The sequence below is a fragment of the Urocitellus parryii genome, chromosome 11 (assembly GCF_045843805.1).
Source record: "Urocitellus parryii isolate mUroPar1 chromosome 11, mUroPar1.hap1, whole genome shotgun sequence".
NCBI classification, from domain to species: domain Eukaryota; kingdom Metazoa; phylum Chordata; class Mammalia; order Rodentia; family Sciuridae; genus Urocitellus; species Urocitellus parryii.
This window is the reverse complement of record NC_135541.1, coordinates 23688390-23760478: the sequence shown is the minus strand read 5'-3', so window position 1 is coordinate 23760478 and position 72089 is coordinate 23688390. Positions and strand designations below refer to the sequence as shown.

Here is a 72089-nt window from a genome sequence, read left to right as displayed (position 1 = left end):
CTTCACATACTGGTGTGTTGACATGTCTGTGCCTGGTCTGCTCACGGGGGATAACCAGGGAAGGCGCCCAAAGGCGGTGCCTGGCTCCTGAGCTGGCAGCCGGCCAGGGTGGCTTTGTTAAGCTCTTTCCCCTGGGGTGGTGGCAAGACATCGACTTCGTAGTTAGTTCTAGCTCTTCTCAACGCTTCCAAACCAGAATCTCTCCAGATGTCAGGGAGGAGAGTTTATGACTTGGTCCTTTTATGATGTGCCTTTAAGGCCAATTATTTCTAATGCTCTGTTGAATTAGGCATCCGTGAGAGAAGGTATACATTTTAAAATCCATGAAATTGCAAGCAGATTGTATGACTCAGTGCTCTGGATGAATGCTTGATAGCCTTGTGGTTGTTATTATTAATATTAATAAGCACACACACACACACACACACACACACACACCCATGGGGTTCTGGGCAGAGCTCAGGGAGGACCCAGCCTCTGTCCTCAAGGATCGGGGGAAGGCTGTCTCTAAGACACTGTAGTAAATCACATGAGTATTGTAACTGTCAAGGTTTTAAACACCTAAAAATCAGCACTATCATTAGCAATCAGTAATCACTGTTATAGAAGAATAAATCTTGTAATCTCCAAATTACCTGTTTGCACCAATTAGAGTTCAACTGATGAAACATACCAATCAAAGGGGAATTTACTTGAGGCACCCAAGCTTATCTAGGTTTAAAAAAAAAAAAGAAAAGGATCCTGCCGAGCCCCCAAACTGTTGTTTCCTTGCTCTGTGTCTGTTAGGGTGAATATTCTGGAAGCAGAGCTAACAAAACCCTGCACAAGCACCCCCAGGCAGGAGGGAATCTGTTATTCATTTATTTGTTTATTTATTCATTTATTCCCTGCCTGTCTACAAAAAGGATTTAAGGTAGGACTCAACAAAACCACATATATTAGAAGACGGTATTTTTAAAGATATCTAAAGGGGAGTCAGGAATTTGGGGGTGGGTATAGGGGAGTTAGGAATCTGGGGGTGGGTGTAGGAACACTGTATTTGAACATTTTATTTCCAAAATCCTTGTTGCATCTTTTTTGCTGAACACAGTGTCAGGCCCTATAGGAGCAAACACAGAAGGGCATCGCTCTCTTGCCTGTAGGACACTTAGGATCCAGGGTGAGACAACACTGGATTAGTTCTGAGGTTCTCAGAAGGCAACATGCAGAGGGATCAATGGGCACCTAGTTCCCAGCATGCAATAAAAGAAAGCAAGTTCATGGAGAGGGAGGTTTTTTAAAAATTCTTATCTATTTTATTCATTTTAGTTATTGATGGGCCTTTACTTTTTATTTATATGTGGTGCTGAGAATCAAACCCAGAGCCCCACACATTCGAGGCAAGTGCTCTACCACTGAGCCACAACCCCAGCCCTCCCAAGAGGTAGATATTTTTTTTCCTTCCTTGTTACAAATGCTAACAACAACAATCAAAGGGACCCAGTGGAAAAAAAATCTCCACGTTTGCATCCGTCTCTGAGATGTTCTCCAGGGAGTCATTTCTTGATTGGAACTGGGTAAAGGTGACAAAAAATGTGGATCTATTGTGCCTTCTCAGGTTTGCTCATAAGTCTCTGAAAATCAGGATCTGCTGTTTGCGGCTAGGCCAGGATGTGGAGGGTCGGAGGGAGGTGGGGATGGGATTTGCCAGTGACCTAGTGGGAAAATGAAGCACTATAAGGTGTCTCCGTGCTCCGATACTGATGCAGTCCCAGTCTCCTCTGTCTGGCCGATCCCTAAATCTCCATCTTGTCACCAGGTTCCCAGCCTCTACCTATCTTCCTGGCTTGGTCCATGTGGCTTGGCTTTGTATATCATCTCCAGGCAACCGAACTGTTCTCTTGGGACTTGCTCTGCTTACTTGTTTTAAGTTTCTGTGTGCTTGTTTTGACCTCTGCCCTTGAATATTATTAGGCTACCATAATAAATGGCAAGACCATCAAAGTATCTGAATGTGTCCCTCTGTTGCAGACAAACTCCAAGATGACCCCCAGTGGCCCCTGCCTCCTGGTGTTCATGCTCTCACAATACCCACCCTCACTGAACCTGGGTGGGTCTGCATGACCATAGACCGTCTCAGGATTACACACTGTGCTATGTGCTAGTGATACAGTGACTAACAGGCACAGTCTTTGGCCTCATGGAGTTTGATGGAGCAGAAAGAGAAGAACTTGAGCTGCATAGAACTGGCTGAACCTTTGTTTTTTCCACTTGAGACTCTTAACTTCTCTGAACTTCTGTTTCCTCGTCTTTAAGGCAAGCACAGCAGGCACAGGAGAATCCACTTTAGAAAGTCCAATGGAGACTAAATGTGCCCATGTGTAAAGCGCTTAGCGGTGTCCAGATTTGGGTAGCTACTTCATAATTGGCATCTCCCCTCCAGCTTTGCTGGGTGCTGAGATCACAGTGATGAATGAGAGGTCACCTCTGTCTTCAGGGGGCTCAGAATCAAGTGGAGGAGACAGAAGAATACTAAAGTTCAAGGCATACTGTGACAATTGTTGCCATAAAGGTGTAGGGGGCTGTGGGAACCCAAAGAAGGGCATAGAAAAAGTTTCACAGAGGTTGTTATTTTAGCAATCCTTCATGGTTAAGCAGAATAGAGTATAGCAAGGACACCGAAAACCCTGGGACGTCGCGAGGTGTGAAACCTCCTGGCATAGCCAGTGCCCAAGGGCTTCCCCCCTGTGCCCTGTGATGTCTTGATCCCCAAAAAGCAGCTGTTGGGCTTGATGGTGAAGGATGTTCCTCCAGCTCACATATTCCTCAAGAGCTGGGAGGATTTCTTTATTCATTACCAATTTCTAGCTCCTAACACATGGTAGATACTCAATAAATATTTATTAAATGAGTAAGTATAATTATATGTGTAAGCAGCTTGCCCCAAATGAGAAAATCAAGGAAGCATTTTTTCCATTTACTTGACATAAGTCATCTCCCTTGGGTACATGTGTGGTAGCAATTAGGCAGACTACATTATGTCACTAGGTTTTGTCAAAGGTCTTAGATTTCTTGGCTGTGCTTTCTGTTTCTTCCTTATCTTCCCAAATCTCATGGTGGGGTCCTGCCCAAACTTTAAAGCTATTGACATTTCCCTGGGGATCTCTGGCACAATGTCACGAGTCCAAGTGTGGCAGACCTTGCCAAATTTACAAAAGCTCCTCGTTTTTTCCTTTGTTTAACTTCCATTTTGCTTTTGGTGTGAATGGAGTGACTCCAGACCCTAAGCTCAACAGGAGAGTTCCCCCTGTGGTTGACCCATGCTGCTGTAAGGCACGGCTGGTGGTGAAACTACAGGGGGCAAGTCCAGGACTTGAATGCCTCCCTCCCCACCCCCACCCCATTTTGACTCTATCCCTAGGCCCAGGCTTAAGACCCTCAGGTTGTTCTCTTCCACAGCTCCCATAGTACATCATCGGTGGGGCTCACCCTGCCCTAAGCCTTTCCCAACCACTCTTGTTCTTTCAAAGCCTGGCTTCCATTTTTTCAGGTCTGTGGTCTCCTCAGCTTTTAGTACAATTCAGTAAACATCTGGTGCCCATCCTGTGCCTAGCTCAGCTCTAAATCTCCAGGGGTGGTGCAAAGATGAATGAAAGAAGACAGTTGGCCCCTGGTCTAACTTTCTAAGATGAGAGTCAACCAAGATGACAAACTAGACTGTTAATAGTCTCTTGCAGGTAAGAGATTTCCATTTTACCAGGAGCTTTTGAAAGATAGTGGCTTGCCTTCAAAACACACACACACACACACACACACACACACACACACACACACACTTGTTTTTTATAAAAACAAAACAGACCAAAAAACAAAAAATGAAACCTTGAAAGATGGGGTTTTGACCTTAAGAGTTGTAGAACAGCACATATTGATTATCGAAAACTTGGAAAGTAAAGAAAAATATAAAGCAGGGGACAGTCCTTCTTTTTTAAAAAAATTATTGGTTCTTTTTAGTTATACATGACAGTAGAATGTGTTTTACCTATCAAACATACATGCAGTATGACTTCCCATTCTTGTGGCAGTACATGATGTGGAGTTTCACGGGTCGCGGGTTCATGTATGAACACAGGGAAGTTATGTCTGACTCATTCGACTGTCTTTCCCATTCCCATGGGACAGTCCTTTTGATGACCTCCCTACCAGGAAGCAAGTCAGTGTTGGCATTTTTTCCCTCCTTTTTGATATGCATTTGAGATCCTAGGTTTGTGTAATTTTGCATGCGCTTTTGTTTCTAAGCAGCATATCCCAACCTTTCCACGGTGTTATAAAACACACAGAAGAGTGACTCCAGAGGTAGGAGTTAGGGCTGATTTATTGGGCTCTCTAATTGTACTCCCTTTTCTGCCTGCTCCTAAACTGAACTCTGCCTCCACTGTATGCCTGGAACTTAGCTCTCTGCTGGCCCTTTCTCTAGGAGACAGCATCCAGTGCTGAAGGTGTGAGCAGCGTTTGCAGCCCTCAGATTCTCCACTTCTTCCCCTCCCCCACCCCAATTTCCCTCGCCTCCTGCAAGCGATAATATCTTTCATCTGAGCCTCTCTCCCTGCCTCCAGTGACTGCCTCCCCTGATGAATTCTCTCTGGGTGACTTTGGCATTTGCATATTTCCTCGCTTGGATATTCTGAGATGTTGGAACCAGAGAGCAGGTTGACGCGATCAGGTACTTAGCTGAATGAGGCTTTCTTAGGAACTGCACAAATATTTAGAGTCGGGTGTGTGCCAATGGCAATTAATTGAAATGTGGACACAGCAAGCTTCTGGAGGAAGGAAAACTGAAGTTGAGAAATTAGCTGTGGGAAGCGAGCCTTTGCAAGATGCAAAACCATAATTTGGGAATTTCCTTTACCTCGAACTGAAGGACAGAAAAAGAAAAACAAACAAACAGAACCCACAAGCATAGGCTCAGGGTGGCCCCTGAATCAAATGCATTCGCACACTCTCAGAGAACACTAGTGTGACCCTCCTGGGGAGAGAGGAGAGCCCAAGGTCAATGGTGAGTGGGGAAAATTCAGGACCAGTAGCAAGGATGTCGGACTCCAGCCCAGGGCACTTCCCACTTTATAAACTGACTGTCAAACTGGAGACCTGGATTATCATATCAGGAGCCAAAGGGCGAGGACTGCAATTTAAGCATTTTCCTGTCACCGATGACTTTGTGAATACATTTAGTAAAAACCATCACAAAACCAAGGTTCTCACCGACTGTGACCTTACCTGAAGAGCACAGCACATCTGGTTGACCTTTACTGAGCTCCTATTCAGTGTCCAGCCGCCTGTGAAGCACAAAGTGTTATGGAAATTGTACTCAGCAAGAGACTAAGGATAGATGTGATGAAGAAACAAGGTCCCTTGGGCTGGAGGAGCAGTTCAGAGGTAGCATGCTTGCCTAGCATGTTCAGGTCCTCGGGTTCCTCCCCAAACACCACAACCAACAACAAAACAAAACAGAAAAACAAGGAATCCCTACTGCATATCTGTGATATTGGCCTGATGATGCCAGGTAAAGCCCCAACTTCTGGTTTACTCTTAAGAAAGTAGGAAGCCTATGTGCCCATCTATATCTCCCCCGTTTTAGGAGAATAGACCTATCTGCTGAATATTTTTCTAAGTGACAAATAAGAATAGAGGATCTCTGGGGTGTGGCTTTAGGCTCCGGGTTGTGTGAGGGTGATACAAAAATCAGTTTTTCATTGCTGAGGTATGTGGGGCCAGAGTGACCATCTGGATGCTTTCCTAAGAGCCTGGCTTTCAACGTGTGGCCCCTGAATCAAATGCATTCCCACTACCTGGGAACTAATTTAAAAATGCACATTCTCAGGTTCTGCTGCAGTTCTACAGAATCAGGAACTCTGAGGGATGGAGCCCAGCAATCTGTGTTTTCACAAGCCCTCTGGGGTATTCTGATGCTCCATAAAGTTTGAAAACTACTGCCCTAGAAAATTATGATTTGGAAGTCTGGGCTGCTGGATTTCGGCACTAGGAGAGTAATTTATTTTGGATTATTGGACCCTTAAGAATAAACTCTCTTCATTTCAAGAATGCCCAGGTGAGCTGTTTCCATACATTGCTGAATGTTCAACAGGAAAAAAAAATTTCCAAGTGATTCTTTAAAATTTAACTGACCAGCACACACAATTCTTGTAGTCCAATATATTTCCAGCAAGTACAATATTTTCATACTTTAAAGTTCCTTGGAATGACTGAATAAATTAACTGATTGCTTGATCTGTTATTTTTAGAATACCACTTCCTTACCTCATGTGAAAGTTTATTCAAAATTCAAATGGGAACATTTTATTACCCCCAAATGTTTTCCCATATACTTTGACATGTTACTAAGGAAACCAGTTGTAACATTGTAGTGATACTGTTGTTCTAACAAATTAGCCACTCTGCAGCATAATACACCGTACTATGTTTTTTTTCTCTCTCTCTCTAGAAAATTTCACACTTAATGAATTTGTACATTTATAACACAGGACATTAGAAGCAATGGAAGTAAGGTGGTAAGGAGAAATCCTATCCCAGAGTGACAAAGGTATTTCCTAGGGATGCGATCTGTGCTGTTTGTGCATAGGCAGAACTAGATGATTTTTACATTCTGTATTAGGAGCCCCTCTGTGCAGGAAGCTGAGTTAGCGGGAACAACCATCTCACAAGGACACTGGTGTCCAGGCTTGGGGGCCTCTCACTGGTGAGCACTTAGGAAAGACCAGAATGGGGTGTGCAGAGCAAAGTGTGTGCTAATCACACGTTTAAGGGATCCAAAGACATCAAAGCATTAGATCATGCAAGCCAGCGAGGGACATGGAGATGGCACCAGGAGATGGGGGGTAGGGGGGGGGGATATAGCCCAGTGGGAGGCCTCCTGCTTTTTCTTTCTGGTTGGGGGAGGTGACGTTATTAATGAGGGGATGGATTAGAACAGATGGGTACTTTTGACACATTTTCCCATGTTGTTATTTTCCAATTTCCCATCTTCCCACCACCTAGTCATGTGCCTTTCTCTTGGTTAAAAGTGACTTTCAAGGGAAGTCTCTGGAAGGGAGGGTAGAAGTGAAGACATTGGCATTGAGCTCAGAGGTCATGCTCAGCATCCTAAAACCTTTGCTGGATGGAGCAAGAAGGAGGCCACCCTGCCCACAGGTGCCTTCGGCTGCTGCATTCAAAGATTTGCCCTGTGACCCTTTCCCACCTGCTCCATCCTGGCCTCACTCCCTCCAGGCAGCCTTCATCCCCTCCCTGATTACAGGTACCTTCCTGGAGCCCTGAGGAGATTTGCATTGTAAATGGTGTTTGTTCGGGGCCCTGAAATAATATTAATCATTGTAAAACAATTACGTTGCATAATTTGTACATAAAAAAGAAAAGAATGAATCTTTTGCTTGAATTAATATTTCCACCATGACGTATCTTTCTTTCCCCCACAAATGAGACCCTTGTCTGCCCTTCTGTGTGAGAAAGGCTCTAGAAAAAGAAGGCTACCTTGCTGGGGCTTCTGGAAATGTGTCCCACATTCAGAGGCAACAACCAGGGACCCTGGCAAACAGGGCACCTCAGCAGCCCATACCTAGACCCTTCTTGTGAGGAGGGACAAAAGAATGGATAACATAGGGTTGGACAAAGGACGTTTGAGAGGTTGAGCAGTGAAGCAGTGAGGTGGCTTCTGGGCCTGTGCCCCTTACTCACCCTGTATGCATTTGGGGGCAAATAGCCCATTAGTGAATAGAAATCTCAGGCAGTGGGACCCACCTTTCAAATGCACCATAGGGGGCTTAATGGTATCCCCCTTCCCCACTGCAAATATATCCACATCTTAATCTCCAGAACCTGTGAATATGACTTTATTTGGAAAAAGGATCTTTGAAGATATAATTAAGGAGCTTGAGATGAGACCATCTTGTCTTGTCTGGGTAAGTCCTAAATCAGTGACAAGTATTCTTATAAGAATCACAAGGAGGATAGACACGTGGAAAGAGATGAGGAGGTCATGTGAGGAGGTAGAGATTGGAATCAAGGTCACAAAAATCAAGGCATACCAGGAACTAGAAGAGGCAAGAAAGGATTTCCCAGGGCTGTTGGAGGAAGCAGGGTCCTGCTGACATTTCAAATTCAAATTTCTGGACTCCAAACTGAGAGAGTGCATTTCTATTGTTCTAAGTCCCCAAGTTGGTAGCAATTTGTTACAACGCTCTAATACTTGAGCCGTACCTTACCCCATCCCGTAATCTTTCAAGGCTCACATTTTGGGTTATGTTGACATGCTTTGGTTCTGCAACTGGAATCATTCCTGAGTCCCCTAGGTCACACCCAAGCTTGTTAAATTTTTATGCTTGTTTCTTCTTGGTCTCCTTACCAGGAGCTCAGAGACCAGGCTTGAAACACAGAGAATTCCTCCCTGTGACATGCAATTTAGAACCAGGAACAAGAGCCTGTTTATGGGATGGGATTGGAGAGGCTTCTGTAGCTACCATTTTGGATTCTCTGTCTTCACCAAATCTCACTGGTCCCTGACTAGATTTAGCACTCACAGTATGGGGCAATATCTTTTTAAAAGCGAGAGTACCATATATTGAGCACATATGTTCTAGACACTGTGATAAGAATTTTACATTTGTTACCCTTGCAGTAGCCCTCAAGGTGGACAGTGTGGTTATCCCAATTTTACAGATGAGGAACTAAGTCCTAGGGATGGTAGATGATACTCAGAAACATAAGGAAGCTGCTCATTTGCAGAACCAGCATTGGCACCCTGGATGTCTCTGCTCCACGGCCCAGACTCTCATGTACTTTTACCCCTTTGTCCATGAAATGCAGCACAGGGCAAAGACATATACCTGTGCCTGCTCTGGACACTGACCCTCAAAAAAATATGAGAATGTTTGCATTTGGGAACAGATCCCAACCTGAGCTACACCTTCTAAAAGGTGCTTTCTGGTCTGGTTAAGTTTCCAAACCTCACATTCCCAAGCATCATATACTGGGAGGCTCATGGTCTGGTCCATCTTTGCCTCTCCAATCTCATCTCTCTTACAGCCCTTCTCTCATTCATCTCACCATTAACTTTGCAACTGTTCTGACCTGCTTTCAATTTCTTCTGTGTCTCACATTCTCACTGGATTCCTGTTCTTTGCTTGGAATTCAGCTGCCCTGCTACCTTTCCACTGTCACCCCATCTCTGTCCTTTGTCTTTTTTACTGGGTTAACTGTAGCTCCTCTTTCAGATCCCAGCTATGAAACCACTCACTCTGGGTTGTTGGTTCACTGAAAGAGCACTTGCTAAATAAATAAATAATGTATGTGAGTCGCCTTCCTGGACCATCTAAGCTTGGTGGAGTGTCTCTCTTTGGGCTCTTGTAACATCCTTTACTTCTCCCACGTAAAACCTATAATTTTGTGTTATTATTGTGTTGTCTGAATCCTTTCCACAGCTTGAGAGCAGAAACTGTGTCTGCTTAGTTCACCATTATATCCCTGGTACCCAGCCTAGGCTCTGGCTTATCCTAGACATTCAATAAGTATTTATAAAATGAATGAGTTAAGGATGTCAGAAATGCCTCCCTGGGTCATTAGGCTCAGAATTATGACATTGATTAGGAGATGTAAGAATGTTATATTAAAGGGCATGGCTATTTGACCAGTTGTCAACCTCAAAGGTTAATGATGTTAGAATATTCCAGATCATCTTACAAGTTACCATCTACAACTTTATCTCAATCATTTTGATAAATTTAAGCATTAAAGAGATGATATTATTTAATGCCTTCAGTTCCTTTCTCCTTTGTGACTGTACTTTTATTGTGACTAGAGAAATGAATTCAAAACCCTATCCCAAACTGCATAACAATTTCTACATTGTTTCTAAATAGACTCCTCCAAGTATCAAAGGGAATCTCTAACTGAAGTTACCCAGCATTGACTGACTGGGGCTGTTGACTCAGTTCCCATAGGGACCGTGGACTTGGATCTTGACACTTCTGAACCTTCTGCGCATGCTGTGAAGGACTCATTTCTATCTGTCTACTGCTCTGCCTCTCCCCAACCACACAGTCATTGTCACACACCTTACCTTCTAGATTCTTCCCCGCCTGCTTGCTTTCTCCCTCCCTCCCTCCCTCCTTTCCTCTCCCCTCCCCTGCTTCCTTCCTCCCTCCCTCCTTTTTCCTCTCTCCCTCCCCGCTTTCTTTCTTCATTCTTTTCTCTCCCCTCCCCACACCAGTACTGGGGATCAAACACATGTCTTATGCAAGCTAGACAGGTATTCTACCCCTGAGCTACATCCACAGCCTTTTGTATTTTTTATTTTGAGACAGGGTCTTGCCAAGTTATCAAGGCTGGCCTCAAACTTGTGATCCTCCTGCCTCAGCCTCTAGAATAGCTGGGATTATAGGCATGTACCACCACATCTGGCTTTATTTCCAGTCTTCTTGAAGGCCAGTGACTTTGCGTAGGACTGCAGAACTTAGTTGGGCTTCAAAACTGTTTGACTTGATTATTTAAAGACCAAGTGACTTGAAGACCTGTCTGTGACTGGTATAGGAGAGAGTCTTGGACTAGGAATCTGAAGAAATGGGCTCTTTCCTGGCTCCTCCTTATGGCTTTTCTGAGCTCCAGTCTCTCCATTGCCTAGTAGGAAGTTGGGAGAATCAGAAGAAAGAAGAGGTGTGAGAGCACTTTATAAACTGGAAGGTGTAGAGACCTGAAGACAACTGTCACACAGCAGGGACTCAGTTAATGTCTGCTGGAAGAATATGTCCTGTATCCTTGGCTGGTTTGTATCCATATCTATGCAGCAAAAAGAGGTCCCTCCCTTGGCTTTTGAGATTTGCCAATGACCCCAGAGCATGCCCTTCTCCATCCTTTGCCTTGTCTTCTAATTATTTCTCCTTTCTCCCCTCTGTGCCATCCAGAACAAAGAGCTCACTGGATGCATTGTCAAAATGGGAAGGTCCATTGAATTTTTCTGGCTTCCTATCTGAAATCCTGCCTTCAATCAATAGATACCAAAACAATTTTGCAAACAGAGAAAATGGGGAATCTACAATGGAAGCTAATGGCAACAGAATACAAAGATGATTGAGTCCAAGGCAGGAATAGCAGGAAGGGGGAGGGAGAGAATGTGCAACCCAGTTACAGGGCCCGTCATTTCATTTGACCCCCTGACTGTCTTGCCTAGCTGGGGTTTCCCAGAGGGAGGTGTGGCTGTGTCATATGCACTGAATTTACAGAAATTGGGATGATGAGACTTCCAGTAACTTCTTTCCCTCCTTTTTGTATCTTAGGGTGGTTGCAATAGCCCTGACTATTGTGGGTGGTCAGCCCTAGAGGGGAGGGAAGAGTGTGTGGGGGGAGGAGTGCGGTTCCCCCTACTCCAGCCTGGTCAGCTAGGTGTGGACTATTCCTTGGAGCTCTGTAGGAACTGTACCACATGGTTTCGTGGTCAGCTAGGTGTGGACTATTCCTTGGAGCTCTGTAGGAACTGTACCACATGGTTTCGTGGCCTCTGCAAAACCAGGCTTCCACACCCAAGTTCATTACCCATCGCAGGGTGCTTCTTGGGCTTTAAGACCTTAAGGGCAGGTCTTTGGCAGCAGAGAGCTGCCCTGGGGCCTTGTAGAGGATTGTGCCAGACCCCAGAACTTTCCACACCAAGCCTCGGACTAAGGGCTATAGTTTTCTGCCCAGAATTAGGGCAGACAAGGTCAGGTTGAGCCAGTGGAGCTTCAGAAAGGGACATTCAGGGTATTGTAGGCTAAAATGAATAGGTAGCCAGTCTGTCCAGGCTGTGTGGGAGTCTGCCTTCCTCCTTCATCTCCCGACTCTGCCTTAAGGAGGACTTTCAGTCATACCATTCTCTTGCCAGGACTGCTGTGGGTATCGCCTACCGGGGTCTTCCTTGTTCCGGTTTCATCTCTGCTCCTACCTCAGCCTGTGGACAGCGATATCTATTGCCTATCAGCTGCATGTCAGGCATTGTATTGGTGACCGCTGATGCAGAAATGAACCAGACCCAGACCCTGAGCTCCAGAAGCCTGCGGTCTGGTGGGAGGACAGCCTGTGACGGATGATGACAACCTCTGTCTTTAGTGCTGCAACAGAGGTGAGCCGACACAGCTTTGCCAGTCACAACAAACCAAACCGGTGACATTGGAACTGAGCTATAAAAGGCATTTGGGCTTTTGCCTGGCAGTAAGTCAGGAAAGGAGAATTTAGGGGGCAGAATTAAGTGGGTGCCCAGTGAGGACCAACCTATTGTGTCTGATGCCTCCAGGACTGTGGGTACAGCAGTCCTCGGGCTGGAGGAGTACCTAGGCAGAGCCAGGATCAACCGGGGCCCTGGCAGCCTTCCTGAGTTGGCTGAGATTTTTGCTAAACCCCAAATAGAATCTCTTTACTTCCTGCTGAACACTCTTATTGTGTCTGATTTATGTTTTCTCCATAGGGACTCCATGAGGCCTGGCACATGGTAGTGGCCAAAGGTTTGTTGAGCCAGGAATTTGCTATTAATACCTGTTATGGTTTGAATTGTGTCCCCTCAGAAGATCCTAACCCCCAGGACCCCTGAACATGGCCTTATTTGGGAAAAGGGGTTTTTGAATATGTAATCAAGTTAAGATGAGGTCAAATTAGAGCAGAGTGGACACTGATCCAGTATCCCTGGAGTCCTTACAAGAAAAGGAAACAAAATATAGATGATACAGGGAAGATGATACAAAGATGTGGAGGGAAGCTGGCCACAGGAAGATGGAGACCGAGATTGCATCGATGCTGCCACAAGCCAAGGAACCACGGGGCTCACCAAAAGCTGGATAAGGCAAGGAAGGAACTTCCTCTAAAGGCACGAAGCCAGGTCCTTTCCACACTTTAATTTTAAACTTCTAGACTCCAGCACAATAAATCTCGGTTGCACTCAGCACACTGGTCTGTGGTACTTGTCATAGCAGCCCCAGGAAACTAATACAGTTCCTCTTACATTCCTGTTCCTCTTCTTGGCCTGTTCTGCCATGGAACTCCCTCCCTTGGGTTTCTGGGCCCCAGAAGCACACCTAAGCCTGGTCCCTCCTCCAGCAGGCTCCCTCTCTGACTCACCTGGACTGGTCACCATCAACATCCCACCACGCTCTTTGCCTGGTGTTGAGGCTTTGTTGATGGTGCTTCTGTGCCCACCTGCAGGCCATCATTTGCTCTCACATTGTGAACTCTTGCTTGGGAATAAATTTCAATTTTAGCATGGGTCTTGTAGCTTTTACTCCCAGGAGTGACTCCAAGCATGGGGTTATCTCAGCATCCCAGGATGTGCCCATCAAATTGGCAGGAAGCTTTGCTGCAGAGATGGAAAGACTAAGGATCAGAAAAAAAGGACCTACATGGCTAAAGTCAAACCACTTAGTCATCCACCCATTAGTTCATTTGGCAGATATTTAAAAGGCACCCACTGTGTGCCAGGCACTGGGCTGAGTGTAGGAGAGACAATGGTGATTAAAGATCTAACATGATAAATCAAACCTTCCCTTGTGAATTGAATAGGCCAGCGAGGGAGGTGGCTACTAGCCATCAATCAAAGACTCAAAGTTCCCATTGTGATGAGCATTCATGAGAGAGAGGTACATGATATCATATGATCAAGAAAGTTGAGACACAGATAAAGATTCCGCATTAGGACGGAACCTTTTGACACCTGCGCAGTCACACTTTGGCTTTCATGGATGAGAAGTGCATCTTGCCCAGGTATATGGCCCTCTGTGAGCAAAGGAAAGGAAAGCTGTCCCAGGTATACTCTCTAAAGTTGTTCAAGAACCACAGGAAAAGATCACACTCTTCTAAAAAACGTACTTCTCCCCTATTCATTCACTTATCCACACATTCCACACACATTTATGAAATACCATCATGTATCTGGCACTAACTGAGGACTCTGGATGCACATGCATGTCCTTCTTCTCCAAGAAAACATGGTCTAGCCAATAAGATAGGCTTATGAGCTAGCAGCTTTGATCTAATGTGTTAATGAGGGAAAATAGGTGGGTTCAATGTTCTTGCCTCTGGAGGAATGTAATCCTGTAGGAGGGAAATTCGGGTTTGACCTTGAAGGATAAAGCCATTGCCACGGAGAAGGGAGTGGGTGCTTCAGAAAGAGGACAATCCAAGCAGAGGGCACAGCGTGGGCAAAGGCATGGGGATGTGCCCATTTTTGACATGCTTGAGAAGAACGCATGAGTTCCTTGTAGCCAGGATGTAGGGTGCAAGGGCAGTGAGTGTTGGGGGCCACATGAAGAAAACCCGGCTTCCATTTCCCCATCAGTCTCTTTATTTGTGGTTACCTGGGCAGGAGATGCTGTCATTTTCCACTGTCGAGTTCTCACCAGTTTTCAAGGTTATAAAACTATTTTTGGCGAAATGCCGGATGCCCATCTTTTCTTTAAGCAAGTCAAACTTAAGTCATCGCACCGGGTCACTCCTCTTGTCCCACATCCCAAGATTCTACAGTGAAAGAACACGAACTGTTAAGGAAAACAGAGCTGGATTTGGAGTCTGCCTTTGCCACTTAATAGCTCTTTGGTTAGGGACAAGTTATTTACCCTAGCCACACTTGATATCCTCCTCTGTAGAGTGGGGAAACAGAAATCCCTGCTTCACATAGGACACTGACCCGAATATTTCTCTCTGTGCTCCTGTAACTGGGGAGGTCGTCATAAGTGGACCAGCTGCTTCTCCAAATTGGGGATTCAAGGTTGATGCCAGGGGGCAGGCTAAGGAACACCATTTTTTTTTTTTCTTTTTTAGTTGAAGTATTTTGGAATGAGCAGATTCAATGTCTTGCTGGTGGGTCCCTGTACAACACACTCGGTTGAGTATGTGATTAGTACCAATGCCTCATTTTTCACTTTTGCGTGGTCCCTCTGTCTTAACATTGAGCACTGGAGATGTTCTTTGTTTCTGTGACAAAATATGAGTGTGTGAGTGTGTACATGTGGATGTGCGTGCGTGTGTGTGTGTGTGTGTGTGTGTGTGTGTGTGTTGGAGGGAGGGGGTACAAAGAGGTGAAATGTATTTTTAGTACAACAGAGGAACTGGCAGAAATTGAAGATAAGGTTTTCAAGATCATATGTTTATGCTTTAGAAGAGACGTAGAAGGAGAAGCTCAGTGGCTGTCTCTGTGTCCTGTTCAATATCTAAGACGCTTTCTGCGACATGCCTTCCAGCATTCTGATGAAAAAGCATCCTGCCCATTCATAGCCGGCCTTCTTTCCTCTTCCCCTCCCCCAGCAGGGCTGAATGTATGGGGAGGGGGCAGCGCCGAGGAAGAGATGCCTTTGTGCCCCTGTGGAAGCCCTGGATGAGCAACCTGCTTCCTCCTTTAGCAGGGCCCAGTGATCAGGGCAGATTAATCCCCAGAGGTGGTCGGCGCACAATTAACATTTTTGCCTCTTATTTTAATTAAGAAGGGCCAGGGGACAGGGCGTTAGCATGTCTAATGGGACCATGTGGCATGTGCTGACTGCCAGAGGAGTTTCGGTTATTAGCACTTGTTGAAGACTTTCTAGATAATTAAATACCACATTAATCATTGCTTCGAATGGACACAGATTTTTATTTCTCATCTCGATTCCTCGCATGCAAGGTGGAGGCTCCCAGACCTGGTGGTTCCCCAGCACACGGGAGGGAGCCCACCCGGAGCCCACCCCAATGCGTGCCCACTTCCAGTGATTTCGTGGAAAAGAAAAGATTCTCCCAGACATCTGCCTTCGTCGTTCTGACAGCGGAAGCTCTCTTCACAGGCACATTAACATGACCTCATTAGTTCCTGCATCTACTCTTCTAACCACATAAACCGGAGTGCAGTAGGAGCCAATCATGCTAATTACATCAGATCGGTTTGCATATTCATAAACCATTTTCTGTTTTATGGACAGCAAAAATAAACACAGTATCTCTTTAATAATTTTAAGTGGGTCACTTTCAGGACTGTATCTGTTTTAAATAAATTATCATATTGTTAAAGGCCACAGTCAAAAGCTATTTTTTGAGCAGCCTGAGAGGTTGAGGTTGGGGGGCAGGGCACGTGGAAGGGACTCTTTAGTCAACAGGATTAGCCAACTGGTCAATTTCTAAGGTCTCTTTTGCCAAAGAAAATTCCAAACTTGCAAATCCTCCCTGGTATAGTGAACATGTGCAGCACCGTCTCTTACTAATGACAAAATATATTCTAGTCAGAAATATGAGATTAATAAATTCACACAGTCCTGTGCAGGGGGTGTGAGATCCAGTAACAGCAATTCCTGTTTTTGTTTTTTTGGTTTTTTTTTTTTTTTTTCAGATGTTTCATCTTAGAGGGCAAGTTTAACATTCTGGATTTTCTCAAGATGGGATGAAAAAGGGGCATCAGAGCAATTAGAAGAAGACAAACCTGCAGAATGGACCTTCCCACCACCCCATGGGTGCTGTGGCTTTCTCTGGATAGTTCTGGGACTAGGACTGGTCCACTCAAGGTCCCTATTCCATGGATGCCTCAACAATGGAGTTGAGTTATCGATTTCCTTCATTTTAGAGAAAAAAAAAAAGAAAAAGATTTGAGAAACAAAGATACACAAGATGTTCAGAGAGAGGGAGGAAGAGCACACCTAACCTAGTTAAGACAATGCACTGTTTTGAAGACTACCCAAAGACCTAATTACAGAAGGCAATTGATGCGACAATTACAAATCGTTCCTATTCATTCTTCCTGGAGGACTAATATCGTGCTAATCTGATTGAGTGCTATATGTATTTTAAGGTAACACGACAGCATTTCCTTATTGAAAGAAGCATCCTGTAATCCCTGCATCCCACTGATCCACGCTGATCTTTTTTTATCATGTTTAATGGAGAGGTTGCGCTCCATTTACATGCCGTTTACAACACCACGTTTATTCCCAGTTCTGGAGCTCGCCTCCTCTTTGTTGTAAACATTCCTGGGAGAATTAATGTGGCATTTCTTGGTGCTGGTTCAGGCTATCCCCATATCGTGGTTGTTTTTTCAATGCTGCTTCTGAATGAGTGGGTGTGGGAGCTGGGAAAGGATCTTATTTTCCTTAATTCGGGGGTCTCTGACTCAGAGCTTCTCTAGGCCCTTCAGCTCAACCTCCAAAAAGGTTTGCATGTATTCACCTTCACCTTGGTTCCTGACTCGGTTAGTAGACTCTGAGCACAGATGGCTGCCCCGTGTTATTAGCTGAACCAGAGTTGAGGCTTTTGTGTGTCTGCTGCGCTGATTTTGAAATACCCTATTATTTGTGCAATATACCTTGGAATTACGGTTTATAATTTCATGAAAGCCTAACATATCTGAATGTTTACAAGTTCTATCCCTTGGGGAAATATATAGTGTTCATTTCTTTTGTTTAGTCTATTTAAAGTGGGACTAGATACAAAGCAGGAGTGATTGACAAATTAATGCTCTCAGCTCCTACTCAAAAGTACTTGAATTATTAGTACAAAAAGCATGTTACAAACTGTAATAATTTTAACTCCATTTCATTGCTAAAAGCTAATAATAATGAAAACAAATGAAAATAGTAATGCAATCTAACGCTAGCCAGAATGGAAGCAGTCTCAGAGCTGGGACTCTGCAATCAGATAATTAGTTCCATTAAAACTCAGAAACGGGTGAGTCTGTTCATTTATTTTGAATTTGGTTCTGTGAGGGGTAAAAGAGGGAAAAGAATGGCCCCGAGCAACATAAGTCTGCCCCATCCTTCCCCACCTTGCATCCATCTTCCCCCTCAGCCCAAGTACCGTGTTCTGAGGGTGACAGCTGTGGAGAAGGAGCAGAGGAGCTGATGGGTGGCACCAGGGAGGAGGGTCTGCTGGAACAAATGAGTCCGGAGGGTGCAGAACCCACCTTCAGACGCTCTCAACCAACGGGAGAAAACAGAAGCGCTGTGTGTGCTGCAGAGACCCAGGGCCCAGAGCCAGAGCAGAGGAGGCCCACTGTTAGGAAACCTGATATCTCCGTCAGAGTTCTTCAGAGAAACACAACCAATAGGAGACTATAAATATGAAATTCATTTAAAATTATTCTAAGAAAAAAAGACATTTATTATAAGAAGATGGTTCGTGTGACTATGGAGGCTGAGAAATCTCTACACTCGCAGTGAGCCAGGTAGAGACCCTACAAAACCAATCGGTCATTCCTGTCCAAGTCCAGAGGCCTGATGAGAACCGGGAGAGCTAGCACCGTAGTTCCAATCAGAGGACAGGAAGAGACCCGTGTCCCAGCTAAAAATTCCCTCTGAGCCTTTAGGATCTCCTCAGGCCCTCAGTAGGTTGATGGGGCCCTCCCTGCTCCCTGCTTTATTCCATCTACCAATTCAAACGTTAATCTCATCCAGAAACACCCAGAACGATGTTTTAAGTGTCTGGTCACTGTATGGTCCAGTCAAGTTGACACATTAAAGAAACTGTCATACTTGGGATCTCTGATCTGAGTTCACCCTGGTCAGTGCATTCGTTATGATCTATATGTATTCATTATTCTCTATATTATTATAGCAGGCCACAGTGCAGTTCTCCTGGTCTGAACTCTCAGGCAGATCTCACTGAGTTCGCTCCCGGGACTGCAACAGCAGGTAGCTTATCTAGGCAACCTAGGTGACCTCATTCAAGCCACTCCAGCCCCCCCCTCCCTGGGGTTCAGAGGAGAACGGAGCAGGCCAGCCCAAGCGTCTTTCCCTTTCTGCCCCTTTAGCCAAAGCAAATTACGAAGGGAGCCTCGAGTCAGTGTGACAGAGAACTACCCAAGGGTGTGGGTCCAGGGAGGTGTGAACAAGTTGGAGGCTCTGGTTGCAACAATTTGCCAAGTCGGTTTCATGCTTTCTCTGACCAGAGCAGGAGGACAGATGTGGGCAGACATACCAGTTCCATCTGATGGTCCTTCCCAGTCTCCTCTATGGATTCCTCGCCCCTGCTTATCCTTTGACTGCTGGTGTCCCCTCAGTTTCTGCCTGTGGCTTCCTGTATATAGCAAGGGTCACACTGGGACACTATCCTGCACACCCAACCTGGACACCATGGAATATCAGAGGGGATTGCTGAAATACTAGGTGGCCCAGTTCCTTGAGAAATCTCTTCTAAATTCCCTGATAGAATCAGAGGATCAAAGACGCCTCAAGGAGTTCTAGGTTGTCCAACAAGCAGCAGGTTTATCTTTTTTGGAGATGGCAATTCAGGGTCACTCCCAAGATATGAAGCACTTGGTCAAAGACATTCCAGGAACCCTGCCTTAGCCTCTGGAACTTGTGGCCTCATATCCCTGACACAGCCTGGAGGCCCACTTGGGCTGGCCGGGTCACAGGCTCTGTATGGATCTGGGGTCTGAATCTATGCACCGCCATCGGCTGTGAGACAAGCACACAGCCGCCTACGGTTCTCTCCTTGTGTGTTGTGCTGCTTCTGCCTGCTGAATTAAAATATTGTGCAGAAATGCAGGTTTATTGTTATCAATCCCATCTCGTGAAACTTGACAAATGCATTCTTATGCAGATAATTAAGAGATAATGTCAACCGAACAAAGCTTTGTCACCGAAATAATGGTTTCCCCGCTGTTAAGTTTATGCCTCAGCAAAGTCAAGGTGTTTGTCCCCAAAGTATAACTCCCTATTCCTTTGACAACTGCCTGTGACATCCTCCTCCATCTCTCTTCTCTGCCTCCCCAAGCCATAACTGCAGAACCAATGTCGGGAGACGCCAGTGGGGAAGAAAATCCTCTTCCTTCAGAGGACTGAATTGGGACCAGAACTCTGGATCTCCAACACAAGCTTTTCTGTCTGTTCTGTGGGGGTCACTTTGGAAAAAGACCTTTATTACCCTTCCTCTACTAAAAGAATAAATTTGTCCCTGATTCCAAAGATGAATAGGATGCAGCTGGTGGCATTTGGATTTCTCAGATTATTGGCAAGATATACATGGAATGGAATGTCATTGGGTTCCATTTCTGCTCCATATATGTTAATATGTTGTACTTTTTTTTTTTTTTTTTTTGTACTGAAGATTGGACCTAGGGGCACTTGACCACTACATCCCCAGTTCTGTTTTGTTTTTGTTTTTAGACAGTGTCTCGATTTGCTGAAGCTGGTCTTGAACTTGCAATCCTCCTGCCTCAGCCTCCCTAGTCACTGGGATTATAGGTGTGCACCACTATGCCCAGCCTATATATTGTACTTCTGACAGCAAATACATGAATGAGCTCACAGAGTAAGTTAAAGTTGATTTTAAGGGCATTAGAATTGGACATCAATTAATACAACTCAAGAAGCATGTGTCCTGCATGCTGTATTGTGTGTGTGTGTGTGTGTGTGTGTGTGTGTGTGTGTGGTATGCTTTCACATTAAGGAAGCATGTTATCTCCAGTGCAAGGGTCAGAAATACCCCTGCCCTAACATCTATAAAGAGGATGGAGTCTTCTTTTCGCAAGCTCGTGTGAACATTTCACTAGAGAGGTGTAAACTGCGCTCCCCCAGGGTGGGTGTCAATAGGTGGGTGCATTGGAGAAGAGGGGACAGGGGTCCTGCTGGAAGGATGCACAGGGCAGGAAGCTGTCCCAGCACAGAGGTGCATAACAGCATAACAGCAAACAGGGAAACAACATAGCTTCTTGGAAAAGTGGGAAGGACATCATCAAGATTCCAAATCTGTCCTAAGTACTTTGTTTTATTTCTCAATGTCCTTTTATTAGACTGGGTACAATTTCATTATTATAGGTCATGAAGGAAGATGAGAACCCTATTTCTGCTCTGATGTTTCAGTGGTTTTTAAACCCCTGGGACTTGACAAGAGGCATGAAAAGGGAAAGGCCCGGGACTGGGGGTTGAGACCAGGGTTCCAGTTCCTGCTCTGCCCTTGCTCCCTTGATCTTGAGCAAGACACTTGAACTAGGTCTCAGCAAGGAGGGTGCCCCTGATGGTTTCTAAACCCTCTCCCAGGTCCACATTTACTTGTCTGATACTCAGGATCCTCACTGATCATCTAGCAGGAATGTGTTATTGATCCCATTTTTGAAATATGCTTTTAGAATGGTATCAAAGTGTAGTTTTCTTTGAGTTTACATTTCTTCCCAGATTTGTCATGTGGATGATTAATCACTGGGAAAGAATCCATAATCCCTGAAAGCTGATTACTAGAAAGGACCCTTTTCTTTAAGGAGAAAGAGCCACAGGAGATTTCTCTTAATTTCTTAATTTTTCCCTCACTTTTTCTTAATTTGAGGAGAAGGGGGGTAATGAAAATCAGTGATTCAGTCTGAGATTAATTTTTATTTAAAAGCTGAATGTATTAGCATTGCTTTTGGAGAGCAGAGATTGTTAGTGTTGTGTTTTTGAACGGTAAGCTTCACTGGGGTTAATGATAAGAATTATTTAACTTAGGAAAAGATATTTGGATGGAAATTCTACATCTGTTGGATGCTAACATCGCTGACATTTAGTTTTTAGGTTTTTGGGTGTTGTTTTTTTTGTGTGTGTGTGTGTGTGTGTGTATGTGTGTGTGTGTGGCTGGAAGAACAGGGGGTAAGAGGAAGTGTAAGGATTTTGGATCTTAGACAAATTATTTGTGTCCTCTTAAGTGAGCCTTTTCTACATAACAAAAAAGAGATTCATCCCCTAGAGATAGAAGAAATACACAAAGAAATATCTCAACAGACAGTAAAGGGTGAGGGTTGAAAAGAGCCAGAATGTTCTACATAAAGGGAAGAATGAAGATGCTCCTAAGAGGTAATGGACAGAGCAGAGAAGGAAGGGACAGAAAGAAACAAGGGACAGCAGAGTTACACGGCAACCTGTCAAGAAAGGATTTCTAGTGACTATAATTTGTTAGCTTTGCTGCGATGCAAACGCATTTCTACTACTCCAAACCTTTAATCAGGTCTCCTGCATACTGGTCTTTGGTAAGTGGGATGTTTCGCTTAGTTGGTTTGTTGGTTGGGTGGTTTGGCTGCTGTTAGTGTTTGTGGGAGGAAATCTTCTCTGGCTTGGTTTCCATGGGCAGGGATGGCACATGGCACTCTTGCCTGAATTGGCCCTGTGCATCCCCTTTCCACCCTGGGATGAGTTAGGCAGCCTCTTTCCCATCCTCCTCCTGTTTGGGGTCTGCCTCAGCAGAGAGCTGAGCCTGGGTAGCCCTCGCAGGAAAGGCCAGGGCAGTGGTGACTGGATGGGTGGTCTGCCCAATCCCAGGTGGGCTCCAACACTAGGAAGGCCATGGTAACCCGTGACCACGCTGCGCTCTTCATGACTGCCATCGGCAACAAAGACAACCTCTCTGTGTTTCCGTCTGCCAGACTCCACATCTCTTTCACATAGTCCAGAATTTATGCAGGAAGGAGAGGGGTAGGCATGACAGCCCTCAGGACAGACAGCAGTACACACCATGGGATGAAGATTGAATCCCTGAGCCGTGGGCTTCGCTGAGAGAATAAAGTGGTATAGACATGTGAATTCACAGCGTAGGGGTTACTATTAAGTTGGATCATACAAAATCGCTATTTTTATGGGTTAAAAGCAGTTGAACGTTGGCCATTTCACGTGGTTTAATCTAATAATCCTCCAGTCCCGGGGGAGTAGGGAGGAGCCTTTCTGGGCTCCAGTGGCTTCATTCTAGGATGGCTCCAGCTGTCAGCCGACTGCAGAGGCTCGGGTCTCACTGGGGAGGTGTCCACTCCGGTTCTGCCCCTCCTCACAGAGAGCGTTATCTGATTTCCTGCTGTCCAGAACTAGAAATGCTCTTTCCAGAATCCAAAGAGTGTTGCCCAAACTCTCTTCACTTGTTGCTTAGGAGCAGCCGTGATCCAACAAGGACACCTTTGAGGTCCACCCTCAGGATGGCCTACTTATTCTCAGATTGAATGACCAGTTCAACTTGCCTCCTTGGTGGCACCTGGCATTCATCAATTGTAACGATCCCACAAGAGAAGCTTTATTATCGCCACTTTATAGATCAAGACACTGAGGTCATAACAGCTGACATTTCTGGAGCACCAACTACTGTAAAGGCGCGATGCTATGTGCCTAACAGAATATCTCATTCACTCCTTACAACCCGCTATGAGCGGAATTACTTCCCAAAACTCATATGGCGAGACCCTAATTAATGCCTTGTGGCTCAGAATTTGGCTGTATCTGAAGACAAGGTCCTTAAAGAGGCAATTAAGTTAAAATGAGCCTCTCAGGGTGGGCCTTAATCCAATCTGACAGGTGCCTTCATAAGAAGAGAAAGTTGGGGGGCATACAAGGAGGCACCAGGGATGTGTGCACACAGAGGGAGGATCATGTGAGGACACAGCTAGTCGGCAAGACATCCCCAAGCCCAGGAGGCAGGCCTCAGAAGAAACCAACCCTGCTGACACCTTGACCTTGGATTTCTGGCCTCCAGAACTGTACGGCAATGAATTTGTTGCTAAGGTCACCCTGTCCGTGGTATGTTGTTATAACTAATACCTGACCCTCAAGATGAAGTACTTACTAATAGCTCCATTCCACAAACAAGCATGTTGATGCTCAGAGTGGGCAGGATCTGGTCCAAGGCCATGCAGCTAGTAATAGACCCGGGATCCCAACCTAAGTACCACCACTCTGAGTGAGTCCAGGGGCTGCACCTCCTTCCTCATTGACATGAAGAGAATCACTCAAGGTCACACAAATAGAACAGTAGTGCTGAAACCTGAGGCCAAAATCTGACATCATCATTTTATCAATCAGTATTGCCTTTAAAAATAGAAACTTGTCTCTAGCTAAAAGTCTCTTGAATCTTAGGATTGGAAGGACAATAAAGATAGTGATCAATAAACAGAAAATGTTACATAGTCTCAGTCTTAATAGGAGCAGAACAGGATGCTATACGGAATTTTCTTTGTAACTTTATGTGCTGTAAAGTCAATAATAATCCTAGGCATGGGTTGAGGTTGTGATTATGGTAAGAGCCATGCAGGGGAACGGCCCCTGACCTTGGAGCCAGGGTTTTGGTCTCATGCTTACCCCTATGACATTGACCTTAAGCAAATCATTTGACTTCTCTGCACTTCCCATTCCTCTGCTGGAAAAATAGGGTCAATAATTCCAGTTTGTGATCCCTCCCAGTGTCTCTGCAAGGAGCAAACAGAGTCAGAAACAGAAATCATCCACATAAACTGTCAAATATTGAACGAACCTACCTATTATCTTGGAGCAAATTAACAAGAGCCCCTGATTTCGGTTGTGCTCTGCTGAGGGCCTTCCCTAGGCATGTGCGGGGGCCCTCCAGAAAAGAATCTGGCAAAACCCGGACCAGGTGAACCGAGCCAGAGTACCGCATTGCACAGGGGGCGCTTGGAAACCTCCGGTACCCACTCAACATGCAAACTGTTGCCGCTCTCAAACCCCGAATCTCGCTGCCTCCGAAGGCGAGGTGCGATTGCACATTCCCACACAGCTTCTGACAGCACACACCGCGCAGCCTGCGGGGGTGGAGGGGCGCGTGCGGGGGTGTGGGCGCTTGAGTGTGTGAGTGTGTTTGCACTTGGAGAGGCTGTCTGTGAAATCTAAAGGGCCAATATCGCACTCCATAGTGGCAGCTCTGGGGAGCCCCATCCCGGGCGAGGCTCAGCCAATTGTAATAGCGTCCTGGAATGAATGTGCGAATTGGTGTGGGGTGGATCGTGGGGGAGTTTGCTGGCTTTCCACAGCTTTGGGGAACCATAACCAAGCATACATAAGCCACTCACTTTAGCTGGGAAGGAAGCACTAGGAAGGCGGTTCCCAGGGTTGGGGAGATGGGGGATAGGGGGCAGTACTGTCAAAAGGTACCAAGTTACAGACATGTAGGGAGAAATGTCTAAAGCTCTACCATGGAGCATGAGGACCATAGGTAGTAATACTATATTGTATGCTGGAAATTTGCTAAGAGTAGATTTTAGGTATTCTCTCCACAAAGAAAAAAGAAAAAAGTAACTGCATGAGATGGATTTGTTAATTTACTTGACTTGCACCACCGTTCTGCCATGCCTTTGCATGTCAGATGCATGACAGGTGTCCTACACCTAAATATTTACAATGGCTATTTAAAAAAGAAAATAGCGACTCCTAAGGCTGTTGTTGCCATTTTTATTGTTAGTTGCAGTCATTAGTAGCATTGTGAGGTTTCAGGCAAGTTTGTAAAGGTTTTACAGCTAAGACTGGCTTAAGAATACAAGATACTGGGACAAGATGACCTTCTTTCTTTCCTTCTTTCCTCCCTCCTTCCCTTTGTTGTTCCTCTACCCTATCTCCACCATTCTCCCTCTTTTCTCCAAAATAAATAAATAAATAACCAAAAAACAACAAAAAAAAAAAAAAAAAAAAGAAAGAAAAAGAAAAGAAAAGAAAGAAAGAAAGAAAGAAAGAAAAAACTACCTTTACATTCCTTCTTAGGGCTAAGTATCCAAAAGCATATCTGGGGGATCCCCTAACACAGGAAGAAGCTGGGAAATGTCTCCTAGCTCAGCTATGCCAATGGGGTGCCATCAGAGGTCTCTGAGACCAAACATTCAATGGGAAGGAAAAGGGCCATCTTGGCCCTGGGCCACCAGTCCTCAAACAACGGGAAGCAAGCCCTCCTCTAGCACCCCAGCTTCGTGTGGGAGAGCAAGTGGTTCCCCTGGTGGTATAACTGTTTTTGTGACCCCTTTGTACTCAAAGCTGAGGACGTTGGGAAATGCTGGTTACACATATCCAGGCAGAAGCTGTGAAGGTGGGCTTTAGAGATGCTAATTTGTATAATAGTTCACAGTTGATTGACAGGCAGGAGGACAATAAGCCCGGAAATGTGAATGAACTAGGCTAGAGCCAAGGCTACAGGGCCTCAGGGAGGGAGGAACTGAAGGTTTCTATCCTGAGTAGAAGCAGATTTGTTAGAATTCAGGCATTTGCAGCAAGAACACAGCAAATAAAAACTCAGTGCTTAGATTTTTTTTTTAAATCCCGGGGTCCATGGATGAGCTTTAAGGGTTCCCTAATATGAAATACAGCATTTTATTTGTGGGTGACTTTTTTTTCTGGAGAGAGAGGAGGCATAGCTCTCATTAGATTGTCAAAGCATTTCTGAGTCCAAAATGTTTGAAATGTGTAAAAGCCACAGGGCAGCACAGATACTAGAATTGGAAGGATACAGAGATTAGCATGGTCCCTGTGCAAAGAGGACATGCAAATCATGAATGCTTTCATATTTGGGGGGAGTGAAACTGATAAAATTATGTTACGTGCATGTAAGAATATGATACAATGAGATCCACTGTTCTGTATAATTAATATGCACCAATGAAAATTAAGAAAAAATCTTTTAAAAATAGCTTCATTTAAACTGAGGGGAAAAGTCACAGGGAACTGGGACTTCGGGCTATCTTGGAAGGAGACCAATCTGAATTGTCAAATCCAGATGGGAAAATTTGCTCCCACCCCACCCCCACATCAGTCTCCTAATTGCACACTTGTCCCCACCACTACCTCCCCCACCATAGGGCATTTGACGCTCTGGACTTCTCTTCCCTAGAGACTCTCTTCCCTGCTTCATTGACACTAATGTTCTAGATTTCCTGGCTCTCTGATTTTATTTTCCATATTCTTTGCTGGCTTATTTTCTCAGTTCACCCTGTGTCAGCTCCAAGGATCCTAATGCACACATACGAAGTGGGCTTGTCCATGATCTTGCTCCCTGGGACTTTCATACCCTGGCTTCCCCTGCAATAAGAAACCTAAAGTAGGGACCTGGCCACTCCACCCTTGAGAAAGTCAACCCCGGAGTAGAAGTCCTGAGACAGATGGAGCCTTAGCCTCCTCTTTCCTGCTTGCCACTGCCTAGGCCAGATCCTCATTCAATCCAGCACCTGGGGCTCTCAACAGTGGCCCCCTACCTGGTCTTCTGCCCTAACCTTTCCCCATCAATTCACCCCCCACCACACACACACACACAAAAAAAAAAAAAAAAAAAAAAACTAATCTAAATTTATCATTATCTTCTTAAAACTTTTGCATTTTCAGAATAAATGAAGTGCCAATTCTTTGGCTTAGCACACAGGCCTTTCGGGAGCTGACTGTGGATCAGTCTGACCATCCCCCACCACCTGCCCGCATGCTCTAGCCTCCATGGTCTGCCTGGCTGTGTGCCCTTAAGATGCACATCCTTGAACACTTTTGTCTTTTGCTGGGAACAGCCTTCCTTCACCCTTTGTCTATCTATGCTCCCCAATATAGCCATAGTTTAATTTTAATAAAATTAAAAATTCAGTTTCTCAAGTTGTACTACCCACATTTCAGGGGCTCAGTCATCATGTGCAGCTAGCTAGTGGCTATCATATTGGTAGATAATAGAATGCCGATGTCTTGGGGGGCACCAGAATCAGGAGGCACCACACAGCTTTGTAGGTTCAAACAGCAATTCTTTATTCCCGATCTCACACCAGCCTCCACACACGTTCAGGGGCAATTCCAATCTGTCCGATCCCAAATCCTACTCCACGAGGCTTTTTCCAAATCCCATTTTAATCTCACGAGAACTCAACGGGAACAAGCAGCAGGAACACCCTAATCCCAGCAGCAATAATCTTCAACCTCAACTTCCCTAAAACTCCTATTGTCACGCCCTAAACCCAAGGACGGAGATACTTCCTGCAGGAATACACCCTAATCCTGGATCCACCCTGGTGATTGAGCAGGGTCACCTTTCTCAAACACACAAGCAAGGTCGCAGCAAATTTCCAAGGCAAGTCCATTTAACATGGGGTACACTGGCAAGGATTACGATGCGTCATACCTACTTGGTAATGGTCCTCAGCAATAGAACACTGATATCATTGCAGAAAATTCTAGGGCTCATCCTGCTCACCTCTGAAATTCAGCCTGAGTTTCTCCTCCAGGGAACCTTTCCAGTCCAGGGAAGACATCTCTCCCCAGAGCACCTTTGGTTTGCCTCTGGGACAATGTACTCAGTCAGCTCATATGAATCTTCCTCATTCTGTATGTTTCCTTCTTGAGGATGATATCTTACTTGATTCAGTATCAGCACCTAGCCTAGTGTCTGGAAGGAAATGGATGCTCAATAAGCATTGTGGAACAAAGAAAGATGTGACCAGCTGAGCTGAGCAGGATAACCTCAGCCCTCTAAGCTATATTCATTTGCAGAGAATTAGCTGGAGAAGAGTTTTGGTTACAGAAGGCCTCCTAGGAGAGTGGGATAAGGCTGTGAGCCCAACATTGCAGGTAGTATGAAAGAAGTCCTTGTATTTCTTTGGCTGGTGCAATGGAGATGGCCAGAGGCAACTACTGAGCACCTTTGGTTTTCTGTGCATATAATCATGGTCTGAGATTCAGGTTAGTATGTCTTCCTTCTCTCCTAGATAGGCAATTCATATGCTTGGAGAGCCGTACAATCCTAGAATTGGAAGAGACCTTAAAAGTAATGTAACTCAGACCTTTATCCAATATATTAATCTCTTCTGCAGCAGGAGCCTCTACCTGATCACATCCAGTGACAGGGAACACCCTTCCCCCTGAGTCAGACTATTACATTTCCAGGCAGCTATTCTGGTGGAAAGTGCTTTTTAATATTGAACTGCAGTCTGCCTCCTTATAGCTGCAGCCCTGGTGCTAAGTCTACCCTCAATGCACAGAGAATTCATCTGTCCTTCTTCCATAGTTAGAAACAACCTGTGGGTGCAGACATTGGTCTCTTCCTTTAGGGATTGCAGCATTTCCAGGTTGGGCATGATAACTAATTTTTATTAGGTCGATTATTTCATAGTTTCCTATTTCCCAACTGATTTACTCAGATATAAATCAGAAACTTTTCTTGTCATGGAAAAGCAATATAATATTTTATCCCTTAAATGCTTTTTACATGGAGGAACTAAAACCTGTTTTGGACTCAGATGTGGAAGGAAGGAGCTGAAATGATGAGTTGGTCATTCCCACCTGACAGGGGCCTGGCATGGAGAGTCGATGTGGAATATGGATAATGGACATTGCCTCGCAGGAGCAGGTGTATCAACATCTCATAGCTGATATAACGTTATTTCTGGAATGTCATGCTGATGTGTGACAGTCCTAATAATAGCAACAACAATAATGGTGAAGCCCTATGAAGGGCTTCCCAGGCACCAGGCAGGATCCCAAGCACATTATATATATTGCATTTTACAACAATACTGTATGATAGGTTCATTATTCTCCCCACTTTGCAGAGGATACAATTGAGGACCAGAGAGTGACCTTCATCTTGATTGGACAGTTTCTTCTGAGTAGCCAGATAAATTCCTAGGCTTGTCAACGTGCACAAAATATCCCCGACTCTAACAGGTCATGCTGTCCTTCAGCTGATGATGCTCAGATCCCTGATATCCACACAGCATCCCTGGGAGGTGGGTTTATTCATTCTGTTTAATGGTTGGGAAAATAAAGGTTCAGAGGAATTAGGGGTCTGTTTATCCCAGCGCCTTCTGAGTGAGGAACATTGGAGCAAAAACTCCCAGACCTGGTGTGGCTTCTCCCAGTGAAGGCAGGGGCCCACCTACGTGAGATGATGTTGACAATGGGCTGACATTTGTTCTTCCATTGCCTTCCTGAGGGTGTCAGCATCTGCATCCTGGCCCTATGGTGTGAGACTCTGCGGAGGACACAGGCTTTCTGGCTTCATGCTTTGGAATTTCTGAAAACTCTGGCCTACTCGAGGACCAGTAAGGTAAAGGGTGGTCCTAGGTATATCCAAGCAATCTCCAGCTGGGGACATGGCTGCACATGGAAGTTGGCGCCCGGCCTGCTGGGGAGGTGTGCTGTGCCAGCCATGACTGAGCTTCCCGCTGGAGCCCCATCTTCCCAGCTATTCTTCAGTTCCTGCTCTGCCCCAGGCCTCATGGCCCCCAGCTGGGCTCTTGGATTCTGCTACTTTTCCAAACAAGAGATTCCACAGAGCAGAAGGGATGGCTTTGGGGTCATGGAAAGGACCCTGAGATTCCCCCAAGTTCCTCTTTCACCCCAACTCGTCATGAACATGCATAACCAATTTATTGCCCTGTGCTTTAAATTTCTGAGTTAAAATGAAACCTACTATCTGCCTTCCTCATGGTGCAGATGTTTGAGTGGAATAAAATATTCATTTGTTTGTTCGTTCATTCATTCATTCAAGAGTGAGCCAGATTCCAAGTATTCTTAGGAGTTGAGAATACTTGGTACAAGTACAACAGCGAACGAAGCAAAGTCCCACCCTTGTGGACCTTCCATTTTGAAGGAGTTACAGACAAAAAACAATAAAGAAGGGAAAAGTAAAACAGGACACAGCGATAGGATGTGCCCAGGATTCTGTTTTTTAAGGGTGGCCAGAGAAGACTTCTGCAAGGAGGGTACATTTAAGCCAAGAACAAAAGGAATGCAGGAGTCAGCCATGCCTAGGCGGGCCAGAGCAGAAGGAAGGAAGGTGGGGATGGTAGACAAGGATGGGGGCAGCCAGGGGCTCAGTCACATGGACCTTCAAGGTCAGGAGATTGTTTTTGTTTTTGTTTTTTTAGTGATGCTGGGGATTAAACCCAGGGTCTTGTGTATGTGAGACAAACCCTCTACCAACTGAGCTATATCCCCAGCCCAGGAGATTGTCTTAACATGGAGATGATCTGAAACCCAGGCCACCTTCTGAATTCTGGGCAGCCCAGGCTGGAGTTCAGAGAGCTATGGCCAAAGATAAGACGGGATTCTTGGGGGCTCCTTTGAAGAGCAGGGTGGATTCTGGATGCAGCCATAACAATGAGTCCAAAGTCCAGTTTGAGAGACAAATAGGATCTAGGGACATGACTCAGGAGTCCAGAGAGGCAGCCTGGACGTAGACTGAAATCAGGCTGGCTCCTGCAGCACCAAGCCAGTCACCACAGCAGGTCTGTCCTGGGAAGCAAAGGATCTCTTCTCAGCAGGACTGGGCTTGGGTCCAGGAACCCTGCCTACCTTGGTTGCTGTAACAGAGCCACAGAACAGAAGGAACTGCTCCTCAAGACCTCAAGGCACAGTCAGATCCAGTTTGATGAAAACATTGGGGAGCGCAGATATGTCCATCACCTAGCATGGAATTCTAGTGCAAGTCCTATGCTCTGACTGGTTCCTGTGGGCACCCAGTCGTGCCGGCTTTCCAGACAGGCTTATTTGTCGTTTCTCTATTCTTCCATCCTAGAGCGCTTAGCAGATGCAGAACCCATGTGCTCTAGCTCCTTCAGGAGGCTGGGACTGACCACTATGGCCAGCTCATTCTGGCAGATTGCAGCCATGAAACCTGAAAGGTCTCACAAATTAAGTGGATAAGCATTTAGGACTTTCATGTAATACCTGACACCCCATTTCAGCAGTAGAAATTGTGAGTGATACTTTACAGTGTGTAGAACCTTCCACATGTATTTAATACACACACACACACACACACACACACACACACACATCCAAACACACGAATCAACACCAACACCAACATTTCCAAGGTACTTATACCATAAAATTTATCCTTTAAAAGAGTGCAAGTCAGTGGTTTTTAGTGCAGTCACAAAACAGTACCAGTTTTAATGGCTGAATAATGTTCCACTATATGGATATACCACATTCTGTTTATCAATCCATCAGTTGATGGGCATTGAGGTTTACATTTTTGGCTTCAAAATGGGATAAGGCTGCTGTGAACACTTATGGACAAAATTTTGTGGACATATATCTTCAATTCTCAATTCATATGCTAATTCTGTGTTTAATTTTTGAGAAACTGCCAAGCTTCTGTCCCACGATGGCTGTACCATTTGACATTTCCATCAGCAGTGTATGAGGGTCCCAATTTCTCCACATCCTCACCAACTTTTTTTCATTCTCTCTCTTTTTTATTATAGCCATCTGGTGGATGAGAAGTGGTATCTCACTGTGATTTTAATTTTCTTAATGATGTCAAGCATCTTTTCGTTTGCCTTTTGGCCATTTCCTCGGATAAATATCTACTCAGATTCTTTGATGATTTTGAAATTGGTTTATCCTTTTTATTGTTGCACTGAAGGAATTCTTTATATATTCTGGGCATCCCTATCAGATATATGGTTTGCAAATATTTTTGCCTATCTTGTAATTTGTCTTTTTTATTTTGGTAGTTTTATTTTGGTAGCATAAAAGTTTTAAATTTTGATAGAATCCAATTTATCTCTCTTTTTTCTCAATTGTAATTTTTAAAAAATATTTGTTTTACAGTTGTAGTTGGACAGAATACCTTTATTTCACTTATTTATTTTTATGTGGTGCTGAGGATCGAACCCAGGGTCTCACACATGCGAGTGCTCTACTGCTGAGCCACAACCCCAGCTCCCTCTTGTTTGTATTTTTGATGTCATAGTTAAGAAATCATCATCTAATCTAAAGTCACATATATTTACACCTATGTTTTAGTCTAAGAGTTTTGTAGCTTTAGCTCTTCAATTTACATCTCTGATTCATTTAGAGGTAATTTTTGCATATAGTGTGAGGTAGGGGTCCATTTATTTATTTATTTATTTTGCCTATATGTATCCATCTGGTTGTCTCAGAATCATTTGTTGAAAAGATTCTTCTTTCCCTCATTGAGGTATCTTGAACCCCTTGTCAAAATTAGCTGGTTCACATGCATTTTTAAAGATGTTGGTTCCACACTACATTGTGAATTAACTTGTTAGGATCAAAATATTCCACAGCTTCACATGCCTAACATATATACAGCACAGTTCCTGGTACAGAACAGACACATAATAAGCATTGACTGTAGTCAAACTGAGTAAGCCTATGAAGCAGGCATATTTGGCCCCTCCTGTGTTCAGGGAGCCCTTTGAAATGGAGAGAAGTGATTTTTCCTTCTAGCCCTTGCTCTGCAACTGACCCTGTTGAACATGACCATTTCTACCAACCACATTTCTGATTTATCTTGCATTTTGTGATTCTGCATCTGCCTCCTAGGGACTCAGCAAGCTGACAAGCCTTAGCTCCTCTTTAGGTCTGAGAAATTTACGCTGAAGCTCTGATCCACATTCTTGGTAAGGATGCTCATTGCTGCCGGCTGGCGTGTGCATCTCTCTTTGGGTTACTCAGGTGGCCTTTTATGTCCAACCTTGTATGTACATGGGTGTTTTCCAGCACCCCCAGACCTCACCTTGACGATGCAATGCGGTGACATTAAAGCTAGGCTTGGCACTCCCATTCCCCAGAATGAGTGTTTTCATTCTGCTCTGGTCCTTTCTTCTCCTCAGTAGCATGCAGCAGCGTTTTCTTGAATTTGCCAGCACAGTGCAAACATGATTCTGTGGCTTGATTTTTTCCACTTTGTTGTCATTAAATATTTCCCATGCCTCTACACGGCCTTCACATTTGTAAGATTTCATTGTGTTTCTATGCCAGTCCCTTCTTGTTAAACATTTAGGCTTTCTTCCCATCCCCCACTCCTAACCTCCCAGGCATTTAAGAAATAGATTTTAGGGAACAAAACTAAAAACAAATCATGCCCCACTCACCAGAATGACAGTTCCAATTTAGATACCTCTTGCAAGACTTGGTGGTTATAGGCTGAATGGACCCTAAATATCTGGAGACTGGCTAACCTGATTCAACCAATATGCATGGAAACTCACCTGGAGTCTCGTCTCTCCGTGAAATATGAGATTAAGCAGTTTGCCTGTGCAGCCTAAACTTTCCTAACTCCCAGTAACATAATCAGAGTCACTGGTGGTTGTGTTAGTGAACCATGAGAGTCTGGGCTGAATGGAAAAGAGGAAGAAGCCTAGATAGGGAACCAGAGTCGTGCAAAGCAAGCCAGGCACATTCCCCTGGGGAGGGGAAGGTTGCCCCCAATTTTGCTTGGTATCTCAGAACGATCATTTAATGCTTTGAAGGAAACCTTCAATGACACAGAACTTTCCCCTGTGTTTCTAGTCGAATCTTGCATCCAGAATTCTCAACCAACCCTGTGTGCAGAGAGCCATGGACCAGATTCTGGAGAAATCCAGCCAGAAGAAAGAGCACACCTCTCCTGCTCCCAGGGCATGCTTCTGGAAGCAGAGGGAGCAAGAACACACACAGAAAGATGTGCCCTGTGACTTCTTTATCTGCGGCTCTCCATGGCCTTCAGCGCTGGCTCTCTGGGCTGGGTCTGCAGGAAGCCAGGGTACCCGGAAAGCAACCATTGTGCCCTTGCAATTAACCAAGAATGCTCCAACGTGACAGTTCCACTGTGAAAGTTTTCAAATAGTGTTTGGAATGTTTACATAATTGTTCAAAAGAGGCTTTTTCAATGTACCTGTTTACACTCTTTCCTTTTGGAAATTCTTTCAGCAATCAGGCCGTGGAGGGCTCTCAGCCTGCACTTGCCGCCCTTGATTGCCGAAGGAGGAATGAAAGGCCCGTCAGTGAATCGCTGGGAAAACATTCCCCAACAAACGCCCTCTAATGAGGGGGCGCCGCTTTTGCGGCAGCGGTGGTGGAGGGGGGCGCTGAGAGGCGAGGGCAGAGCTGGGGGCTGGGGAGCCGCGAGGACGCGGTTTTGTTGTGGGGTCCCGGGTGGAGGGAGCCCCCGGACCCCGGGCCTTTGTGTGCAAATTTCCCACCGGGGCCAAGCAACTTTCCACAATTTAATTAAGTGGCTTTGGAGTCCGGAGTTGGCCTAACAAGCTCCTGTCCGTGAATGAAAGATTTGTCCCCAGCAGCGGGGGCCCGGCTGGAAGCGAAGTGGGCAGCAGTTACCGCTGGCTCCAGCCGATTTAACTGCTCACACAGCCGCCGGCCCGGGGAGGGGAGCGGGCGGGCGGGGAAGGGGCTGCGGGGCTGGCGGCAGTCCTTCTGGGACTCGTCTCACCTAGCTCTCAGCAAATATGCCATCCATATGCCCAGGATCACAACCGAATCAGCTCCATCAGGCCTGGCAAAGAGGCATTTAAATTGCTAATATTGTACTGCAGAGCAGCCGGAGAGCTGCCAAGGACCAGCTCTGCAGGATCCACAGAGACAAACCTGGAGATGCGATAGGTTGGGTTCGGAAAGAGCCCAAGTGAGAAACACTGGAAGCTGGCTGTCAGGAGGCCCCAGAAATTGGGATCCTAGGTAAGGAAGCATCCCAAGAAATAGTGACAGAAATGCACCCAGGAGGGTGCCTGGGAGCTGGTGGGCCACTGGGGCCCCTTTCTCATCCATTATTTCTGATAAGGGGCCAGCTGGAGTTTCCCACAAAGGCTGCTCTGTGCAAAGGAGGCATCCCCCCTTACCTTAGAACAAGACAGATTTTTCTTGTTCTAAGGTAAGGGGGGGAAAAAACAAGTGAGAGCTGGTTGGAAGAGGGAAGGAAGGGCTGACTGCAGCTGGGAAGTGTTGCTCGGTTGTGGTTGTTGAGAATCCCTGCTCTAGGACATGGTTGGTGGAGTAGGTTTGGGATGAGGGTCTTTTGTAGCCACTTTCCAGTGGAGGGTTCACCAAGTGTTTTTCTCTGCCTGTATTTTTAGAAAAAATTATGATGACAGTTGTTAGGTCTCAGGCAGGCAGGCAGCACATTCCATTACAAAGTTAGCATGAAATCAATATGTAAATAACCCTTTCTAACTGGCAGCTATTTTTGAAGGCAGAACTGCACCTGATGTTGCAGGTTTGTTCCAGTTCACTTTAAATACCTCTCTGTCCTCTGAGTCTGAGAATGTGCTCACAGTCCAAAGGTCTTTCCTCCCTTTCACTTGATCTTTTTGCATCCTCTGGGATAGCGGTAATGCCTCCATGAGCTTTGTCCTCAAACCTCCTCCATCATTTAAAAATCAGATTGACAAGACCTACTCCAGGCTGGGAGTGCTAGTTCCCCTTTGGCATGGTCACGTTGCAATAGCGAGGGTTGCTCTGGGAGGGGCAAGGGTGGCAGAAGCCTTGACCATCCTCTGAAGGAATTAAAAGAGAGAGAAAGCCCAGGAGGCCGAGATCAGGTTTGAATCAGAAATTTAGACAGTCACTGCCGAAATGCATAGAAGTCATTGCCAAGACATGAAAGGTCAGTGGAAACCAGCCGTGGGAAGAATCAGGTTAGAACCCATGGGCAGCCCAGCAGGGAGAAGCAAGTCTCAAGGTACTCCTCAGTGAGTAGGGGTCCTAAACCACAGGCCTCTGCATAGTTCCTTGCCAACAGTGAGTTTTCCTTTGGTTGGCCTTTTTTTTTTTTTTTTTTTTTTTTTTTAGAAACAAACAAACAAACCAATAACAAGCTGTTTTAACAGAAATACTTCTAGAATGTTCCATGCAAGGCCAAGTGCCAGAAAGCCCAGTGTTTATGTGGCATGTGTGTGTGTTTACTTTATGAATTCAAAGGGGTGATGAAGTTCAACCAGGCTCTGATAATAATGACCACGGCAATTACTAAATATCTATAATATGTTACTACTTATGAGTTATTAGGTACTTGAACAGTTCTAGTGTTCTTCCTTATAATTAAGCTAAAATCTGCCTTCCTGTACTTACACACAGAACAAGGATTCTCCTTTCATAAAAGACAAGTAGTGTCTTGCTTGGTGACCTCTCTACTCCAGGCTAAATATTCCCATTCTTTAATTATCAGAATCCTCTTCCTCACATAGTCACCACTGATTATCTCCATATTTTTGTCACGGGTGTGTCTCTGGAAGGAACCAGGATCAGAAACTCCTTTTGAGGCATCTTAACTCCAAAAGGAGTCTCTCTTCAGGAACAGAAGCATCTGGAGTGGACGTTCACTTTCCTGGTACACAGCGCTATCTTTTATTGCAAGAGGTGGGCAGGTGCATTAGAAATTTTATCTGTTCTACCTGAACCCAGAAGGCAGAGCTAGGGTCACTGGGGATGGAGAGATATTTCAGGTAAGTTATGTCAGCTTGATATAAAGAATTCTTTAATGACAAAGTATGTGACCACAGAGTGACATGCTTTGAGGGGCAGTGAGTGTTCTATAGCCTGGAGGTGTCTCAGCAAAGGTGGAGAATTATAGAAGGTACTCATCCTCGGAGTAGAAGTTTCCATTGAGCCCTAAGGTGACTTCCAACTCTTGATTCTGACTATTCATTCACTTACACATTTATTGATGCAGGCCAGATGCAAGATGCTGTTCTAGGCTTGGATATGAAGATTGATATGATATGAAGTGATCTTGATATGAAGAATGGGGAAAGGGATGAGGTGCACAGAACGTAAAATGTAGGATCTTAACCATCTTAGGTAGACAGTTCAGAGGAATCTGTCTATTCACCGCCCACAGAAGTCCCTTCATTAAGTGACTCTCCATTTTCCCCTCACATCAGCCCCAGGCAGCCAGTCTACTTTCTGTTTCTATAAAGTTGACTCCTCTAGGCACCTCATATAAGTGGAATCATATGGTATGTGTCCTTTTATGACTGCCTTATTTCACTTAGCATGTCCCCAGGGTTCATCCATGTCATGGCATATGTCAGAATTTCCATCCTAAGACTAGATTAATGCTCCATTGGATGTATATACTACATTTGGATTCCCACTCATTCATTGATGGGCATTTGGGGTGCTTCTGCTTTTCGGCTATAGTCAATAGTGCTACTGTGAACAGGAGTGCACAAATATCCGTGTGAGGCTCTGCTTTAGGTTCCTTTGGTGGACGCCCAGAAGTGGAATTGCTGCATCAATTACCAAGCGTGGTACTTCTCTACTTAGATTCTTTGGGAAACCACTGGATGGTTTTCTGCAGTGGCTGTGTCCTGTTCCATTTCCACTAGTAGCGTATGATTTCTTCACATCCTCACCAACGCCTTTTTTGTTCGTCTGTTCATTTTTATAGCCCTCCTCACGGGTGTGAGGTAGAGCTCATCGTGGGTATTGATTTGCATTCCCCTAGTGATCAGTAGCATTGAATATTTTTTTCATGTCCTTAATAGCCATTTGTATATCTTCTTTGGAAAAATGTCTAAACAAATCCTCTGCTTGCTTTTTAATATATCTTTATTTTATTAGTTTATTTTTATAAACTGAGGATCGAACCCAGTGCCTCACATGTACTAGGTGAGCACTCTACCACTAAGCTATAACCCCAGCCCCCTCTGCTTGTTTTTTTGACCAAGTTATATTTTTGCTGCTGAATTAGAGGAGTTCTTTATATATTCTAAATGGTAACCTCTTATAGGCTATATAACTTATAAATATTTTTCACACTCTGTAGGTTGTCTTTTTATTCAGTTGTATCTTTCAATTTCACAGAAGTTTTGGCTTTTTTCAATGAAGTTCAATTTATTTATTTTTTCTTTTGCTGTCTATGCTTTTGGGGTCATATCCAAGAAATTATTGCCTAAGTTTTCTTCTAAGAGTTTTATAATTTTAACTCTTACATTTAGGTCTTTGATCCATTTTGAGTTAACTTTTGTATGTAGTGTAAGGTAAATGTATATGTGTATAGTGTAAGGCAAAGGTCCCAATTAATTCCTTTACATATGGATATCTAACACTCACCACCCAACACTGCTTGTTGCAAAGACTGCCCTTTGCCCGTTGAGTGGTCTCGGCAGCCTTGTTAGAACTGACTTAACCACACAAGTGAGGGTTTGCTTCTGAGTGGTCTATTCTGTCTCACTGGTCTATGCCTGTCTTCATGCCAGTGACACACTGTTTCCCTTATTGTCGTTTTATTGCAAGTTTTGAAGTCAGGAACTATGAGACCTCCAAGTTTGTTCTTCTTTTTTTTCAGGGTTGTTTGGTTATTTGGAGTTCCTTGAAATTTCTTTTGAAATTTGAGGGTAAATTAAGTAACATTTATTGTATGTGTGGGTATGTGTCTGTATATCTGTATGTCTCTATCTATATTTATATCTATATCTGTATCTCTATATAAAATCTCCTAAGAGCCGTTGGTGATGCAAATAGGAGACAAAGTAAATCTCAGTTTCTAAGGGAGTACATACAGTCTTGTAAGAAAAGATGTGACAAATAAATGTCAACTACACATGTGCCTTAAATCATGATGAAAGAGCAGGGAGAGGGAGCAAAACTGAAGAGCACAGAGTCAGGCTGCTGCTCCCGCTTTTTTGTCCCCCAACCCCAGCCGTACTAGGGATGTAACCCAGGAGTACTCTACCACTGAGCAACATCCCCAGCCCTTTTGTTTTTTATTTGAGACAGGTCTTCCTAAGTTGTCCAGGCTGGCCTTGAACTTGTGTTCCTCCTGCCTCAGCCTCCTGAGTAGCTGGGATTACAACTTTCCTGAAAAGAAAAGTTATGGTGGGTTCTTTGATATAGTGATCATTCAAATTATTTTTCCTGAATGTGGAGAAGTGGACTAAGATAGCCAATCCTGTCTCTTGCTTCCTTGGAGAAAAGGAAGACAGTCAAAAACCATGTCCCTGAAATGTCCCTCCAAGTCCCCAAAAACCTAGCCAAGTTAAGGGAACAATGAGAGTGAATTTGGGTCAGAACGTCCAGATACATAGTATCTTGAAGGACACTGGCGTTCTCTCATGTAATGCTGGGAAGTAGGGCAAGTTAGTGTCATCTTTAGAAAGTTGCTTTCTTGCCTGCATGCCAAGTTCTTTGGGATGCTGGTCATACAAGGACAAAGCAAGCTAGACTAGTGATGTCACTGCTTCAGTAGCCTCGCTTTTAAAACCCCTTTCTCTATGGTAACTGGTGCAGATCAGAGCACCATCAAGAGGGAACTGCTTGTCAATTTTATGACCAGGCTATTAGGTCAAGAAAAGTTGCCACAATTAGAATACTGGTAGAAATCAAGTTTGCAATGAAGCATCATGGTCGTTGGAAAGTCTGAATTGGTTTATGATGGTACACAGTGGTGCCAATCATGTGAATTTTGGTTCCATTGGTTTTCCTTTTATTTAAATTTATTCCATATATAGTTATTTTTACTTATTTACTTGGGGTGCTGGGTTTTTGTTTTCAACTGTGGTTTAAAGCTCAGATAATATAAAATTAGCCATCTTTACCACTGTAAGTGTGTAGTTCCTAGTATATTCACATTGTTGAACAGCAGATCTCCAGAATATTTTCATCTTGCCAAACTGAAACTCTCATTAAACAACTCCCCATTTCCTCCTTCCCCACCCCAACACCCACCATTCTCTGTTTCTATGAACTGGACTACACAAGGTACCTCATATAATTGGACTCATACAATATGTGTCTGAGTGACTTGTTTGTTTAATATAATATCATTAAGTTTCCTCCATGTAGAATGTTTCAGAATTTCTTTCCTTATTAAAGTATGTACATACCACATTTTGTTTATCCATTCATCTGTGGAAGGACATTTGAGTGACTTCTAACTATTGGCTATTGTGACTAGTGCTACTCTGAACAGGGATGTACAAATATGTCTTCGATGTAGCTTATGTTCTGATGGCCCTTGATTTAGGTGCCCTTTTGGAAATCACATTCCTCCATTTACCCCTTGCTTACTCCCCTGCTTAAAAATCTACAAGCTTTAAGGATTATCTTAATTAATATTAGACCCTCCAGACGGAGAGACTTACTCCAGCTGGTAAGAGCTGATCTTTAACTATGGTGTCAGATCACCTCCTCTTTGAACATAGCCTCTTTTAGTGACTCTGGCTTACAGAATCATTCTCAACCATACCACCAATGTCAGAAAAAGGTGCTGGAGATTTCTAGAATAAGCCAGTGGCCTCGAAATAGCTTTATGTTCCTCAAGTGCAATTTGGGCTTGTGGCTAATCTATACTTGTCATATGTTCAGAAATGATTCTGCCGATTAATAACTGCATTTTCAGTGATTTGAGGTGTACGATAGATAATTCAGCTGGTGCAAAACTGATATTTATTTTTATACTGTTTATGAATTAAGAGACTGCTAAACAAAATAGTCCTATAAACAAAATTACTGGATTAGGGTGGGGAATGAGGCAACTGGTTAAGGGAACAAAACATATTCAAGGATATTGGCAGTTTCCTTTGCCAATAATTGATGTAATAGTTATTAAATAAGTTTGTCTACTAATTAAAGTAGCATTGTTAGAATTTCTACTTAGAAATTATTGGTTAATAATGTATATGTTTGAGACTAGCAAAATTATTACCATTCTTTTCTTTTGCAATTTAAATATGGAAAATGTCCCACTTTCAACATGGGTTTCTGGAAGCATTATTGAAACAATTCTTGTTACCAGCGGCTTAGCCCAGGACAGAGCCTGGATGCTGGCTTGCTGGGTTCTGCTGGCCACCTGCGTCAGAAAAGAACGAAAGATGGAGAAAGGAAAAATGAACTTGATGCAGCTGATAAAACTTGGATGATGGGCACCATGATGGTAACCCAGATGGGACTGTAGTGCTACCCCTGGCTAGCCAACTCTGGAGGAAGGAAACTGGTAAAGAAGATTGTGAAAAGTGAACTTAAGTTTCTGGGTGCCTTTTCCCCTTTTAACCAGCTCTGTCTGCCCTTTGCCACTTCTAAGAAGATGGAAAATTTTGAAATAAAAGTTTCTTTTATCTTCCTTCAAAGTTGGCTTTGAATAAAACATATTTTTCCATCAATTTGACTCAGAATACTTGCAGAGCAACCTAGCCTCTCCCCCTCAGAGGCAGTAGTTCCACCCTGTGACATTATAAAGTACATCATATTTACCAACAAGAACAACATAAATCATTCATTCAACAAACATTACATTGAGCCACTACTATGTGCTAGGCATTACTAAGGCACTGAATGGAATAGTTTAATGGATGTGAATCCTGATCTCAGTCTGCTCACCCCACGGTTGAGAAGTGGGCAATGGGTAGCATCTCTTCATCTCCAGGGAGGGTCCTGGAGGAGATAGCGGAAGGCAAAGGTGTGGAAGAGGAGGGATTGACACCCTGGGGTGAGGAGGGTGTGGCTCCAAAGGACAAATTAAGCTGGAAAAATACATAGATGCAGCACTATAGCCTCTCCAGATATTTGGGGATAAAATTCCAGAGAGAAATGCATCCTTTTGGATTAGGAAAGTAGCTCCAATGAAGAAAGTTAATCTTAAAATCTTTTAGAAGTTGTTGTTTTTCTTTTTAATTTGATTGAAAATAAAGAAGAAACTGATTTCATGATTGTATAACAACCATCACTAGCCAGTGACTTTGGGAAAGATGATCCCTTATTTGATAGCTGCTGTAGTAAAGATATGGCCAGATGTGATATGAACAGTGAAGATAAAAAGGTGGAAAAAGATTGAAAATTGAGAGCTTGCCTGGTGTGGTGGCATATGCCTGTAATTCCAGAGGCTCAGGAGGCTGAGGCAGGAGGATCAAGAGTTCAAAGCCAGACTCAGAAACTCAGCGAGGCCCTAAGCAGCTCAGTAAGATACTGTCTCTAAATGAAGTATTAAATAGGGCTGGGGATGTGGCTCAGTGGTTAAGTGTCCCTGAGTTTAATCCCCAGTACCAAAAAAAAAAAAAAAAAAAAAAAAAAGTGAGAGCTTGATGGGTACTTTGAAACGGTGGCTTTCCAGGAAGCAGAAGCCAAAGGCAGGGGCAGCATGCTCTGGGGCGCTCTGCTCACCAGCACTGTCCTCCTCCTCTGCATTGGTCATCCTTAAAGATATCAGAACTCAGAGAAGAATGAGATCCACTTCCCTCCCCGGTCATCGCGAGACCCCTGGCCCTGGCCTCTCTAACCTGCCAACTCTGAGACACAAATTGAAATGGAAGTGAGAGTCGAAGGGTTGGTTCACACTTCCAGTCCCTGTCCTTCACTGAATGGGGTTCCGGAGGATTCTCACGGCCTTCATTGTGCCCAGAGCAAAACGATTCACTAGAGTTCAGATTCTCCCAGTGGAGACTTCACGTCCACCTGGATGAACACGTGCCTACAGCTAGTGGACTCACTCAGTACACACGCCTTTTGACGGGGGAAGGATCACACAGCATCTCCTGGACACTTTTGGCCCATGAAGGTCGCCACAGTTCCTCCTCCAGTGGGAGGGAATATTTTGCTGAAGATAAAAATCGGGCAGACCAGGACCTAGTCATTGCCCCAGGGATCCTTGTGGGCCAGTCTGTGGATGGCTTGTTGATTGGCATCACGGGAGTCGTGTTGCAGAGCCCAGAGCAAGTCACGATGACACCCCTCTCTACTCTTGCCACGGCTACCACCAACACAGACTAATCAAATCCAAAGGAACTTCAATGAATTCACTGGCACAGATGCCCATGTGGCTGAAAGTATGTGCTGTCATTTGAATTTTGATCCCAGCTCTGCTCCTGGGTTTGCAAGTGTTTATAACTCCGTGCAAAGTAGTAGTGAGCCCATGGTTGTGACAAGCCTTCCAGAGGAGCTGAAGAAACTTGCAAAACAAGGACAGTCCTGGGGACCAATCAGATCCTTGGAGGCAGCAGGGAAGCTAGCAAGCATGCCAGATGGTTCTTTTCTTGTTCGGGGTAGTTATGATGACTGTTATTTTTTAAGCTAGTGCTTTTCCTCCTTGGTAAAACAGTTCACACTGGGATTGAATTCTCAAATGGTAGGTTTAGCTTTTATGAACAACCAGATGTGGAAGAACATACATCCATGGTTGATCTAATCAAGCAAACAGGGACTCTGAGAATGGAGCTTTTTGATATTCAAGGTCTCCGTTTCCCCAATTTGCAGCTTACTCCGTCAGACTGACCAGTTCTGGTGCCCCAGTTCATGTAGGAACCCGCTCTCTGCGGTACCTGTGTCGTTTCTTAAAACATCAGCATTCAAGAAGAAACTTAATTCAGAAACTGCCTTTGCCAAACAAATGAAGGATTATCTACAGGAGAAACACCACTGAAAGATTGAGACCCCTGCATCTTATACTTTGAGAATAAAAAAAAAAAAAAAAAAACAGAGAGAGAGAGAGATTGAAATACAGTTTACCAACTTTCCTTGCCATCAAAATCTTTTGCTGCCATTAACTATTTTAATTTTAGGTGTGAAAGAGAGTCATCAATTTGTTTAGGGGAGGGGAAGTGTCTATAAGGCATCTTGGGCTTATTTGGGTTCTTTAAAAAGGAATGTTTGAGGTTTTAGAAGTGTGAATTTATCTTTCATTAACGTGCAGAACAGTCACAAGGTGAATTATCAGATTCTCCTTAATGTCCCCACAGTCCTTCATTGTCATTCCCTGAGATTTTTATGCATTAAGAGCTCATTTCATGTATATTCACCCCTCAATAAAGTTGAATGGAACTTATAGAATGAAAATCGCTCTGTCTTTTTAAGTGACCCATTTTCGAAAGTTAGTGTTGAATGAACATATGTGTGTGATAAAACACAGAATTTACATATACACTGAAAATGATTTTTAAATCTCATACTTAAAAAAAGATTTATTTAGAATTATGAATTGACAACATTTTGGTTAATGGGATGCAAATCAGCAACATATCTTTTACAACACTTCTAAATTATTTTTAAGGTTGTGCTAATATTTTTGGTTGTGAAAAGTTGAGATATTTCTGTTGCCTTCATTTTCATTTTTTGATTTGTCTATTTTAATAAATGGCCTTCCATTTAAAAACTGTAAAGAAATATATACCACGAACTCAGAAATTGTTGCCTTTTCTATCATCAAACTGGGGTACAAATTGGCATAAATAAAGACCTATGGAATTAGAAAGATGGATATAGAAATAGGAGATAAAAACAGTTTCCTGAGATAGCGTGTGCATGTGTGTGTTTGTGTGTGTGTATGTGTGTGTGTGTGTGTGTGTGTGTGTGTGTGTGTGTGTGAGAGAGAGAGAGAGAGAGAGAGAGAGAGAGAGAGAGAGAGATCTATGCTTTTCCTCTGGTTAAATGTTTTATCAGTGATCTCTTTAGTCAACATTTCCTTGGTGAACTTGATTGTAGAACCGTTTTTCATAAATGGACTGGATTCTCTTACAACATTAAAGTTTATGTGAATTTTTGTTTTTTTAAACCTGGATCTCCAGAACTTACCCTTTAGCAGGAGAGAGACAGACAATAATAAATAACAGCTAAATGAGTAAGATGATTCCAGGCATTGAGAACTACAGCAGAGGCAGGAAAAGAGGGTCCTGTGACAGGGAAGTGGGGGGCGCTTTCTTCTTTAGATCTGTAGGTCAAGGGGGGAATGTCTATTCAAGAGGGTGACATTTGAGTTGATACCAGAAATAGAAGAACTAACTGTGTAACTGGGGCAGAACATTCTGAAGCAGATGCTCTAGGATCTGTAGCAAGGAACATCACAAGGAACAGCGGGTTTGGGGTGACTGTGGCTGGATCATGGTAAGGGAAAGGAGAGGGTGTGTGTAATGAGGTTGAGGGCAGCTCCGGCCGGCAGAGTGCACCAAGCACAAGGATGTTTTATTCTAAATGCATTGGAAACCGCGGCAAAGACAGGCTCTGATTTGTGCCTTAAAAAGACATTCTCAGAGCTTGATAGAGAGCGAGTGCCCACGAGGAGGGGACGAAGAAGATCGTGTACCTGATCAAGGTCAGGTCTGAGGATGAAAGTCTGGGGCACATGAAGATTAAGAGTAATTCCAGGGGCTGGGGTTGTGGCTCTGCAGTAGAGCGTTTGCCTAGTTTATGTGAGGCCCTGGGTTCGATCCTCAGCACCAAATAAAAATAAATAAGTAAATAAAGGTATTGTGTCCATTTACAACTAAAATATACTTAAAACAAACAAGAGAGTGGTTTCAACTGGGTTATTTTACCTTCTCTTTTCTCTGTGCGCCTACTACATAGACACACACAGACACACACACACACACCACACACACACACACACACACACACACACACATGCCCTTTTCGGAGCCCAACAGTCCCTGAGGCAGAGGTTAAGAACCTAGAAGCTACATCAGAATCACCTGGGGAGCTGCCCACTCTTTTTTTAAAATTTATTTTATTTATTTTTGTTACCACAGATTGAACTCAGGGGCACTTAACCACTGAGCCACATCCCCAGCCCTATTTTGTATTTTATTTAGAGACAGGGACTCACTGAGTCGCTTAGCGCCTTGCTTTTGCTGAGGCTGGTTTTGAACTCACAATCCTCCTGCCTCCGCCTCCCACGCCTCTGGGATTACAGGTGTGCGCCACTGTGCCCAGCTCATGCCCACTCTTACTAGTGGCCATTCTTGCTTGGTGGTCAGGGGTGAAGTCTGAACACATTTGTTTCTTTGTTTAATCTACACACGTGATTGTGTTGGGAACGGAACAGTCTCGGATGGCAACAGGAAGTGAAGGGACAGGGTGTTGTACACAAAGTAGGGCAGGGAGAGTGAGTATCTAGACACTCTCCATGCAGTAGTAGAGACCAGATGCTGTTCACAATTAATTGATTAATTTATTGATTAAATATAAGCAATTGGTGCTGGTGCTGATGTGGGGCACTGTGGGCTCCTGCTTAAATAGGTGAAGGATACTTGATGGTGGGAGGGGTAGAGGCCCAATGTGGGAGGGGTAGAGGCTGGATGGCAGGGCTCTGAGCCCTAGAGCTTTGTTAATGACAGTAGATGGAAACACTCCGCCGCCTCAACTGGCTGTGTCACTAATAAATGGCTTCCCAAGTCCCTGCCCCTCACCCCCAGGGGACACTGAGGACAAATAGGAGAAAGCCTCTGGCAAGGCTGTCCCAGAGGCTGGAGGAGGAGGCCACAGCAGGAGGCAGGGCAAGCTTCCAAGTGGGACCTCAATCACTGGGATCTCCCAGCTCTGGCCCTCATGGCATTTGAATTCCTGAGCGTGTGTTCTTGCTAAGCCATTTTTCTCTGAGTCATCAGTAAAATAAAACAGGATCAGTGCTCTGGATTTGTGGGCAAGCTGAAAAATAAAAGGCCCTCATTATTCAGGAACCCATTTACCATTTTGCCCCACTCCCCATACCACAGTCCCCACTGCGGGAATTGGAAGGTGCAGACAGAATCTGTTTTTCTCATAGAATTTCACTGTGTGTGGAGGAAGAGAAAACAGAATTTGGGATGGGAAGGAAGGGGTATAGAAATGTGAAAATTATGCATTGTATATATCTGCACTGCTTTTCTCAATTTATAGAAAAACATACCAAGCTGGCAAAAAGATCAAGAGGTGAATACTTGCCCTACACAGAGTTTCTCCACCGTGCTTCTTTAAATCGAAAGGTGGTGCTGAGTGCAGTGGCACATGTCTGTATTCCCGGTGGCTTGGAAGGCTGAGGAAGGAGGATTGCAAGTTTTGAGGCCAGCTTCAGCAACTTAGTGAGGCCCTAAGCAACTTGGAGAAAGCCTGCCTTGAAATAACTTTTTTTTTTTAAGTGCTGGGATGTGGCTCAGTGGTTAAGCACCTCTGGGTTCAGTTCCTGGTACCTAAATAAATAAACAAATAAATAAATAAATATTGCAAGGTGGCTTCATTATGGTGAGTCATTAGGTGAAAAAGACACAGTTGATAGCAGGACTTTGGATCCACGCCAGGGTGGCTCTGTTCTGTTGTTAGCTGGGTAGAACGTGGACCATCCAGCCAAATCCCTACTTTCTCTGAGCTGCTTCCAAGCTCCCTGCAACTTACTACTGTCGGCCTCCTTGTTTGGTCTCTGCATCTTGTGGAAGATGCTAAAGCACTTGACATTTAAAATTTATCAGCAAAGTTAAAAAAAATATCTAATGTGAATTAAATGGGATTTTTAATCCCCTCAACTGTTGCCATCAGTATAATCACTAACAGAATGAAATCAGAATCAGTGAGGGAAAATATTAATCATGCATTTGCATCCATTAAACATAATGTAAAAGAGAGCAGGCTGCATGCTCCTGGGTGATTTGGGAACATGTGTGAGGTAGGCGGCTGTGGGTCACTGGGAGAGAAGGGTGACGCCCCAGGGTGCCTGTCCCTTCCCACCTGCTTACAGTTTTTGTGCTTGCACAGCCTGCAGAGGCCCAGGCTGCTGCAGGGTGATGAGGCAGAGAGCTGGTGAGGAAGACAACCGCCTGCTGCCCAGAGCCCCGAGACTGGGCTTGCATCATCTGGGAATTTGTGGAGGACACGGGGACTGGGAGCCTCTGGTTATTGAAGAAAAGGGATATGTGTACCAAGGAGCTCCCCCGGGGTTGGAAGTTCATTTCTGACTCTGTGAAATGAGTCCACTCTTGGGGAACAGAGTCAGAAACAACTGGAGGCCAGGAGTGGAGCTCAGAGCAGGTCTTCAGGGAACCGCCGGGTAAGAGAAAAAACATGACCTGGCTGCTTATCAGCTGTGACTTTGGAAAAGTTATTTCAAGTTCTTCATCACTGAAATGAGGGTATAATAATTATCGTGAAATGAAGTGGGGGTAATAAATATAAAGCACTAGGTCGATGTCCTGTTCATAGCAAGTATTTAATCAACATTTTTTTAAAAGCATTGTCCTGGCCACCTCATCCACATCAATAGCTGAAAACCTTTACGTCTGCGACTCCAGAACCAAGTGGATTCTCAACGGGACCCAGGGATGCCTCAAACATAGCAAGACCACAGTAGAACTTAGCACTCCTCCACAAACCCAATCTTCCTTCTCTAGTCGTTAATAAATAAAGGGCACCGCCCTTCCCCCAACCTCTCAAACCCCCTAACTGGAGGCCCATCTCCTCTCCTCTCTTGCCTCCACCATCAAAATCAGATCAGGTTCCCGTGGCCTATCAATTCCATCTGCCCTCAAATCCACCTCTTCCTTGTAGCAACCACTTCCTCACCTAGAGCTGTAGTTATCTCCACTCTTGTCCCCTCTAAGTCACCCACAGCGGGGGGCTCACAGAAGGACCTCCTGAGGGCTGGGGTTGTGGCTCAGCGGTACAGCACTCACCTAGCATGTGCAAGGCCCTCGGTTCGATCCTCAGCACCACATAACAATAAATAAAAGAAAGGAATTGTGTCCATCTACAACTAAAAAATAAATATTAAAAAAAAAGAAGAAAGGCCTCCTGCAATCATTTATCTGACCATTTCTTTCCTGCCCGCAACTCTTCAATGTCACCTAGACTTACAGAATGAAATTTGATCTCACTGGCTGGGGGACAGCACCTGTCCTGTCATGGTTTGTTCCTTGCTACCTCTCCAGCCTCGTCTTCTATGGATTCTTCCTATCTATTCTCTGGTCCTGGAAACCTGGGTTCCTGCAGGAGAGTAAAAACATGAATCTACCCCAGAGTGTTTTGTATAAGACAAGTAAAACAGGGCAGACTTTCTCAGCCATATATATATATTTAATTTCAAAAGTGCAATAATATATTCGTGCACTTACTTACTTGCTATGTTAGTGAACATTTAAGTGCTTCCTGTGTACCAAGCACTGTTATAAAACCATAAATATAGCGACGGTATAAGATAGCAACCCTCTCCTCATAGGTGCCCATCAATGATACTAAAGAGGAAATACCAATCCATGATACTAAATAGAAAATCCAGCTATGGGCTCAACTATGTGAGAAATAGGAGGATATTATAAATGTGGCATCTAACACCAGTGGAGAAATATGGATGATTCCGTATGTGATATTAGGATAACTGGTTTGATTCTTGGGAAACACATTACATTGGGCTCCTACCTCACACCATATCTCCACAAATTCCTAAATGGATTAAGGGTCTGAATGCCAAAATGAGTTTTCTGTCTTTGTCCCCATAAATTTTAATCAAGTCTCCATTTTGGTCCTTGTCCCCTCTTCACACCCGTGGTCATGAACTCAGATAGCGAAAGAAGTAGCCGTGTCGTATCCTTTAGATAAGGCAGATGGTCCTGCAGGGATTGGGTAAACTGGAAAACGTTTGCTCAAGAGTAAGCATCTTGAAAACACAATAAAAAAACACGATCATAATAGCAGCAGCTAATCTTTGTAGATACACTGTCTCAGCCTGTTTTGTGCTACTATAACAGAATACTTGAGACTAGATAATCTATAAATAATAGGTATTTATTTCTCATAGTTCTGGAAGCTGGGAAGTCCAAGATTAAGACAATGCCGTCTGGTGAGAGCTGCTCTCTGCTTCCACGATGGCACCTGGAAGGAGGTCCATCTCTGCATCCTCCAGAGGAGGGAACACTGTGCCTTACCCTGGTGGAAGACAGACAGACAGCAAGAGGAAGAAACTCATCCATCGCATATTTCTATTAGCATCATTAATCCATTCATGAGGACAAAGCCTTCCTAACCTAAATACCTCCCCCAAAGCCCCACTTCCCAACATTTTTTATAGAAGATGAAGTTTCAACATTAATTTGTGGGGGGTAAAAACATGCAAACCAGAGCATCCAGGCACTTTTCTCCTTTATGTGAATTTACTAATTGAATACTTACAACTGCCCTATTGGTAGGTACTATTATTACAAAGAAACAGAGGCACTGAGGAATGAAGTAATTTGCTCAAATCACATATTCAGTAAACACTGAGCAGATCTGGAGTCCAGGTAGCCTGACTCCACAACTTAAGCTCTTAGCCGCACATTCCAGCCCATTATCAGACCCCCAAAAAACACACACAAGGGACAGAGCCTGGTCCATGAGTGCCAGTCTCCAACCCCTGCCTGGACTCTCACCCGCACCTGTGGTTCAGCTGTCTCACAATCAACCCGGAACCGTTTCCAGGGCTCCATATGTTGTTAACATCTTCTGCATCCCGCCTGGTATCCAAACCCCTTTGTATTCACCAGGTCTGAGCCGGCCTCCTTCATGTCTGTCCAAAATGGTCCCTTCCTCCTGTGCCCTCCCTCACACATCTCTCAGGTCTTTCCCAAATGTCACCTCAGCTGGCCTGTGATGACTACTCATCCCACGAACTCCCAGGCACACATTTCTGGCTGATTTTTCTCCATACAACTTGTCACCATCTGACATGTCATCATTCATTCATTCATTCATTCATTCGTTCATGTGTGTTGTCTAACTCCCTCACCAACACATAAGCTCCATAAAGGAGTTTTTTTCCCCCTCTCTTTGTATCTTCAGTGGCTGGAACAGCGACTGCATAGAATTCCACCAAGAGGTAAAATGACTGAATGGATGGTGGTTCCTTCTTGTACAATGCATCATTCTGCAGACATCTTGTATTTTCTCTTTTAAAAGAATTCAGATTTTGCACACCACTCTGTAATATTTCCAATTTTATTTTTAAGTCAAAAACCATTTTTAGATCGTTCCGCCTACTTCCAGGACAAATGTTCAAGTGACATTCGTGTTCCAGGTTACGTTTCCACTTTGTCTTGTGCTTCCTGTGTACCTGGCACAGCCTCACATCCCTCCACCCCCAGCTCTTTGTCTCACTCTTGCCTTGGTTTTCCCAGCTGTTCTGGAAAAGGCCTCACAGTGTAAGTTGCCTGCAAGTTCTGGAGCAGCTGACTATATGACAGAGTGGACTGCCCCTGGGCCGGCATGTCAGGCTCCACGGACAGGCAGGCGTAGCAAGGTAGGAGCAAGGGCAGGGCTGGCCCTCCTTACTTTTCATAAATCAAACCATTCTTTCTTCTTCTCTTTTTTTATGCTTTTCTTATCTGCCTTTAAAAATAACATTTTGCTTATTTTTTTTTTTTGCATTCTTTCACTTTCTCTCCTACTTGAAAGCTCTTTCTCCCATGAATTTGCCTAATAATTATGTACTGAGTTCCTTCAAGGAACCAGGCTCTGGGAATAAGGCGGTGGATATACCAGTATCCTTGCCCTGGAGGAACTTCAGGTCTCGTTGACACCCAAGAATGCAGACTATGCCATCTGAGGTCATGATCACTAGGTTAGGGCACTGCAGTGCCTAGGAAGGCACATACAAGAGACACCTAGAAGAGATTTTGGAGTTCAAGGAAGATTCCCCAGAGGAAGTGATATTTTGGTTGACACCTGAAAGATACTCCCGCCACAGGGCCTGGCTGCATATGGGTAGGGCAGCCAGCAGGGTGTGTGTGTGTGTGTGTGTGTGTGTATGTAAACCATTCTGTGTAGGGTGGATTTAGAATCTGGAGATTTTTTTCTCCCAAGCAAGAGCAAACTCAGGATCTCTCAGGTATTTGAAAGACTGACATATAAAAAATGGATTTGGCTTTATGCTCAGTGGCTCCAGGGGACAGGGGGACAGTGATGAGTAGGTGTCAGAGGCAGATGGAATTTTGAACATAGTGAACCCTGGGGGAGGTTGCAAATGCCTTATCACTGGAGATGACAAGGGGGTGCTACAGGACATGAAACAGTGGTCTTTATTGGAGAATTGGGCCAGAGGATCTTAAGTGGCTCCTCTTGCCAGAGTTTCTGAAACTCTGGGCCATCGTCCTTTAGTATGGGGCTTCAATAAAGAAATTCTGTAGCATATCTGAACTTAACTCTTGGTTAATAGAGATGTTTCAGGTCTGAGCCCTCTAAGGTGAGCTCACACGTTGGGTAGGAGAGAAGCACAAACAAGGAGCTACAGGTAACTCACAGGTGAATTTTCAGAATGATTCATAGAAGTAAAAGGATTTTGATACATGGGCGACATGAGTGACCCAAAGCAGTAGGGGATTCAGTGGAGTGGAATGAAGAGTCAATGAAGCTGGGTTCAAACCCTAATTGTGCTACAGATGCACGACATGACTTCAGACTCCCTCTCTGAGCCATTGTTTGCTTCTCTGTGAAATTAAAAGCCCCATTTGAAAACTTGTTGGTTCCGTGATCAGCATCCTGCAGTAACCATTTAAATAGCTCATAACTTAAAAAAGAAAGAAAAAAGAAAAGAGAAGAAAAGAAAAAATTTATTATCCACTTGCTCATCCACTCATTCATTCAACACGAACTTGCTGTCCAGCTATGAACTCAACCCATTGAGGAGTCGGGGGCAAACACGAGGATGATCGAGAATGTCCATAAGGAGACTAGCTAGCACACCACTGCTCATTGTGGTCTTGTATGCAATACAAAAGTAAAATCGAAACAATTTAAAATTCATTAATAAGGAAATTGTCAAATAAAGTTGGCCATATTCATGCAACACAATTTCATTCACCAATTGAAAGGAATAAACTAGATCTCTAGATACCAAGTGGACAGATCTCAGAAATAAAAGCGAGAAAAGCAAGATGCAAAAGAACATGTTTGATGGGGTGGTGCATTTGTAGAGGATTTTTTTTAGGGGGGAGGAGGGGGATAACAAGGATTGAACTTAGGGCCACTCAACCACTGAGCCACATCCCCAGCCCTATTTTGTATTTTATTTATAGACAGAGTCTCATTGAATTGCTTAGCACCTTGCTTTTGTTGAGACTGGCTTTGAACTTGCGATCCTCCTGCCTCAGCCTCCTGAGCCACTGGGATTACAGGTGTGTACCACCAGGCCCAGCTGTAGAGGGTCTTATTCCCTCCCCACTTCTCATTCTTCTGGTGCCATTTTATGCAGGTATCCACAGTGACATGTGCAGCCCATGCGCCTTGGGAAAGGCTGACTCCCTAGTGAATGGAGACATGTCCCACTACATGTGAATGTAGTGCCACCCCTTGGCCATAATATCTGGTTCATGGATAGTCACAAGAGCCACGTTAGACCTTGAGGACTGAGGAGAAGCTTTTGGCGGCTTCCTGGTGGGAAAAGCTTCCTCTCTTTGGCCCCTTCCCTTCCTGTTTGTGGACCACAAGGCATGTGCTCCTGGGGCTATTCATAGTCACCTTGCAACCACAAAAAGGAGGTGACCCTAGGATAAAGGTGACACTGTGGAAAGAAGAGCCAAAAGTCAAAGGAGAGAGAGTCCTTGATGCCTTTGTTGCACTGATAAATCAGACCCACCTTGACATCTTCCTTACCGTTGAACTTTTCTATAATGAGAGTTAGTAAATCCGCCTCAAAGTTTAAGTCAATTAGAGTTGGGCTTTCCGTATTTTCAGCTCAAAGGATACTAATCCATACCTTATTTATATAAATTAAGGACCACATCAAATAGTCTATAGTTCTAGGGCATATACATGTGGAAGTCAAATACAAAGGACGGACTGAAAATACATAGGCTCCATTCACGACATCATTTCCTCTGTTGGGTCTGGGAGGAACTTTGAGAAATCGGTTCAGGGATGAGCACTTGTTGAGTAAGGCAGGTGCTATTCTCTCTTGAAAGTCGTCAACTTTTACGTCTCATTGAATCTTCACGCCAGCATCCTATAAGTTTTATAGAAGTAGAAACTGAGGCACAGAAGGTTTTTTCAGTATCTTGTCCAGGTCAACTGGTGAGTGAGCAGAAAAACTGGCTCCAGAGTCACTTAGTTTTATGTCACCTAAACAGCTCTGCTAAGGTGATATCAATGTTACCCATTAGGAGTTCTGGATTTGTTGTTGCTGTGTTTTAGAGGAAAGCGAACGTGACAAAAACTTCACAATCATTTGTCCTGGAAGGGAATACACATGGGACGGTCTTATTATTCTCTGTCCTTTTGTGTGATCCCCCCCCCACACACACACACACATTTCTTAACAGAAACCTGAAGCCAGGAGCAGTTCCTCTCCTCTTGGAGTCCTCAGCCCCTTGGACACCAGACAGCACTGTGGGAGCCAAGTGGAGGGAGAGGCCACGTCTCATCTGGGTAAACATGGACAGCTTGGCAGCAGTTATGGCACTGGACATTTGGGCCTGGAAATGAGGACCAAACACAGCGTGGAGGGCCAGCCAGCAATGGGGGCATTGGACAGAGGGGTGGGAAAGTACAGAGGAGCTGAATTTGCCTGGAGCCAAGGACACAGGAGCAGGGACTGAGAGGGAATGTTGTTAAAACTCAGCTGAAGCCAGGCAGTGGCAGTGGCGGGCTTCAGCTTCCCGCCCCAAATGATGGCCTTTTGTTTGGAGGGGCTGGTTGGAGCCTCTGGCTCCTCTCCATCCTGAGCATCTCACGAGCTGCCCATCTGGCTGTTTGGTGCATCTCCAGATGTTCTCTGGGCTCCCACTGTGAGTTATCTGCTGACCCAGCAGTAGCCCCTTCCCCAGCACCCCGGGAAGCTTTCAATGTAAACATACAGCCACATTTAAACCGGCAAGACCTTGTCGGCCTGGGAAGCCGTATTCGATGGATCTGCCTGGACTCTAATTCTGGGAGCCCAGCCTGCTCAGGGTCACCTGCACAGAAGCGGGTGAGATGTCCTGGGGCCGTCCACAATGGCTCCTGACAGCCGCGGGAGGGACACAGATGCAGGCTAGCATGTAATTAGTGCCAGGAATGCAGCTCTCTGATCACTTTCCCTCAAGAACGTGCCTCTCTGGCTGAGCAGCAGATAATGGACAATCACAGGAGATCCTTGATTACGGCTCGATTGAGCTTATGGGAGCTCCAGACGGCTAATGCAATTGTGGCTTCCAAGCCGTTCCATGGAGGGCATTTCCATATGGGCAGGGAATTAAATAAAGCTGTCCTGAACACTTTGCTGGTCTTGTGCCTCTAGTATCTGGCCGGATACAATCTTCCGCTTCAAATGACCTCAACAGAGACTATAGGGGGTGGTCATGACCCAAGACGAGAAGGCCAGCTTCCTCCTTAATTACTGTCACATTTCCCCTTTAGGGCTCTTGACCTAACTGGCATTAGCTTTTTGTTCTCTTTCCTGGAGCCAGACACCCACTCCTTGCCTCCAGCCCCCAGTTGGCTCCACAGTTCCAGGCTTTGGGTTTTTCCAGAAACAGAGGATTCTGCTGGATACACTTTCCACCGAGAGATGGATCACAGGTTGATGGTGGAGGTGATTCAGGAAAAACAGGGGACTCAGGTCAGGTCTGCCTTGCCCCATGCCTGGCCATCTTCTCCCCCTTTCTGGACCCCAGGCCCTCTGAACAGAAGGGAACAGGCTGGATGTTTTCTACCATCTAAGATTGAACTGATACTCTCACCCACAAAAGGAATAATGTGAGATAGAGTGCTGAGTTGACTTTCCAGCTTTCTTGAAATGCTGGCTAAAGCCCTCCAGGGCTTCCAGAAGGGGTTAAGTTGGCCCCCAGCCTTCTTCTGTCCTCCATTGTCAGCCCATATAGACAGCAGAACTAGAAAGCTCACAGAAGAAAGGAATTTGGAGGATCCATGAGCTGCTGAGCTGCAGAAACTTCCAAGCTTACTTGGTGATATCCAGGAATGGGGCACAGTTCTTGGAGAGTTGGCGTGTGTGTTCTGGAATGTACAGGAACATAGGAACTGGTGGAGCCTGGAGAATTCTGAAGGCAAGCAGTGGCTGGAGGCATTTGCAATCATGAGTCTGCACATCACTGTGCAATGTGGCGGGGACTCATGGGTACCTGGTGGGGAGAGTGGGCACTGTGGAGGGTAGCTGTGCATAGGTGGTCTTAGGGGGTGAAGACACTCTCTGCCTTGCAGGCAAAGGGACTCCATTGGCAGAGGTCCTGGGGTGAGAGGAGGGTTGCAAGAGGTCAGCCAGCGGGTACTTGCTCAAGTCATGGACTGTTTAGGGTGAAGGTCCCAGAAAAAACCCTCCCAATGAGGGAGCCAGCATTTGAAGGCCTGTCACATGAAAGGGCATCCATGTGAATGAGTATTGGCCAAGAGAGAAGTAAAGGACCCGTTTCTTTCCTTCTAACCCTGACTCCTCCTGCTGCATTCTAGAGTAGCCAAGAGGAACAGAGACATGAGAACAAGAAGAGGAAGAACAAGGAATGAGAGACCTCCATGTCCAGCAGGCCACTCCCCCTTCTCCTGCTCCAGTAGGACACATCTGCCGGCCACCCTCGCTGCTCCTCTCTTGGTTCACATTTGTGTATCTGGTCCACCCCGTCTAGACATTGCGCCTCCTGTGAGCAGGGAGACTGCAGCTGCAATGCTCAGCCTAGAGGAGCTCTTGGCTAATGGAGCTGATGACTGTCTCTGCCCTGATCTGTATTCTCTGGAATCACAGTCCTTGGGAGAGCAATGGTAAAAACAAGCTGGAGCCAGACTCAGGGGGTTTGTGGTAGCAGAGAGAACCCCAGATAAAAAAATGCAAGGCATCCACCCAGCTAAAAGTTGTGAAACAGGTCAAGTTCCCACCAACACAGTGATATTGCTGCTGAGCCTTGGCTAGAGGTTCTCAGATTCCCACTACCTGAGCTCAGGATTAGACTCCTGAGGGCACAGGTGAAGATGAGCAGGGTCCTAGAAATACATGGAAAGAGTGGGAGCCGGCTGGACAGACCTCTGGATGTTTCTCAGACTCCCCTGTGCCCCATTGACTGTGCTTCCCGTATAAAGGGGTTCATACTGTGATTTGCACATATTAGTCCTCAAAAGTAGGGAGATCATCAGTGGTTGCTTCAAACTTTGGGTCTGAAATTATTCCAAGATATTGGGAGGGGGGGGGGATTCTTGGTCAGGCTGCAGGGAAAGGCCAGATAGAAAGGTTTGGGGAGTCTCTGAGCCAGGGAAATCCACTCCCATCCCACAAGCACGCGAGCGCGTGCGCACACACACACAGCAATCTTCTTAATAAACACACTGAATTTATGTAATTATATGAGGGATTTTTATGGAATTTGTATAATCACAGTGATGGAAGCTGATCATTCCAGAAAGCAAGGAACTCCCATCTCTTCCTGCACACAGTCAGGATATTCACCACCTGCACCATCCCCGAGGGTCTGTGCCCCTGGGGGAAACTTTCCGTGTGGAGGAGTGTGGAAATTAGCAAGGGAGAGCTCTCAGCCCCGGAGGATGCTTGGGAGGAGAAGGAAGGGAGGTGGAGCAGAGCTGCCATTCTGACCCCGGCCATCAACTTGGGACTGTTTGACTTGCATGAAGTGTGACTTTGCAGAGAAATTCAAACCCCAGCCGCGGGGACAGCTGGCTCCAGTCCTTCCCACACAGGGATGACTCAGGCAGGCCACCCCCCCCCCCCCAGGCAGGCAGCTTTTTCATGGCTTGCTAAAAAGATGCTGCGTTCCTGGGCTGATTTCTTTGGGGTTTAACTGAAGTCCTCTTCGGCATGCACCAGTGATTCTAATTCAAGTTTCCTTGGGGTGTCTCGGGCAGAGTTTATCCCAGTGACAGGAGGTGGCTGTTTCAGCAAAACAAATTATCGCAGTGACGAGGCTGGGCCAGCACATGGGAGAAATGGTCTACTTTCCACAAAAAGGAACCGTCGAAACATCTTACTTCTTTTAGCATTTTAATTATAAAATTAAGCAAATCTGTGGCAGAAAAATAAATGTTAAATCAAGTTTATTATGGCTCATTTGGGTTGCAAGGAATAACCCCTATCAAACCATCAGAACACGGGGTGGGGGTGGTATAGGAAAGGCATCTGCCACGGAATCTGTGGACTCAGAAATGGGGCTCTCCCAAGGCCCCTCCGCTGACGGCTCAGCCTCCGTGAAGCTGGAGTTGGAGGAGTTTCAAGTCCAAGAGAGCTCTGAGCAGGGGTCGGGTGGAGGCTCAGAGGCAGCTATCCATGGTCCTTCTCTACTGTAGTGTCATGGCCCAGGGTTGGGTTTGAATTGCGTTCCCTCCAAGGACATGTTGAAATACCAACCCTTGGGACCTGTGCATGTGAACTTATTTGGAAATAGTCTTTGCAGATGTAATTGGTTTAGTCAGCTGTTTCATTGCTGTGACCAAAAGACCTGTCAAGAACAATGTAGAGTGTAGAAGTGGAAAATTTTATATGGAGCTCATGGTTTCAGATGTCTCTGTCCATAGATGGCCAACTCCATTGCTCTGGGGCCAAAGTCAGGCAGAACATCATGGAAGAAGAATGAGGAGGAGGAAAGCAGCTCAGGACATGGCAATCAGGAAGTCGAGAGAGCTCCACTCACCAGGGACACAAATATATATCCTAAAAGCATACCCCCCATGACCCACCTCCTCCAGCCACACCCAACTGTTCCCAGTTACCACCCAGTTAATTCATCCATAGATTAATGCACTGATTAGGCAAAGGCTCTCATAACAAATCATTTGACCTTTGAGCTTTCTTGCATTGTCCCACACATGAGTTTTTTGGGGGCACCACATACCTAAACCATAACAGGGCATCAAGGGCAATTGGTCTATACAATAGCCACAGAAGGTGACCTTCATGTCATACTGGACTTGGATAGGTCTAATTCAGTCACTGGTGTCCTTACAAGAAAAGACACAGAAACACACACTGAACAGGGAGGGGAAGATGACCATGTGAAGGTGGAGGCAGAAATTGCCAAAGAGCAGTCACCAAAAGTTAGGAGGCAAAAAAGGATCCATCCCTAGAGGGGATCTGAGGGAGCACGGCCCGGCTGACACTTTGCTTTTGGACCTCTGCTCTCCAGGACTGTGAGACAATAGGTGTGTAGTGTTTTAAGCCACCCAATATGTGGTCATTTCTTACGGCAGCACCAGGAAATGAGTACGCGCTGTTGCTTTGTTTTGTATTCAAATTCTTAACACAGAAAGAATCTGTTCAGGTCCCCTTCTGTGGCTGTTCTATAGGCCAATTGTCCTTGATGGTTCAGTGGCTGCCCTGGACCAATCAGCTGTGATGGACTGCAGTGTGTGTGAGAGCAGGACAACCTAAGCTCAAGAGGCTGGAAGAGATCAAGCCTCCTGAACACGTCCAGCCCGCCTGGCCACCTGGTCGGGACTAAAGGGAAGTCCTGTGGAGCTTCACAGCTCCAGGAGGGTTCTTGTTTTATATCCCTTCCTCTTCCTTCCCATGCATCAACCTAGTCCCGGCTCTTCACTGTTAATGGTCTGAAGAGGAAAGTACACACACACACACATGCACACACCACAAAACACACTTTAATGGAGGTTCTGTGGGAAAGTATAGGGATTTGAATCCTGGATTAAGATTCATGTATTCTGGTCAAGGGGTGTAGCTCAGTAGTGAAGCACCTGCTTAGCATGCGCAAGGCCCTGGGTTGGATCCCCAGTAAAAAAAAAAAAAAAAAAAAAAAAAGCATTCTGAGATCATGAGATTTTGTTACTTATCAGCTAGACCCATATGTTAAAGTCTTGGTCATTAACATGTGGCTCTACTGGGAGATGGCAGAATTTTTAGGAAGTGAGCCTAGAGGGAGGAAGCTAGATCATTGGTGATGTGTCTTTGAAGAGGACATTGGGACTCCAGCCCCTTCCTCTCTCTTTGCTTTCTGGCCACCGTGAGGTGAAGTCCTCTGCTCTGCATTCCCACTGTCTTGGTGCACCACACTCCCACCGCCATGATGAACTGTGCTGCCACAGGCCCAAAGCCACAGGCCAAGTGACCATGGACTGAAACCAAGAGCCAGAATAAATCATCCCTTCTTTTAGGTTACTTTTCTCAGGTATTTTGTCACAGCAAGGGAAAGCTGACTAATACGTCAGCTGTGTGACTATGACACTGGGTGGACCCTTTCGCTTCTCTGAGTTTCAGTAAACCTAGCTGTGAAATGGCATTCAGGCCACCAACCTGCTCAGAATGCAATCAAATAACAAAATGGTTGTGACTCTTCTCTGACCCACTTAATGCTCCATGTCTACATGGAATGTGGTAGCTGAGGAGCAGCCCCAGCCCAGGGTAGGCTCTGTGCAGAAGCTGGAATGTGGAGACTGAGGGACGAGGTGCTGCTGGCTGCCTGCTTTTCCTTTGTCTTTTTCGATAATGCTAATCTGGTTATTCTTTGAAGCAGCGATTCCCCATTACTATTACTCATTCCAGGCTCTGAATCATTCTGATGGATACAACTTGACATCGACCAATTTGCCTAATTCATCACCTTTGCATTTCTTTAATAGTAAAGACAGAGTAGAAGGTTTTCCAACTGGCTTTGTGATTTTCTTTCCTCCTCTCCTCCAGCATCAGCAGGAGATGCAGATAAGGCTCCCTCTGAAAGGCGGCTGTGTGGGGGAAATCGGCAGATCAGGGATTCTGTAGTGAAAACCCATTCACAGTGTGTCCTCCATCAAGTTGGGATGATCATGGCTTTGACTCATCCCTGTCTCTGCAGCCCCGAGGGCTAGTTATTGAGCAGCCTTTCACTGTCTGGGATTAGGTCCAGTCCAGCTGGGGCTGACAGCGCCCTCCCGGCTTGTTCATGGCCTATGTCCTACTTCCCATTCCTGGGCTCAGTCCTGATCCTCCTATCCCAACTTCAGAAGGTCCAAAATCTGCTCATCCTCTCAAGATCAGCCTGGTCACCTTCTCCATGGAGGAGGAAGTCTACCTCTACCTTTTCCTGTTCCTTCATTCTGACCCTTACTCCTTCCCAAATCAAAATCCCCATTACAGCAAGTCAAACAGGACAGAAGTACACGAGGAAAAAAAAAAATTAATATTTTCCATCTCTAGTGTTTGCCTCTCCCCTGCGTTCCCCTTGGGTAATGAATGTTTTGTCTACATCCTCCAGTGCCTCTATTTATGCTCACGCTAACATATTCATTCACATATTCACATCCATAAAGGGGGTGTGTTAGCCAGCTCATCTCTGGGACCAAAATACCTGACACAAACAACTTGGAGGAGCAAAGTTGTATTTTGGCTCACAGTCTCAGAGGTTTAAGTCCATGGTTTGCCAGTTCCAAGGCAGAAGCATCATGGTGAAAAAGTGTGCAGAAGAAAGCTTCTCAGCTCATGGCAGCCAGAAAGGGGAAAGAGAGAGAGAGAGGAAGAGACCAGGAACAAGAAAGACCCTTCCTGTGTGCACCTCAAGGCCTACTTCCTCCAATTAGGCCTACCTCCTAAAATTTCCTTCTCCTTTCATAATGCTATCAAATTATTAATCTGACAGTATATTAATCCACCCATTGATGACCTCACAGTCCAATCACTTCCCCAAATCCCCACCTCTGAATATGGCTGCATTGGGGGACAAGCCTTCAACACATGCATCTTTGAGGGACACTTCATATTCAAACCACAACAGGTAGTTTCTTCTAATTTTTAAAGAGATTATACTGTACAATCATGATTTATTTTTTATAAACTGATATTATTAGACATTTCTTTATGCCCGTTCACATGTCTAATTAATTTTAATGGCCTCATGATGCTCCAGATACTTACTTAGTCAGCCTTTTCTTGTTTTCCATTCTGTAATTTTGGGGCTCATGTCTTTTTATTATTATGCTTTCATTTCTTAGGAAAGAGTCATAAATGTATGAGTTCTGGGTCAAAGAATGCAATGTGCTTAATTCTCAGAGTTGCTACTAGATTATTTTCCAGATAGAAAGTAGTGACACAGCTTATCCATGAAGTATGGCCATGCCTGTTTCCTCACATCCTCATCAGCTTTTAGATGTTGAAGGTGAATATTTTGCAGCTTTTACTATCATTTGGGTGACAATGGCATTTTATTGTTTCAATTTCCATTTTCTTAAATACTGGTAGGTTTGGACACCTTTTTATAGATATTGGCCATTTGCATTTCTTTTCCTGTGAATTTCTTGTTCAAATCCTTTGCCCATTTTTATTGCATCCTTTAACACTTACTATCTAACATTATAGGTATTTTTGTCCTTGTCCAACATTCTAGGTAATAATAGCTAACATTTGCACAGCATAGAAAGCTCCTTTCAGATAAATTAGCTCACTATATCCTCACTATGATTCTGCGAGGAACCTATTATCCTTGGTTTGAGGAAGTGGAAGCTTGGAGACTTGCTGAGCTGTATTCATAGGCTGTTGTAGCAGAGCTGAGGCTCCAACTTCCTTCCACTGCACTGTGGGGAGGGCTCATGGGCAACTTTTCTCTCCCACCTGGTTCTTTGCACAGCCTTATACCAGAGAATGGTTGCAGAATGAGTAGAGGGACCAAGGATAGGTGGATGACTCAGAGGAAGTGGAGACTGATGGAAGGCAGACGGTTGGATCAACTTCCCAATATAGCCTCCCTCCCCATGTGTTTCCTGAATTTCTGCAAAAAAAAAAAAAAAAAAAAAAAGCCCCTCTCATTCTTCATTATCATTGCCAAGTACCATCTTTCAAAGGTATCTCACTTTGCTATATCCTTGACCCCTCAGGAGTCTCAGTCCCTTTTATGGAAAATAGCCCCTTGCCTCAGGTAGATAACATTTAAAGAGGGGATGGGCATAAAGCAGCAGTTAGCAGCTAGAGATGAATTTGCACCTCTTCCCTCACCAGGGGGATGTTTGGAAACCTCTGGAGACACTTTCCCGTGTTACAAAAAACTTGGGGGAGGAGGTGCTACCAGCATCTAGTGTGTGGGGGTCAGGAATGCTGCTCAATACCCTACAACACACAGAACAGGGAGACATTCTACAATGCCCTCCACAAAGAATTACCTGGCCAAAAATGTCAATAGTGGCGCTGTTAAGGAGACTCAGCTTAAAGTCCCAGGAAGCAAATTAGAAGAGACATCATGAAAAGGAAAGACACAGGACTTGCCACTTAAGGTACTTGACTTTCAGTGTTAGGGGCCTGTGTACAAGCCACGTGATCTTGGACAAGTCATTCATCCCCTCTAAACTTTAGTTTTCTCAAGTGTAAAATGAGGATAATCTTGTCTTCTCGAGAAGGCATTGGTAAGAAAGAGCAGAATGATGTGTGTGATGAGGGGCCAGGTAACTGTGAGAGATAATTGTCACTGGGAAGCATCCTATTTAACTGGGGATGAGCGTGAGGGGGCTCGGCCTGTATACCCAGTTTCTGGGCTGACTGTGCGTGGGATCTTTGGCTGTGAAAATGCAGGTGTTTGTAGTTTGGAGTCCAGAGGACTAGCTGAATGCTAATCTCCCCATGTCCTTGTTTGCTCCTCTGGAAACTTTGTGGGTAGACAGCTAATCAATGGGGGGAAATGATGACTCTTGCATTGTGCACATACTAACTGGCAGCCCTGTAGCAGAGACCTGGGACTTGGAAACATGCTTTTACTCTTGAAGGAGGGCTGGGCAGGAAGGAGGAACTGTGATGGAATTCCCAGTCCTGGATCCAGTGGGCTGGGGAGTAAGATCTGAGCCATTTGGGGCATCAAATGGTGCCAAAAATAGGGGCTGGAAAATAAGGAAGAATTAAAAAGGGAAAGAGAAAGGTAAGTGGGAGGAGGTCCTGAGAACAGATGTGCAGAGAGGCACCTTTTACTCTGGGTCATGGGGTGGGCAAAAGGTTTTCCTAAACAGCCTGACCCCATTAGCCCATCTCTAACCTCTCATTCCACTCTGACCACATTTCCTAACTCACACTGCCACCTCTGCTCTGTCTCAACCCAGGCTCTTCTCTCCTTCCCAACCCAGCCCCTGAACCTTGACCCCTCTCAATCCTTCCTTCAGCTTCACTAGTTAGTATGGAATCTAAGCCACTTGCCTTGGCTCAGTCCACCATGTTGACTTTGGAAAGGAAGGAAAAGGGAGAGGGAGAGGTCAGGAAGGAGACTAGTCTCCTTGAGCCAGGGAATCATTGCTTGTCTGCTTCTAGCTTACTCTTCCCCAAGGACCAGAAGGGTAACCCTCTCTCTAGTATCCTGGGCATAAAGCCAGCCTATGCACAAATACACATGCCCTGTTTTGAGTCGTAAGCACTGGCTCCTGAACATCCTTTTAGAGTGTACGGAATTCACAAGTTGGAGGTGATGCACATTCTGTCCAGGATTTGGGTCCAGAATCCAGGTTCTGCATCTTCTCAGCACAAGGAGCCTGGACCTACTTGCCTTCTTGTCTTTCTGGAATTCTTGGACCAGGGTGCCCTCGTCTCAGTTAGAAGCTTCAGTGAGGGCAGGAAGGAGGAGCAAATAAAGTCAAGGATGGCAGGAGAGCTCCTAAGGTGACTCAGACCCGAGATGCAGGAAGGAAGAACCCAGGGGAATTCCTTCCTCAGTGTTCCTCAATCAGCAGTGGCAGCAGGTGGGGTGGTGGGGATACCAATTGCACGTCTCCCCAGGTGGGGACCAGTCCAGGGGAGCCCCGGCTGCCTCCAGCCTGGCTGGGTGGGGGCAGAGACTGTGGGGGCTGGCGTGGCAGCTGTGGGCTGCACCGAGGCCTGTCAGGGAGGAATGATTAATGAACAGCTGCACCAGCTGAGGCTAACCTTTGGAGAGCCGAGCAGGGCATCTGCAGAACTGTCAGTGCTCTGACAAGGACAGAGCTGAACAACCAATTATGCCGCCATCACTAAGGTGGGCTGTCACTTTAATCCCAGCCATTCACTTAGGCAAGGACAGGGAAATTTCTCCTTTGCAGAGGCATGTGCCTTGGCCACCTTAACCATTTCAGGACAGGGCAGGGACCCTTGTTGGGAACTGACAAGTTTTTCCATTTCTCTGGGCTTTCCCTGGTTTCCACTCCCCCTTTCGTGCTGGCCATGGGAACAGAATTCCAACATATGCTTCTTGTTTCTTTCTGCTGCCTCCTACAGCTTGCAGGGGAAAGTCTGAGTTCCTTACCCTGGCAATCAGAGCTTTTCATCCCATTTATTCACTTATTCATTTATCTGATGAACAATTCCCCATGAAGCATTTGGTATGTAGCAGGCATTCTGCTACCTACAGATCAGAGTAATTCCATGTAAGAGAGTTCTTACCCTTTAGAAGCTTGTGATCTCAAAGTACTGGCAAGTAAGTACATCCCTGGGCAGAGTATAAAATCTTCTATGGAAATGGTAATAGAAAGCCATGGGAAACCAGAGAAGGAACTGAAACCAGATTAGTGGAACAGGGGACAGGAATAATCTGGGGCTTTGTTTACAGTGATGAGCACCCGTTAGACAGAGGTGGGAAGCGGGGAAAACAAGTGCAAACGTATAAAGATGGGGGAAAAACAAAACCATGAATTCCAGCAATGACAGGCAATTCCATGTGTCTCTGGAGCTCTAAGGACAGGAGAAGAGGCCAATAGGTCTGCAAAAGTGGGGACCAGGTGGTAAAGGGCTTTGAATGTGAGATTAAGTGATTGGTTTTATCCTACTTCTTAGAAGGGAACAATTTAGGCTCTGTCCTGCTGCCTACCTTTGGACATCTTCTGTACCTCTATCTGGCCATATATTCTGGATTTCAGCCACAGCGGGCATTTCCTGAGTCACTGATCTTGCCATATTTTCACACCTGCCTGTGTTGGCTCTTGCTCTTCTCTCAATCTGGGGTATCCCTCTCCCATTATTTTCTGTAAATCTGGGAATTATGTTTGGCTGCTAATAAAAGAGGGACAAAATAAGAGTGGTTTCAATAGGATGGGAGTTTATTTTTCTTTTACGAAATAGAAAACTTAGCAAGAAGTAATTGAGGGCCAGCCGCAGCATGGCCGTGTCACCAGGGACCCAGGGACCTTCCCTCTGTCTCCTCCACTATCCTGAGCTTGCCTTCCATCCTCAAAGTCACCTTGTAGTCACAAATGGCTGCCAGAGTTCCAGCTTTTCTGTCCCCATTGTAGGAAAGAAGAAAGAAGAAGGAGATAAGACCAAAAGAATGTGCTTTTCAACAAAGTCAGCCTCTTGAATTTATTTACAACTCTTCCATTTCTTTACTGGTTGTCCTGTATTCAAAGGAAAGTAGGGATTGTGGTTGGTTTTGTTTCTGTGTGTTGTTGAAGTGTTTATATTCTATTCCAACAAAATGAGGGTTCTGGTAACAAAGAAGCAGCTCAGAATGAACAGACAACTAACAACCTCTGGCACAATTACTAGGCAAAAGGCACCTGAACATGTCCCACAGATGAGGTGCACACGATGAAATTAAAGGCTTCAGAACAGGGAATTCATGGCATAAAAGGTATGGGAAAAAAACAGTGCAACCAGAGCGGTGAAGATGAACCTATAATGGTTAAGAGTTTAAGTGATCTCCTAATCCCCAACATGCACCTGGAAAAAGTTTTACATGCTATAAAATCAGAAGAATATCATAAAATAATGTTTCTAAAACACTAAGTTCTTTTTTTAAAAAAAAATAATGGTAAGAACTGGAAGAAGGAAGTAAAATTATGCTTAGCTACTCATTTTAAATAAGATCTCAAAAGACTTTAATTCATACTTGATTCTGACAATTAGGAAATCTTAAGAAATATTTTTGAAAAAAATGACAAGGTTATTAATAGTAGGATTAATGCTAACATTTATCTCCTAATACATGTAGAGAAGATAGAGTCAAAGAATCCATCCACCAAAAATGAAAAATAAAGATACAAGAAAGGTGATAACATTTTCGCTTTGTATTTGGCACCGTGAAATTTGGTTGATATTTTAGATACGTCACTCTGGTAGCAGTGTGGACTCAGGGTGGAGTTAAAACAGACATTTAGAAAACTATTACAGTATTCTAGAAGAAAGAGAAGGGCGATCTGTTACCAAAAGAGCTCCCCTGTTGTCATCGGTACCTAACAAGAACAGGTGTCCTTAACAGATACATTCACAGAGGTCCTGAAGAATAGTAATGGAACTCTACTTAGGATTATGATGGAGTGACTGGGCTCAAACTTCTCTCCCACTGTAAACAACTGGGAAGCTAGAAAAAGATATGAAATAATTCTTTTCAAATATTGGACAATAGATAGTACAGGACTGTTCTTGAAAGAAGAGGAACAAATAAAGTGAGCCCTATAATTATTCCAGATTTCTGCCTGGAAGTATTTTCTGCATTATGATTCAGTGAAAGAGAACTGAAATCTTGCTAAGTTGAAAAGGTAAACATCAAAAAGAGGTATGCTCATCATGTACATCCACCCGACTGGATTCCTATTTTTTAGTATAAAATATATTCTATGCTTGTATAATTATATCAAAATGGACTCTACTATCATGTATAACTAAAAAGAACCAATAAGAAGGAACAAATTTTGCACCTTTTCTGTAAGTTTTTTTTAAAAAGTAATATAAAATAAAAATGCTGAATTAGTTATAATTTTCAGAAAGTGATTTATAGGAAAAGAGCTCCAAATATCTACATGGCAGTCCATTCAATTCTGCTGCTGAATCTTAAGCTACCCAAGTCTAGGCAAAAAATGACCAGAGGATTGTAAGCTGAACAATTCTCAAACCCACAGGGCTAAGATAAGTCAGAGTCCTGACCTTTTGGATGGAGAGGCCTTGTAAATATCCATAATATTTCAGCACAGAAACTCCAGAAAGATTTGCCCTAGTAATAGGGTCAAACTATCTGGGAAGTCTATTTTAGACTTGTCATAACAATACATCAGTCTTTAAAGGATCAAGCTGATTTGCAAGTAACCTATCTGCCTGCCAAAACAAAACTTGGCATTCCTTACAGCACCACCACAAGACCCAGAATGCAACAATATAACATTGACATTGTCCAGCATGCAATAAAAAATTACTAGACAATTTAAGGAATAGGATAATGTGACCCATAACCAAGAGGAGAATATTCATTAAAAACAAAACTGGGAATGACAAAGATGATGGAATTAGCTGACAAAACTTTAAAAGTTATTATGAATAGGCTAAAGAATTTAAAGAAGAACATGAATATAATGAGGATATAAATGGAAGGTTTTTTAAAAAAGAACCAAGCGGAACTTCTAGAGATAAAAAATACAGTATCTAAAATGAAACATTCACTGAATAGGATTAACAGTGGATTAAACATTACAGAAGAAAACACCAGTGAACTTGAAGGCATAGCAATAGAAACTCTCTTAAGCTCAATCATAGGGGGAAAAAAAAGACTGGAAAAAATTGAGCGGAGGCTAAGTGATCTGTGGGACAAAATGAAATTTAATAGTCATGTAATGAGCCTCTGAAAGGGGTAGGAAGCACAGGAAATTATTTGGAAAAAAATTATCATAAGCATTTCCAAATTTTATGAGTTTACAGATTTAGGAGACTCCGTAAATCTTATATAAAATAAACACAAAGAAAATCATACCATGGCATAACACAATCAAATCTTAGAGAAAATCTTAAAAGTAGTTACAGGATAAAAACACGTTATACACATGCAGGGAGGAGCTGCAGAAGTAAATTGACTGAATTAGTTACATTCATATATGAATATACCACAGTGAATTCCACCTTTATGTATATCCATAAAGCCCCAATTAAAAAAAAAACAATAAATAAACAAAAGGATGACCAGTAGCCTGGGGAGGTGGGGAGGTGGGGAGGAAGGGAGAGAAAGAGGAAGTACTGGGACTGACATGGAGCAAAATGCATTCCATGCATTTATGATTATGTCAAAATGAACCCTCCTACTATACATAAGGTTTTAATAAAGACATTAAAAAACACATTACATACTAATGAGCAACCACAGACTTTTATTTAGACTTTTATTCAGAAACTAACCAGGAGACGATGGAGTGACAACTTTAAATGATTAACCAATCAACCATATCAATTTAGGCTTTCTTAGGTAAACAACAATAACAAAAGAGTGTATTTCCAGCATAATATTAAAGTAACTTCTTTAGGCCAAAGGAAAATGGGACCAGATGGGAATGTGGATGCCCGTGGGAAAAAAAATGAAGAATGCCAGAAAGAACACATATATTCATAAATGTAAAATACTCTTTCAATCTCTTTTAAATTCCTTTAAAGGGTAACTGTCTGCCTAAAGGAAAAATAATGCAATGTATTATCGGAACTGTAACCTACATAGAAGCATAATGCGTGGCAATAACAGCACAAATAGGACAGGAAAGACATGAAACTATACTGTCATCAAGTTTCCATATGTACATAAAGTAATATGGCGTTATTGGGAGGTAGATTGTTGTGCACTGTAAACCTTAGCAAAGCCTTTAGAAAACGGTGAGAACTAATAAAACCATAGGATTATTGAAATATTGGAGAACACCAATTCAAAGGAAGGCAGGGAAAGAAGTCAAAAGGAATGAAGACTATAAAATAAGGAAGACTTAAATACAACTATGGTCATGGTTACATGAAAGTACCAACAGTTTAAACATTCCCGTGGAAAGGCAGAGACTGTCATACAATGAAAAAGGCCAAGACCCAACGATGTAATGTCTATGGGAAAGCACTTTAAATATAAATAAAATATATCAAAAGTGAAAGAACGTCGAAAGATATATCATGAAAACACTAATCAAAAAGAAAGGTAGAGTGGCTAAATTAACATCAGACAAAGCAGACTTGATGGGTTATTAGGGTTATTCACACAGATGAAAGGGTCAATTTGTCAAGAAGACATGACAACCCAAATGCACCTGAAAACAAAGCTTCAAAATCTGAAGCAAAAACTATCAAAACTGGAAAAAAAAGACAATCCCCAAATATAGAGATTTCAATATTCCTCTTTTAGAAACTAATAGAATAAGTCATAAGAAAATAAGTGAGCATATGAAAGACCTAAGTAACACTATTGTCCAATTAACCTTTTTGACATTTATAGAAAATCCTACCAAGGAACAGGAGAAATGCACATTGAACAAGATAGATCATGTATTAAGATATGTAAAAAAGTGTTGATACAATTAAAAAGATTGAGTCATAAAGGGTGCCATCTCTAAACAAAACAATTACAAAAAAAAAAGATATCTAGAAAATCCTCTAAACAAAGCATTTCTAAATAACCCATGGGTCAAAGAAGAATCAGGAAATTTTGAAAATACTTTGAGATGAAAATGAATCATCATGTATCAAAATCTGTTATGCAGCTAAAGCTGTATTTAGAGAGATATTTATAGCTTTAAAGGTTTATATTAGGAAAGGAGAAAAGTCTCATCTTGATTCAATTTCAATTTATGAAGTTAGAAAAAGAAAAGCCAAAGTAGAGAGACTGAAGAGTAGAAATCAAATAGACAATAAATGGAAAACCAATGAGCCTTCAAATTGGTTCTTTGAAAAGATCAACGAATCAATAAAACCTCTAGCTAGATTATTTCAGAATAAAAGAATAAAGATTACCAAAGTCACGAAAAGAGGGCCAATACAGATCCTACAGACAGTATGGTATGGGAAGGAATTTCAACAATGTTATACAAATAAGTTCAACAAATTAGATGAAATGGTGCATTCTCTGAAAGATATAAATTAAAACTGAGTGATCAGGTACATGAAATCTGCACTGTCCCATATATTTCTATAAGAAATGGAATTCATAATTTTAAAACTTTGCACAATGACAACTCCAGGCTTTGATGGTTTCCATGATGAATTCTACTAAACTCAGTCTCATACAAACTCAAGAACTGGAGGTAGGGGAACCTCCTAACTCCTTTTAGGAGGCCAACATTATCTTAATAGCAAACACAGCCACTGTAGATAAGAAAGTGAGCATAGGCCCATGTAATCTATGTACCTAGGAGAAGGGCAGTGGCAGCAGGTAGGCATGTCAATCCCTGACAGAGTCTGATGAGCAGTAATGTGCTGAAAAACACGAATCCCCTCAGTGGCCTCCAGGAGCAGGGGCTGTGTCCTTTGGGACTGAACTTGATATGAGCTAGACTGAACCCTCCTACCTGCTGCTCCTGAGTGTAGCAGAGAGAGACTTGGAGGAAGTCTGTGGCTCCTGCCTGAATGGATCCAGGGCTGGTAAAAGGTTGGAGCTGTGTTTCCACTTGCTGGTGAGAACCGGAAGCCCCTGCGGTGTTGACAGAAGGCATCCTTCCCAATAAAAGCAAAAGCCATTAGAAATATAAGAACGAATGATCAGAACTGTGGCAAGAGATTTCAATATTCTACTTTTTATTTATTTGTATTTATAACTTGGTGAATCTTTTCAGTTTATATATTCAGCTTTGATTTCATCTCAGAAATATTTGCTTTTTCTTATTTAAAAAGAAATCATGTCCTCACGTTTATCTTTGGAAATACTTTTACTTTTTCAATAGATCCCTGAACCACCCACTCCTGTTTTTTTTTTTTTTAATCCTCCATTTATGTCTTTGTTTCCTGTTGCTTTATTCTTTTTTTATTCTTATTTTAAAATTTTCTTCTTTTTTAAATTCTAATTTGTTATGTATAACAGCAGAATACATTACGATTCATATTATACCTACAGAGCACAAATTTTCATATCTCTGGTTGTACACAAAGTAGAGTTACACCATTCGTGTCTTCATACATGTATTTAGGGTAATGATTTCCATCTCATTCCACCTTCTTTCCTACCCCTATACCCCCTCCCTTCCCCTCCTTCCCTTTGCTCTATTTAGAGTTCATCTAATCCACCCACAACCCCCCACAACCCCATTATGAATCAGCATTCTTATATCAGAGAAAACATTTGGCATTTGGGCTTTTGGGATTGGCTTACTTCACTTAGCATTATATTCTCCAACTCCATATATTTACCTACA

The 72089-nt window shown here is 44.2% G+C and overlaps 1 non-coding gene and 1 pseudogene across 1 annotated transcript; both read left to right on the top strand.

Annotated features, from left to right (window-relative positions):
* Window positions 1–26148: 26148 nt before the first annotated feature.
* On the top strand, window positions 26149–26255 carry LOC113186128 (U6 spliceosomal RNA). Its single transcript, XR_003301224.2, has one exon. It is a non-coding gene; the product is annotated as a U6 spliceosomal RNA (small nuclear RNA).
* A 15549-nt stretch (window positions 26256–41804) lies between these two features.
* On the top strand, window positions 41805–43818 carry LOC113186125 (suppressor of cytokine signaling 6-like; annotated as a pseudogene).
* The last annotated feature ends 28271 nt before the right edge of the window (window positions 43819–72089 follow it).